The sequence below is a fragment of the Protomyctophum parallelum genome (genome assembly GCF_964188405.1).
Source record: "Protomyctophum parallelum genome assembly, chromosome: 5".
Taxonomy (NCBI): Eukaryota; Metazoa; Chordata; class Actinopteri; order Myctophiformes; family Myctophidae; genus Protomyctophum; species Protomyctophum parallelum.
This window is the reverse complement of record NC_139702.1, coordinates 10,739,530-10,811,618: the sequence shown is the minus strand read 5'-3', so window position 1 is coordinate 10,811,618 and position 72,089 is coordinate 10,739,530. Positions and strand designations below refer to the sequence as shown.

Genomic DNA, 72,089 nt, shown 5'->3' with positions numbered 1-72,089 from the left:
ACAACGTTTTACACAGATCGGTCACGGTGCAGTATTATGTGAAGACGCGACCTGTTCTAGCGCCACCATGAGGCTGATTTGAAAACTGTCAATTGGCATTTCTTCCTCAGACTAGTGGGAATATGCGTACACAGTTTCACCCCGCTGCGTTGATATAGCGATTGATATAGTCTATCCCCATGCCTTCGGCCTGGTGGAGACAATAATCTCCTAGATTACACATTAACAGTGTATTGTAGTGGGCATTTTTTAACTAACCTGTTTATATAACACGACGTGATGAACTGAACTAATATTAAATTCCTCCTCCCGTCTACCTGGCGTGCGTGCGTCTTCTTCTTCTTCTTTGTGGGCTTTTTGACGGTTGGCATCCTTTGGTTGCATTACCGCCCCCTTCTGATCCGTGTATGGATCAGACAAAACTATAACATATCTTGCACAAACGTAAAAGTATATTAGTGCCGCCCCTTTTCCATCATTTTGTTTTTGTTTTGAAAAGTTAACCTCGCGTCACCATGCAGGCTTTCCACCTCGGAGGAAAGCCTGGTCTGTGTTCCAAAATCTCTGTGTGAACCGGTCTGGAGCGGATGGTAATTTACGTCATGTTGTAGTCAGATCATCAAGTAGGAAACCACAAGGCGGAATAGGTACCCATTCATAATACTGATTCCGCCTTGTGGTTTCCTGCCAGGTGACTACAAATCATTGAGTAACATGACGAAAATTACCATCCGCTCCCGACCGGATCATAAACACGAAATGGAATGCTGCCCAGGCTTAGAAGTATAATCCCAAAATAGGGATGATAGCTTTAAAGTGGCTAGATGTAAATGAGGTGACATCTGATCTGACATGACAACACTGCGACAGCAATACATGTAGGCTGTTAAGGCTCATACATAGTCTGGATTTTCGGTACGGTGACCACCGAACTCTGACGTCACGAGCCGCGGTGAAGAGCAAACCACCGCCACCGCTCCAGCCCTTCTCTCTGTTTTTACTCACCATCGCTCAACGTTATTTCAGCTCCGCTGGTCAGCTCACCACCGGAGCGGTGGTCACCTCATCACCTAAAATCCAGACTATAGGCCTACTATATGATACATAGCTCATTTTAGACAGGTAAGTCTTATTTTTAGACATTGTGTGTGTTTCAAGATCAACCCCTTATGCCCTCTTTCAGAACGACGAGGGCACCAGGAAATAATTCACCATTCATTTTCCCCATTGACGTTTCAAAAAGTATAGAGGGTATGCGCATGCATAAAGTGAATGGCAGATCGAGTGTCAAAGTGAGTGACAAAGTTAATTTAATGTTGTTTAAAGTAATTTAATGCAATCAATTGAAATGAAATTGGAAGGACACAGAAACACCTACAGGCAGAGAAAAACAATTCCCCACCAGGAAATGAAAAGGAGTTTTACAGTACAAGGCTGCCACATGCATTTCTGCAGAGGGAGTTGCAAGGTTGATCATAGGTTCGCTAAGAGCTCCCTCTAGTGGAAAGACTGACTGGATGTAACTTATGTCCCTGGCAGGATTAGGCCATTGAATAAAGTTTGTGATTATAAAATGGTCTAATTAAATAACCGGGTAGAAAGATATTGCGCATGTGGGGTGTAGGGAGAACAAATTGTTTTAAAAGCATTTACAATAAAAGAACCAGACAATAACAAAGCCACAACCAAGGGACACAGATGTTTCCGCGACACATTGAGAGCATGTTTTCGCTGCGCAACATGGCTCCAAAGAAGATGATGATGGCTTCTATATGGAACCAAAAAGCATGAAATCAGTCATGGTGACTGAGAACTTTAATCCATGAGAATGAACCGGCCGACATCCGGTCTCCCAGATTGAGCTAACAGACAGGTGATGTGGATGAGAGAGACTGGGCGGTCGGCGGTCGCAGACCCAGGCCTCAGCAGATGGATTGGATTGGTGGAAGTGGAGTTAAAGAGCAGGACAGCAATTTGGTGGAGACAGGACCAGGTAATGGGTTGATTAAATTGGCAGTATGGTGCTTGCAAAGAGATAGAGGGAGAGACAGAAAGAGAGGGAGGACACAGAAAACACAAAGCAACATGGAACATAACAGTACGGTAGTTATGATCTGACAAAAACAATGAACCCCCAGGGGTCCTTGAGGGGGTTCCAGGGTGGTCCCCAGACAAATGTGTCAATATATCATAAAAATCAGTTGAACCACTTTACCCCTGTATGCTTTAGCCATTTGAAAATAGCTGATCTACAAGCTCACAATGCTATGCGATATGATGTAAGTTTAGATGGATCCCCAAAATACAACCTATACGTTGTTCTACCTTTGATGCCGGCTGTCTCATCAGCCTATACATGTAGCAAAATAACTATTTAAAAAATAATAATGAATCAGGTTTTCAGAAACCTTAGGTCAGGCCCTATAAGGCCTTCTCAGATTCTACCTCAGGCATCAATGGGTTCATTTGGGGGTCCTTCAAATGAAAATGTTTAAGAACAACTGCCATGGACTACTTAAAAGAAAGTCAAAGTCACTTGTATGTGAACCCTTTTGGATTAGTCAGTTATGAAAGGAGTGCAACAAGACTTGTGAGGTGCTCTTTTTTATTTCTAGTAACAGTATTTTATATAATGTATAAGCCCAAAACTCCATGCTCACATTTTAGTCCCAAAAAAGGATCGACTGAACACTAATTGCTACAATGCCTGTGCCATGCGCATTTCTGTTCGCTTTCATGATTCCGAGGATGGCATCTACATGATGTTGGTGGCCCAATGGACTACATAGTTACTAATTGTGATTAATATTTGCATTTGCAATTATTACAATTATTTGAAATTATGATTTACAACTACAGATCATGAGTCATATTTGCATTATTTTCCCACACTGAGAAACAGATAATTGTGTTGATTTAATTTAGTCATGTTGATATGGTCAGATTGTGTGATTCCCCTGCTTTGGTAGCTGTGACTTTTGTCACTAAAATAGTTAATTGGTCTATCATGTGTCAGCTCAGATGGCTGTTGGTGTTTAACTAATAGCTTTCTCCCCTTGTATGAACCCCCATGTGTTTCAGCTTTCTCCCCTTGTATGAATGAACCTCCATGTGTTTCAGCTTTCTCCCCTTGTATGAACCCCCATGTGTTTCTGCAGATGGCTGTTAGTGTTCAACTAATAGCTTTCTCCCCTTGTATGAACCCCCATGTGTTTCTGCAGATGTGTCATTTGAACAAAGCACTTGCCACACACTGTACAAGTAAAGTTTGTTTTCCCTGTGTGAGTCCTCATGTGTTTTTTTAGATCATACAGTTGACCATAGCTTTTTTCACAAACTGCACAAATAAAGGGTTTTTCCCGTGTATGAGTCCTTGAATGTATTTCCAGAGAAATCCTTTGAGTAAAGGCTTTGCTACAAACTATACAAATAAAGGGCCTTTCTCCTGTATGAATCCTCATGTGTGTCTTCAGATGTGAATTCTGACCAAAGCCTTTACCACAAACTGCACAAGTAAAGGGTTTTTCACCTGTATGAGTCCTCATGTGTACTTTCAGATAACTCCTTTGAGTACAGAGTTTACCACAAACTGTACAACTATAGGGCTTGTGTTTTTTTAGATCACCCATCTGACCAGAGAATCTGCCAGAAAATGTACAACTGATGGGGTTCTTCCCCGAGTGATTCCTCATGGATGGAGTTTGAGTTGATGATTTCCGGTCCTGAAGATGAAGCTTGTTGGTCAAAGGCAATGTTCGTCCTTCCATATATGTCTTGTGTGATTTCAGTGTGTTTAAAGCTGACTGATCTTCCCTGGTCTCCACCCACACATCACTGTCTTCAGTGTCATGTTCAGAGCAGTGTGAAGAGAGGAGTTGGACATCACCAGTTGATTGTGATGCTCCATAGTCCTCTACCACAGATTGTGTTTTCATGTGTTCAGTTGAGGTGCTAGCTACAGGCTCTGTCTCTCTGTTTTCATCACCATATAAACTTTTCAGTGCGAGGAATGTCAACGCTGACTCATCAGCCTCCTCTGGTTTTTCAAGGAGCTCCTTCGGTTCATTTTTAATCTGTGGAGGCTCCGGTTCGTCCTGGACCAGACTGTGGTTCCTCTCTTGTTGTTCAAGGGAAGCCTCCTCTTTACATGCAGGGAGATGCAGGAAGTCTAGGCAAAAGATTAAATGAGAGTAACAGTTAAATCACTAAATGTTTGTAAATAAATGCTCAATTTCTAAACCATAACCCGCAAAACTTTAAAAAAAATCATTTTCACCTAGAAACGCCATTCACACTTTTTATAATTCAGCTGACTGTGGAGACACATGCTGGAACTTTTTACTTTGAAATGTTTTATAGTTTCTGAGTTATTTAACTTAAACGCCCAATGCATTCTCAATGGCAATAACACAAACTTTGGCACCACGTATCTTGGGCACAGCACGCGGGGTAATACCAAAGACGTCCATAGACATCTTGGGCACAAAATGTGTTTTAACTTTGAAACCTCCCTACCAATGAAGTCACTGGTCGCCAGGTTTCACTAGTGCTATGCTGCCATCTTATAATATTAGTGATTGTCAGTAATGTGAAGACGGGGATGAAAATGGGTGAAGAGGTCAAAGATTGATAACCAGTCACAAATCTCGAAGTTGAGTCTGAAGTCGTTGAGTGTGCGACTTACTTTAAGAGCGACTCGAATCCAAGTCTCAAACACGAGTCCCCATTTCAGGTGTGAACTCCTTATATTTAATGGTTAAACGGTTAACCCCTAGTTCAAGTTGGTTCGTCCCTTGTGTAAAAGGGTAAACAACGTTTTAAAAGTTTGCTTCCTTCACCAGTTACACAACTGCATAGTTGCGTCTCAGAAATTACATTGATTGATTGACAATTTTATTCACAGTTTGTAGATTAGATACAGTTCAAACCAAAAGGATAAAACCAGAAAAAGCACTAAGACTTGTTTACATCAGGGACCTCCATTTACAAATGTAAACTTAACTATTTTAGTAACCAATTTAGTTTTACTGCACTTAAAAATAACAAGATGACATTTCAAACCAGATGTAATTTTATTAATTCATGTACATATTTATTTTCAATTTATGAAAGTCAGCACGCTAACTTTCCTGGAACAGAAAGGCTGTAGTTTCCATTCATTTTGACTCCTCATCGAAGTTGTGATTGGTAGACTAGGTTTCTGAACTTTGTACAGCCCACCTCTGTCTGAGACACAGAGCGAGCAGTGTGTGTGTGTGTGTGTGTGTGTGTGTGTGTGTGTGTGTGTGTGTGTGTGTGTGTGTGTGTGTGTGTGACGTGTGTGTGTGTGTGTGTGTGTGTGTGTGTGTGTGTGTGTGTGTGTGTGTGTGACCCGTTCACATGTTTGTCTGATGGAAGTCAACAGACAAATCCACCAACATTCTTGTCACGGGGCAACCCGTGCCCTATATATATATATATATACACATGAAACTGTTTCCTATAACAGGCAAGGACTATTGTTTTAACCTTTATTGAAATTGTAATCACTGATTGGTTAGTTGTCTCTCCTGCACTGCTGGTGGCATTTCCCTTGATGAGGAAGGGGCCAAGTGCTATGCAGGAGAGGGGTGTTTCTCTTGATGCTTTGAGTAATTGTCATTGAGTGTTCATTCTGTTTTATACTTGTTTAATTGTAACACATTATTTAGAATGTTTAGGTTACTTGTATTCAAGGTGTTATTTATGGAAGTATTTATATTGAAAGTATTTATTGAGAAGAACTGGTTCTAATTGATTCTGTGTCCTGTGGTAGGATCCACTCCTATTTAAGGGAGGCTGCAGGGACAGAGAAGTTAGTTGGATGTCGGCATTGACACAAATAACATCCCTGAGGGAGAGCTACAGGGCCTTGTGTGATCAGGGTACAGCCTGAAGAGAGCTCTCATCCTGTTTGGGTTTTGTTAAGAAGTGTTGCCTAAGTATTTATTTATTTTTGTCCTTTATTTCGTTGCCAGTATTACAGTTTGCTATTGATAATTATTGCACTGAACAATTCTGGACGACTGGACTTTTGGTGGAGGAGTTTGGGGAGAATAAACGCCCTTAACTACCATTCCTGACTGTTCTTGGAGCCTTGGCCGTTCGGGCAACTTTACAATTCTAATCATTATTCATAGTATTGGTGACTCTTTTTTTACCTGAGAGAGTGTCGTCCCTTGTCTCCCTATCTAGAAATGTCATCATTGACCCCTCAGCCTGCTCTGGTCTTCGAAGTAGCGCCTCCTCCTTTTCTTCTTTAATCTGTGGAGACTCTGGTTCCCCATGGAGCAGACTGGGGCTCCTCTCCTGTTGTTCAGGGGAATCCTCCTCTTTACACACATTAAAGAGTGGGAGATCTAGGGGGAGAGAAGGTAACATCAGCAGAGAGAAACTAAGAGCTTTCTGAGGTGGTCTGCCTTTTGGAGGAGATTGAGTCTCCTAATTTCCTCCATAATTTCTGTCAAGCCACACTTCAAAAGTACAGTACTGATCGCCAGTAACCAGAGTTTCAGTGGCGTGCACACATAGACACCCTTGCCCTCTGGACAGCAATGTGCAATTTTGAAGAAATGGTACAGTGTGTGGACCATGGTGACATTGATCAATTCTTGATATAAAAAAAAGCTTCTAATATATTATTTTATGCCCCAAAATCTATAAATCTCACACTATTAAGGCAACCGGCCAGTTCCACGCGCAGCACAAGGTGCCCTTTTTCACTTGAGCACCTCTAAATGTCTGTGCATGCCACTGCAGAGTTTCCCATACATTACATTGTCTATTTGGGCAGTAAAATAATTTATTTTCTGTGTCAAACAATGATAAGTTAGTGGTTTTGTAACTCAAAACCAAGTTATTGATTGGGAACAGTTTGCTCACACCGATATTGTACAGTGTATTACTGTACCGTATATACAAAGTATCTCTACACATGATTATGCCTTTATTGCACTTTTCTTTTGCTATGATGATGATAGTTGTTGTTGCTGCTATAGTATAACAAAGCATTGTCCATTTTTGTTATGTTGATGTTGCGATGTATTGATCGGTTTCATCTTGTTACATCTCATTACAATAGGAAGATATTCAGCCTTAAAATCCAATATAAATATAAACATTATTCAACAAACCATCAAATTCTTTGAGGGCCTCTGCCAGCCAAGGGCCCTCAGCATTTACCGACTATGGTCCATTATTAATTACTCCCACTATAACACAGAAGGATAATACACTACAGTAGTGCGGTACACCAATGATCCAACTTACTGCTGTGAGTGATCTAGGATAGAATGTTGTTGTTGTTAACCTTCAATGTTCATTTCTCTCTTACTGTTTTTCATGTCATTAGTCTGTTGTGTTACCTCCTGACAAGAGGTACCCAATAATGCCTTTAGATGGATTCAAGAAAATGCACAGAAAGACCCAAAAATGTGTTTTTCATATTTTGCATGCCCATTCAGAAACGTTATGGTTACATACATTACATGTTAGGCCTACAGTAAAGTCTTCCTGTCCCAACAACCAATAAATAGAGTAAAACACCCTGCCAGCCACACATCGTACTACAGAGATAGACATGCACACATATTATTACTATTTAGGTGTTCTCATGACAAGAAGATTATTCATTCCTTTTTCAATAACTGAAATGTAGGCTATAGATTGTGCTGGTTTGGTTTCAAAACAGTTTTGAGGTGTTTCTTTCTTTTGGTGTTATACGCATGTACCAACCTGCTGTGTGTTGTTGTTTGATGTCCAGGATTGGACTATATTCACATTGGGTTTCAAAGTGTTGCTGGGAGCGGAGAGTCTCGTCCTCGTACTCCGTTAGAATGATTTCAATGGCTCCAAATATCTCCTCAGTAGCCGCACAGAGACGCTCGTTGATCAGGCACTTCAGTGTTTGTAGTAAAGTCATGTTTACAGCAGAGTGATTTCAGATCAAAACATGGAACAAGCAGCTAACAGTGGGTCAGTAGAATGCAATGGACTTCCGGGTATACGCAAGGAGTATATTGAAGAAGGAGACGACGCACGACGGATACCTTCTTAGCCCTGGAGGCTGCGATAACTCTGACGCAGTAGACGCACTGGACCAGGGCGACCGTGAGGCTAGTGGCGAGTGGACTAGAAGTCTAGAACAGATGTTCCCGACATGATGTGCCACTGGTACGTGAGAAGGGAATCCCAAGTTTTCCCGTTGAAATCCATTCGAAAACACGAGAAAAAAGAGAGAGGACACACAACAGTGACCAGACCTGAGAAGTGAGAACTAGGAATAACAGGAATAGCCTGCACCAGAATTTGCAGCGGATTTGCCGTTGCGCAAAGAGCGCGACCCTCAATCACCCATTGGAATGCAAATGCATGCCTTTCAGCCTTTATATTGTAGCCTAGTCGTGACTGCATGGCAGGTATGTATAATATGTCTATTTGAAAAACTTTAGTGCTTCTGAATCTGATTGTGCGGGGGAGAGGGGAGGGGGACATATCCAAACAGCGGTGAAAAGTTGACTGTCCGTTCGAATGAAAATACCAAGGATTCGTCAGCGTACGCGTCACTGACTGATTTATAAATGGCTTTAAAAGTCCGTGTTACTTCCGTGTTGCGTAGCATAACAGTGACATCACTGTTTAATCCTTGGTATCTTTACCGTGTGCTCAGCGGGCAGCAGCAGCGGAATGGATCATCATCATCAAGGGATCAACAGCTGCAGCCTATTTTATCACGTCCGCGCTAAAACACTACACGGTGACGGTACAGGATTATTATTCCATGTCAAAACATTCAAGCATCAGAAGATGATGTTACCCAGGTAAAGTAATGCGCCACTCTGCATGTTTAACTTTTGTTGTCCAAAGTCATTTCTGAAAAAGACATATAAAGCCTAATCTTTTTCTTAAAAAAAAAAATCATCATCATCATTGTCGATATAACACCATTTAGGTCAATGATATTTGATATGATAATAATAATAATAATAATATATCAGCGGGTAGCGGGCAGGTGAATGTCTGTCAACGGCTTGCAGTTAAGTAGGTCTGGTCCATAGCTCGTTGCAGGGCAGAATTATCATTAGAGCTATGGAGCAGAGCTAGAGGGAGACAAAGACAAACAATGACTGATATTTATAAGCAAAACAAATCTATTATGACATAAATTCATACTGTAGCCTATAGCCTACTGTACATGTGACCGGTGGCCGATGCAAGTCAGAACTTTGCCAATTATACTCTGAGAATGAATGAATGCACATTGAGTTTACACTATTTATAAATACTTCAAAGGCTCACAACAATTTATTAATTGGGTCGCACTGTAGAGTACAACCAAATAAGGTTTGTAGGTCTGTCAACTACGCCACATTTTTTATAGAGTAGAGGTCCCCTCCCCTGTATACACTTTTAACCTTAACTTCAACAGTATATGGGAGACACACAAGAGAGCTATGCAGACTGTACATTATTAGCTCAATACTGCATTTTATAATATATTATATAATAAAAAACATGTTTTACATAGTGTGAATGTGAATTATCGATAGTATGTAAATGTGCATTAATTTTGATTATTTCATCCTAACTTACATGGATCACTCACTCTAACTGACCCATTGCTGTATGGCCCATTGCTCAGAATGTATGGTGGTTTACAGGACAAATGTCATGTATGTGCAAATACACAATGAATACCTAACATGGACTAAATAAGCCTATCTAAAACCAAGACTAAATATATTGACAATTTTGTCAACAAATAATAACTAGACTAAAATGTCTATTTTCAGCATGCAACAAAGAGTAAAAGCAGACATTACAACGCCATCAAGGCCTCGTGCATGCAGTTATAAAAACAGCCCATAGTGTGTATAGACTGACTGTCGGCACAAGACTAGCAATGCATGTCTGTCCACTGCAGCTGACAGTAGAGGGAGACACTGACTGATATTTAAAAGCAAATAAACAAACAAGCTATAACATGTCAATTAAGGGTTCCCTTTCTATAAAAGTTTTAAAAATCCATTCAATATTACATTTTAACTATTCGCATTTTCCAATATTTCTGTGTAATGAATCATTGAATACATCATTCATTTATCACTATATTGTGATGAACGAAAACCAAGATGAAAATCTCTGTTCAGGGATTTTTCCTAAATGTGCACATTATTTAGGCAATTAAGGCAATACTATATATTAAAAAAATAAAAATCAACGAGAATCAATTAATTCAGCACCAGCACAGTATTCAAGTTATAGGAAACAACCAATTCAGCACCGTGGACAGCGCCTGCGGTTATTCCCTTATTCCTTCCCCCCCCCCCCCCAAAGTACTGGGTTGACTCAGGGTTCACCGTAATCAGCAAGGGGGAGTGGTTAACCAGGCTAGGTTCAGTATCATGCTCGTAACACCTCGTTCAGGAAAGTCGTGGGTGAGCATGAAAAGCAGGAGACGTTTTACTCATCTTTGAATAAAGGTAGACCATATACAGTAGCAGCTTTGTGTAAACACCTATACAGAGTGAGAGTGAAGGGATCCCCCCCCCCCACTTACTGTAGGCTATGCCATAGTAGCCTGAGTTGTTGCCAAAACCTTTGTCCACCACTAGACTATACAATACTGAAAAGCCCCTTATTGGACAGTATGCATACCTTATCCTTCTGACAAGTTTCTCAATATACAATCATTAATTGTCTCTTTTGTGGCAGCATATTTAGGGCAATTCAAAGATGTACACAACATACTGTTTGCATGTAACAAAGCATAACTTACAGTATATTCAAGCAAACCTTGACCCAACCTAATAATGCAGTAAAACAACCGGAATCAATCAGATGCAGCGCTATTCGCTACTATCTCTCTCTATGTGCTTATGTGAATATTGGAGGCTTGCTTCTTTCTCCAGGTTAAATCATTCTACACTTAGATCGTTCTGAGAACGATCTGCTGTCAGCTCAACAGCACCTTTTGCATCACAGGTGTCTGTTGTCGCAGACCTTTATACCCCTTTTCTCTACAAAGACTGTAGGCGAACCCATAAACACACAATCTACCACAAGGACCGCAAAATATTGACCATGGCTACCAATAACAGTTCATACTTCATGCAAAAGTATTATCTTTAGATAAGACCTCAACGTTACAATTATCTATACCAGGTAAGACGTCCTGAGGGCGAGAAGCGATCTCGCTCTCAGAACATGTCAGCTCCATATATGGAGATCTAAGGGTGGCAGCGGGGGCAGTGTCTTGATTGTACATGGTTTGATGAGGGCCCAGTTAGGGCTGGACCTTTTCGGGCCTGTTGAAAACTCTAGTTTTCGCCGGCTGCCGTGCGCGGCTGCACTAATAACTTTGGGGCGGGCCCGTCTAGAGTTTGGATTGACATGTATCAGTCAAAAGGGGGACATCGAAGAGGAAGGACGGGTGGGGCAGGTTCAACATATGGAATGTCAGAACAGGTCAGCTCTATATATGGAGATCTAAGGGTTTGAGGTCAGATGTAGAGTTGCTGGCCGGCTCCATATATGCAGAATGATCTGGGTGATGATCCAGTCTTCGTCAGGTTTTTATAATCTGTGACCTATGGTCGCAATAAAAATGCGACTTGGCCTCTGCTTTGTTTTCTGTGGTTCATTCATCTTTGCAAAGGTCTGTCAACACCAACAGTAGAAGTTATCAGTTGTAAGCACAGATGACAGCTTCCTGTTTTGCATTGTGGTCAACGCCTCATTCCAAACATCGATACTCGATAGGGTTGCCCTGCAGCACTGTTTAATGTAATTTATTTGTGCATTTTATAAGTATTTTTTGTTGTATTACGTATTTTTGTTGAAGAAGAAGAATGACAAACCTCCACAGATGTTTTAGTTGTGTATTTCACTGGAACTTGTTCTGTATGTATCGAAACAGGAAATTGTCTGTGGTGTGCTGTCCGTGCACTCAGAGGGGACTATAAGAAATACAGCTGCTATGACATGGTCACAAAACCACGATAGGAACCATTTCTTCAGAACTGTGAGAACGGAAACATAACTACAACATGACGAAAGTTAAACCTGAAATGGAATGCTGCCCTGCCCAGGCTAGAGTCCCCCCCCCCCCACCCCATACTGTACATGTTTCCCTTTTTTACTTTCTTCATATGATGATTTCCAGTTTTTGCATAGAAGTGTATATTTGTATGTCTTTAAATGTTCTGATGAATTAAAATAATCACACCCGTGTGAAGTGAGTGGTGCAACTACGGGTGGGGGGGCGGAAGTTCCAGACCCACAGGAACGCACCCAGGGTGCCGGCCCGATTCCGGCGAGCCGCCCCGCGGCATCATCCTCGACAGGGCCATTTCAGAAATGGAAAACAGATTCTCAAAGAAGAATTTAGACCTAATGACAGCCATATCAAGCCTTTTACCCTATTCTACATGAAGACATTTCCTGTGTTGCACAAGTTGTATGTGACAGCCCTTGTAATTGGTGTGTCTTCAGCTTCATGTGAGAGTTTCTTCTCCACACTGGCATGTGTCCTAACCCCCTACCGTCGCACCATATTGCACGAAAGAAAAAATAACTTGGTCATCTTGGCAAATGAGAAATCTATAACAAATACATAGACATGGATGAACAACAACAACAACAAACCAACCCCAGTACTTGAGTCAAAGTACGACTCAAGTGGAATATTATCAATATATATCTGCATTACAAATGTGTAATGCAGAGGGCAGTGTCAGGAAGGACAATTGGGTTAGCATACTGTTGGTCAAAGAAGGAGAAGATAGATGAACTGATATGATGATAGCATAGTTTTCTATGCATTTCGGGGGTTTGACACCCCAAATTCTGTCTGCCCACCTTAGTGGGGCTGGCTAAATCTGGCCCTGGTTCCTGCCCAAAATGGGTTAAGAAATTCCACAGTATCTTATGAATGAAATCAACCCCTTAACAGTCATGATTTAATTTAAATCTTATTAGCTATTAATTCAAAGGGCTAAAGACGGCCTAGCTGCAATTTGCAACTCTCGATTTATTTTATAATGGGATGAAGTTGCAATACCCTCCATTGACTCCCCACTCATCCAAATTGCTTTTGTGATCTGCTTGTACTAAACGACATTAAACTCATCAACATTGCAGCTGTAGGGGAAGCCTGAATTATCCTCTTTCAATCTGTTTCATAAAAGTATTACGTATTATAATTGGGGACTAGACTATTTGGTATTCAATGTTTGTTTTCCAGCAAATTAGTCTTGATAAATGGTCGTCTTATAATATACGGTATACAATATACCGTATATTACAATAAGGTAGTTTGACATGCTACTTAAATTCCATTTTAGAATTTTGCTTATTTACTGTAGATTAAGGGTAACATCACCTATTTAGCATTTGTGTCTTTAGAATGCCTGTACTTATGTGGGTGTGTTCAAAACACTCAACTGACACATGATGTGTAGACGTGGGTTTTTGTGCTTAGTTAGAATGTGTGAGGACTTTCATCATGCAATATAAGTCTACATGCAGAGAGAGAATATACCGGACTACGATGTTGATACCAAACCTGACGATTTTGGTATTTTTCATAGGTAAATGACTGTTTATTCTTAACTGTCCTGTTGCATAACCTGTATGATATCAAGCTGACTTATTAGACAGTCTTATTCTATAGGGTATAGATTATTAGACTTGGTATAGCATTTGTCCTGGTCTTAGCTAAATATTGATTATTGTTAACCTACACTACACAGTCAATTGGAAACATTACAAAACCATTATTTTTCAGAAAATAGAAAACAACCTGTGTTCATTGAATCCAATGTAGTTATTATTTAGTCACAAGCTCTTGTTATAAATTTTCATTGATTCAATATTTAAAAAACTCACTGACTACTTGTGCTTTTACAGTAGGCCTTCTTGTACACAATAGTGAAAATAGCTGATCAACAAAAGCAATGTGGTGTGATGCATTGTGTGCTTGTAGATCGGCACAGGGGGCCACGCATTAAAAGTAAATGAATCCACAAAACTAACATCATTTGTATTGTTGACCTATTTCTAAAATATTTGTGCAACTTTCGTTCATTTTTTACCCCTCTAGACTATCACACGGAACTATGATTTTTGTGTCCATATCACTACGCCCAAAAAATAGTTCCATGGATAAAGGTGCTATATGAATGCACCATTTACCATCAAGGTCACTATAAAGAACATCACCATGGCAATGGTGGGGAGTGGACATAACATTACAGAACAAAAAGGACCTAAGTCTCCTTTCACCACTAGTCTCTGATGCTTCGACAGTGTGAGAAAGGAAATTGTGTCGGTCATGTCTTGGTGTCCAGATTTACTCATACAGCTGTGCAAGACCTGCTGCCAGAAAAGTAGTAATTTATCTGAAAATACTAGGCTGTTTTTGGAGAGGGTTCTTCGCATTCAACAAATTATCATTATTCATACTGTATATCCAAAGGGTTGTTATATTGGGTGGTGTCCCATTTAATGTATTTAATTTGATCTATGGTATTATTGCATGTGTGTTGTTACTGTATTAATCTTGCTCTGACAGTCATATCACCTCATCTTTACAGTGATGAACACATCTGATATGACGGTGGTGAAGGAGAACCTGACTGTTGGAGGATCCATCACACTACCTGCCCCAATAATTCAGGATGGACTTCTATATGTAAATAATTCAGCTATTGCTGTGGTGGTGGACAGGGAAAGCACGATTAGCGACAAATATTTCAGAGACAAACTTCACTGGAATAAAGACTCTGGACAGTTTACAATCACAGGACTGCAGAGAAAGAATTCTGGGATTTATAAATTAGAAGATAAAGATACGAAAGCAAGTACATTGTATCATCTCACTGTTTATGGTAAGACAACTTTGTAACATGTTTTGTAAATAATTCTAATTAAATTTACATAGAGACGTATAAACAATATAGAACAGCCTGTTGGTATAATTCTGACTTTGCACTGAATCAAATGTGGTTTAGGGTTTACAAATACAGATAGGTAATTCCATGTCTTAATTGTCCACTTCAGATCCTGCACCGATGCCTGGTGTGAATGTCTCTGATGTGAGCAGTGAGAGCTGCAGCCTGGTGTGTTTTGTAGAGAAGGTTGATGAGACCGTTCTCTACTGGTACAAAGGAGAGAAGATTCTGAACCAGACCAGCACTGTTCCCTCTCTTCCTCTCATTGTACATAAGGAGGCATTGAACTCCTCTTACAGTTGTGTGGCTGCCAACCCTGCTAATAACAACACACTGTCACTCAACATAACAGCACTCTGCAGTGACAACAACCTTATTATTATTATTACAAGTAAGGACAGTTCCACCACTGTTCATAAAGAACATGTATTGACTTTATTGTCATGTTTGTTTTGTTGATTTCTAACTAATGTTCCCCACAGGTGAAGACAGCCGGACAGGGTATTGGTGGTTGTGTTTGGTGGTGCTTGCGGTAATCATCGCCCTTTTTGTGATGATAGTAATAATAAAGAGGATGAGAGACAGAACACCTCAAGGCATGTATCCATTATTAATCTTTTAACTTCTTGTGTCAATTTCCAACTGACTTCAGTTTACTTCGACATTTGATCAGGGGACTAATGTGCTAATGCTGCAACTTCCGACAAAAACATGTTAGGCTATGGCTAACTTCATAAGCTAAGTTAGCGGTTGTTTCACCCCTGTCTAAAAATGTTACGTGCCTGTCCTAAGTTTTATCATATCTGTAGCTCGCCAGAAATACCGTTACTTTTTGGAAACAATGCTGTGAAAAGGGTTTTCGCCACTGTTTTTGGACGGCTCAACCCCCTTTTTACAGATGCAGGCATACCTATACTAGGTGTGCCCATTTTGAGCATTATGGGCAAACATTATTTGGAAGTATGCTGTTGCTGAAGTATGCTGTTGTGCCAAAACAAGCCCGCTCTCTCAAACACCCTAAACAGACCCGTATAGACAAAGACAAACTTATCTAAACAAATATTTTCTACAATAATATTTAGCTCTAATTTGGCTATTCATTTAACTAGGTTTATATGTGTGTGAGCTAAAGGAACACAATATAAATAGGCCTACACTCTCAAACTTATTTGTGTCAAAAGGATAAAGCACAGATTCTTGTTCAAGACTGTATGCATTTTCATCAATATTATCAATAAAAATGTCAATCAATCCATTCCACAGGGTCCAATGCCAGACAACAAGCAGGCGCCAGGCATTCTCTGCAGGTCCAAATCTTTATCCATCCATCTTTATCCAACAAAGCTTATGTTAATTATATCTGTATTAATACTGTTGTTACCTCCTCAGATGCCCATTTATGGGAACTGTCCTCCGGTCTCCACACCAGAGTTAGACTCCACCTACCAGAGTCTCAATCCATCCACCATGGAGGACAACTCACTGTACTCTACAGTCATACCAACACGCACATAGAGTACAGTACTCAATGTACATACTGTACTCTACAGTCATACCAACACGCACATAGAGTACAGTACTCAATGTACATACTGTACTCTACAGTCATACCAACACGCACATAGAGTACAGTACTCAATGTACATACTGTACTCTACAGTCATACCAACACACACATAGTGTACAGTACTCAATGTACATACTGTACTCTACAGTCATACCAACACACACATAGTGTACAGTATTCAATATACATACTATACTCTACACAGTCATACCAACACGCACATAGAGTAATACACACACACACACACACACACACACACACATAGTGTACTCTATGTACATATAGCCTACTGTACTCTACAGTCATACCAACACACACATATACTATATGTACATACTGTACTACAGTCATCCAACACATACATACAGTATGTGACAGGTGCCAGAATGAAGATGTTCTTTTCTTTTTTTGTTTTGCATTAGTACACTTATTTTGTTGTTGACTGCAGTAATCTTATTTCTTTCCGTTATTATTTGTATTACTGCCTATTTTGGGTATCATGATTCTTGTACTAGACAATACAATATATCTTTAAGGTTTTAAGTACAGTAGGGCTGTCAAATTAACTGAGTTAACTGAGTTAATACATTTGTGAAATTAATTAGATAAAACAACTTAACGCAATGAATTCATGCATGGATGACCCACCCCATACATCCCATAATCCCATCGACTCCACACTATCTAGCCCTATCTGAATATGGCAATAACCAACATATGTGACCAGATTTGACTGAGAGATTGCCATCGCGCAAATTTCAGCTTTTCACCAGAGGAGATATACCTTTTTTTATATATATATATATTTAAAAAAATTGTCTGCACAGGCAGACTATTCACATAATAGAGCATGTCTGAAACAAATGTCAAATGACATGTAAATATGAAATAAATGCCCAAACATGTAGCTAGGTGTAATGTTAGAGACCACAGAAGTGAACCTTTCAAGCCTGTTTTCTCAACTCGCTGTTTTCTGCAAGACATTACTCTATAAGCCATATCTCCAAAACTGAACAACCAATATGTCAATTTGAAGCTATGATTCCCTGCTTTCATATGACATGAAAAAACGAAAATTGAAAAAAAAAAAACAATGGCAGTCCCTCAGTCAAATTTAGTTATGTTGGTTATTGCCATAAAAGGCTGCACAATTTACATAGGCAGAGGCTCAAATCACATAGCATGACAACGGGATGAGAGACAGAGAGATACCATCCTGCCACACTGGATTGGTTATAAAGAATAAAATATACATACGTATATTAAATGTATATATCCGCCTTCTGACATTTATTTTACCATTCCCACAACAATATACAGGAAAAACATGGCATATTTTTGACATAGTTCGAATGGTGATTAATCATGATTAATTCATTGTTAAGCTGTGATTAATCAGATTAAAATGTTTAATCGTTTGACAGCCCTAGTTTTAACGTGTCATTGTTATTTAGTTTAGTTTAGTTTTAGCATTAATAGGATGTTAATGTATTTTTAGTATTGTTCATATTGCATTTCTATTGGTGTTTTAGAGGCCTGCTACATTATTAGCTCAATGCTGCATTGTATAATATCTTATATATAATAAAAAAGTTTTACATAGTAATGTGAATTATTGATAGTATGTACATGTGCATTCATTTTGATTATGTCATCCTGACTTACATGGATCACTCACTCTGCCCCTAACTGGCCCATTGCTCTGAATTTATGGTGGTTTAAAGGACAAATGTCCATTGTGCAAATACACAATGAATACCTAACATGGACTAAATAAGCATATTAAAACAAAGCTATGGTGACTAAAACCAAGACTAAATATATTAACAATTTTGTCAACAAATAATAACTAGACTAAAATGTTAGTCTATTTTCAGCATGCAACAAAGTGTATAAAAGCAGACATTACAACGCCATCAAGGCCTGCATGCAGTTCTAAAATACACTGCCCATTCTATTAAATAAATAAAATCGTCCAATATTACTTTTGAACTATTTACATGTTCAATATTTCTGTGTAATGAATCATTGAATACATCACTAATGTATCACTATAGTGATAAATGAAAACCAACATGAAATCTTTGTGTGTACCATATGTTACATGTCTGTGCAGTTGATTTGCCTAAATCAATCGTGCACTTTATGTAGGCAAGGCAATATAAAAAAAGAAAAATCTACGAGAATCAATTAATTCAGCACCATGGGGAGCAGCCACAGAAATCAAGTTATAGGAAACAACCAATTCAGCACCATGGACAGCGGCTGCGGTTATTCCCTTATTCCTTTTCCCCCCTCAAAGTACTGGGTTGACTCAGGGTTCACCGTAATCAGCAAGGGGGAGTGGTTAACCAGGCTAGGTTCACTATCATGCTCTTAACACCTCGTTCAGGAGGAAACCTGTGGGTGCGCATGAAAAGCAGGAGGCGTTTTTAGTCATCTTTGAATGAAGGCAGACCATATAGCAGCTTTGCCTTTGTGTAAACACCTATACAGAGTGAGAGTGAAGGGAGGCCCCCCCACTTACTGTAGGCTATGCCATAGTAGCCCGAGTTGTTTCTAAATTTGTCCCTAAGCCAAAACCTTTGCCCACCACTAGACTATACAATACTGAAAAGCCCCTTATTGTACAGTATGCATACATTATCGTTATGACGAGTTTCAATATAGAAAATCATTATTGACTCTTTTGTTGCAGCATATTTACGGCAATTCAAAGATGTACACAACATACTGTTTGCATGTAACAAAGCATACGGTATAACTTATATAACCGGAATCAATTGAATGCAGCGCTATTCACTACTATCTCTCTCTATGTGCTTATGTGAATATTGGAGGCTTGCTTCTTTCTGCAGGTTAAATCATTCTACACTTAGATCTTTCTGAGAACGATCTGCTGTCAGCTCAACAGCACCTTTTGCATCACAGGTGTCTGTTGTCTCGGACCTTTATACCCCTTTTCTCTACAAAGACTGTAGAAGAACCCATTAACACACAATCTATTGTCCATAGCTATACCAATAACAGTTAAAACTTCATGCAACAGTATTATCTTTAGATAAGAGCCCAACGTATACAATTATCTATTTGTAACGGCTGCACTAATAACTTTGGGACGGGCCCGTCTAGAGTTTGGATTGACAGGTATCAGTCAAAAGGGAGACATCGAAGAGGAAGGATGGCCTCTACTTTGTGTTCTGTGGTTCATTCATCTTTGCAAAGGTCTGTCAACACCAACAGTGGCAGTTATCAGTTGTAGGCAGAGACGACAGCTTCCTGTTTTGCATTGTGGTCAACAGTAGGGATGTTGCTCAATAACCAACACCCAAAAAGATCTGATAACAAGCTTATTGAGTAACGGGTGTTAAGCTTTGGGCTTATATATCAAGCCTGTTATCGAGCATAGCGGCCCATGACGTCATGTTTAAACAATCAAGACAAGAGGCAATCAAGAAATAAATGTAATCACCCATGCTGACACAAACATGTCGGTCTAAAAGTGTATTGATACCTGCCAACCAATTACGCTTTTAGAGTAACGGTACACATATTAACCAGTTAACAGTTTCTTTAATATTATTTTATTGGTAAAAATGTCAATTGCCTTCCGTCTGTTAGAAAAGTACTGTATTTGAAGGCCCTAGTAAAAGATACTGGTTCTGTTCAGAATTTGTCTCCCGTCTTTCCATAAAATAATAGAAAATGCTCGTAGGGGGCTCGTTATCAATAAAAATGAACGAGCTCCATCCCTAGTCAACAGAGAGTGGAGTGTATTTTCTCAGTGAGTGGTCAGGGTCTATGTTGTGGGCCCAGGCTACTTAAGTACTTGTAGGCCTACTGTACAGTACTAATGAGTAAATGTACTTACACCACTGTATCCCTATACTCCAGATCAGGGGTTCTTCTCAACGTTTTTGGCTGGGGACCCCCAGCTTTGGCTATATGTCTCGCGACCCCCGCCCCCCCTCCCCACCCCCAATACAAACTGACAAAAATAACCTTAATATTAGAGAATGTATATCATAAATGAATACTGAAACCAGATATAATCATTAAGGAAAGCTTATGCATGTACTATGTGTACTTACTTAGTATGTAAACTCTTCATTTCCATTTTCCAGCCATTCAGTTGCAAAAAAATAATAATAATAGAAATAAAAATAAATATATATTTTTTTTTAATAATTTGTTTTTTTTGCTCCAGTCCCGATCCGATTCCGATCATTTGATTTGAGCATCTGCCGATATCGATTTTTCCCTATCCGATATTTATATTTATAACATGTTCATGCCTATCACAATAGTACAATATCACAGACAATATCCAGTCTAATATCATGATATGGATATGACATTGATACTAGGGATGTCCCGATCACGTTTTTTTGGCTCCCGATCCGATAACGATCATTTGAAAATGACGTGATCGTCCCCGATTTCTGATCACCCGATCCGATCGGGACAACCCTATAGTCGCGACCTACGGCTGCTCCAGATGACAACCGCACTAATAATGACTTACGGTAGATGATTTCAAGTATTTGCCCGATGATTCACTTCACTAGTTTGACTTCAGTGTATTATATATTCATGTTATTCATGTGAAGCAGGGATGCCCAAAAGGTAGATCGCGATCTACCAGTAGATCACAAAGGCTGTGCAGGTAGATCACATGACATGCCCCTAAGGATATTTAATTTAAATATTGAAAAAAAAAAAAAGGCATCTGCCACTTGAATTAAGATGACTTGATTGATTGACATAAAAAAGGGCCTGTGTTGCTGTACACAAACGTTGGTATAGCATTATAAATTAAATACCAAAAAACCCTACCTATTCCATATCTCCCCCTCTATTTCCTAGTCTAGTGCATTTGTCTTATATGTAACGCCAGTGCCGCTAATCAAAAGCCCCCTCAGGTACATATTTAAGCTATTTTCAGCAATATTTCTTTTAGTGGGTAGATCTTGTTGAGCTGGTAATTTTGAAAGTAGCTCTCAAGTAAAAAAGTGTGGGAATCAGAAACATTATGGCGAAGAGCAGAGTTCACAGATGAGCATGTCCTCTCTTCTTCAGTTAACACAGAGGTTTCGGTTGTGTATTTCACTGGAACATGTACTGTATGTACGTGTGTATCAAACAGGAAATTGTCTGTGGTGTGCTGTTGCACATGGTCACAAAACCAAGATAGGAACCATTTCTTCAGAAGCATGAGAACGGAAACATTGGTTTATACAAGATGTCCCCTTTCACAGCATATAGGAAAGCTATGATCTTACTGTTAATAAATCACACATTGGATAAAAGCATTATGCTAAATGCATACGTACTACTTATTACTACTACTTTGTTTTTGTCGCATTCCAAAGCCAATAATGTGTTGTTGTTAGCACATTCTTGTGGCCGATGGCACAACATGCTTATCTGTACGAGTGAGTGACAAATAGAACCCTCTTCAATCTCTTGAATCTTGAGTCATCACTTATTTCACTGGCTGTTTGCGCAGTCCAAATATTTCCTAATTCATCTAAAAGTTATGTAACACTTACACCACATTGACTACAACGAAAAGAAATATAAAATGTGGCGACTGTGGCTCAGGGGTAGAGTGGCTGGATGGTAACCGCAAGGTTGCCAGTTCGAACCCGGAGTTAGCAAGACACTGAACCCCTAAAATCCCGATGTGCTGATTGGTGCCTTGCATGGTTTCCTCCGCCATCGGTGTATGTATGTGTATGTGTGAATGGGTGAATGTAATGCACTCTATGTAAAGCGCCTTGGATAAAGGCGCTATATAAATGCACCATTTACCATTTATGCGTTCCGAACATCTGCTCTGGTCTTCAGGATATATGACATGCATTCACTGTTTACAGTGTGGCTGAACTCTATTTGAGATAAATGACCTCATGTCTATTGTGTTCAGTGTGAGTAGTGTAGTTTATAATAGATGACAGTAGTCCATGGAGGACTCAATTATGAACTATGAACTATCATCATAATACTGTATCATTCATACTAGTGCTCTACCATTCCACCAGCTTATTTTTTTTGGAGCGGTGCAGCCGCAACAATTCCGACACGGAATGTCCGTTTGAGCACGCAATGTCCGTTTGAGCACGCAATGTCCGTTTGAGCACGCAATGTCCGTTTAAGCACGCAATGTCCGTTTGAGCACGCAATGTCCGTTTAAGCACGCAATGTCCGTTTGAGCACGCAATGTCCGTTTGAGCACGCAATATCCGTTTGACCATGCAATGTCCGTGATATCATGTTGTTGACATCATCAGAATCATAGGCACCGCTTGTCTCTCCACTTCTTACGAGTGTGATTTTTATGTGGCAGTTGAACTTAAAAGGATTCTTGTGTCACTGCTATTTTGTGTTATTATAAATGTCAATTTGCTTGTCGAATCAACAACATTCTTGGCAATAAAACATCTGATTTATTTACTGTACAGTACAGTGCAAAGCAAAGTAGTGAAGGACCAAATATCAGTATGGCCAGCACCAGAGGTTCTAAAACACGGTATGAGTGTGCCAAGTTATCCTTTGATTCGTTTCTCATTTAATAACGAAATCGTATCATGAACATGAAATAGAATTTCAAATTATTATTCATTGCTGTTCATACAATTTGTATGGTTCTTCAGATGTTTCAACATTTGTGCCTGGCATTTTTGTATAATAAGGTGACATGAAGTTCGGTTATTGATGAGTTCCTTACTATGTTCTCTGAAAGGCCACATTCGCTGTACCTGCTGTGTTAGCACTCATTTAGCATGTGATTTGAATATACTGACTAGGGCATATAAAAATATCTTTAGCTTAGGCTACATGTAAGATAAAAATAAAACCCACCACAGCTGATTTCACATAATGTGGCTGTATAACATTATTAGTTTATTTAAGAAAGAGAGAGAGAGAGAGAGAGAGAGAGAGAGAGAGTTGTAGCCTAACATTAATGTTAGTAACAGTTCTGGGCCATGGCTCAGCGGTGCGTGGCAGGATCGGAAATGACGCCTCAGGCTTGCTACGGGCGTAGGGCGGGGCCCTACTAGTAGGCTAGCCGGCAGAGTAAAACGAGTGCGTCTCCTTGTTCTTTTGCGTTCAGAAATGACGCCTCAGGCGTCCAGGCACCTTGGCTGGTAATCCTCAGTCTGGCAGTGTGCCGCAGGTTCGACTCCCGATCCCGACGGCCTTTAATGCATGTCACCTCCCGTCTCTATGTCAGCCTACTGTCTATCACAAAAAAACATAAAAAACAAGGTTTTATAGGTAATAGTAGTTAGTAACAGTTCATGAATTTCAGATCAAGGCACCTATAGTGTGACACTTAATATAATAATGGAGGCTGCTTCTTTCTGCAGTATAAATCGTTCTAGATATAGGTAGCTATGAGAACTAAAATACACTGTCATTTGCATCACAGGTCTGTGGTCTTTGGGAACTTTGTTCACCTTTCCTCTTGAGAAAACAGTCCTTGATCCTGAATACACTTATTAGGCCTATCATATTTGCTTGTTAAAACTTCAAACTTCATGCCTCCCCTTTGACTCCCAAATATCTTGCCAAGCTATATCAGTTGTTGTACATCGGTTTATGTATACAGCATAGACATTAAGGGTTTCTCTGTTCCGTTGGCACCACTGAACCTTATGCAAACACCACTGAACTTTATGCAAACAACAAGCTAATCTGTCTTGGTGACATCTGGCGTATAGGCAATAACATTTCCTGTGTAGACAATTTCTGAAAACAGCCAGTTAGTTAGTATATAGGTCTATTAGCAATAGTATTAGTATTGTTATTCACATTGAGTTAACATGTCAGACCTCACATTACGTACATTACATATAGGACCGAAGCTTTCCACCAAGTTCAATGTATTCTCACACCAATACGAGTTGGGACGGATTTGGCCACCCGTCAGTGTTTCATGTGAGGGGATGCCCACATATTTGCTCTAAGCCATAGTAGCCTACTACTTGAAAGTGATAATATATTGCCAGTTATCAGCTCATGTTATCTTGTTTTTCAGCAGGTGTTTCAAACGGCAGTTTGTCAGACTGAGCCATTCCACCCTGAGGGGGGGGGGGGTTAGTGTTGTATTTCCACAGCATTATCTTAATGTGGAAAAAGAAGTAGTAACGGTATTTAGGCCACCCCCAGCCCACACCCATGCTGGAACTGCTCAAGCCCGCAAGCACAAATCAAGCAGGGGCGGAGGGGGGTTAGGGGGGGTTGGGTCAATTATACGTGATTATTATTATATGTAATAGAAGTGTTGTTCAATAGACTAAAATACCGTTTTCATAAACAATAGAAAATTGGATGGACGAAAAGGGAAGTTGGGACAATTTCTGACATAAAACTGAAATCTTCAACCATGTATTACTAATGTTTAAAATGCTTAGCATATAGGACCATTGGCATTAATCAACACCCCACCTCTTTCTCTCTCTCTCTCTCTCTCCCCCTCTCTCTCTCTCTCTCTCTCTCTCTCTCTCTCTCTCTCTCTCTCTCTCTCTCTCTCTCTCTCTTGGATAAATGTTAACAACAGTGTAAACACATAATACAAACAACACATTCAGATCCTGCAGGGCTGTGTAAACATAATTATGGTGAGAGCAGGTGGAGCCTGTATAATGTCACTGTATACAAAGAAAGGCACCAGGATGGATGATCCACCACCCTGGGATAGCATATAGGACTCATATTATTACACATAGCAGCAGAGCAGGTCCTCAGATTTTGAGATACCCCTAAACCCGAGATAGAACTATAAAGACAAGCATGTTTTCTTTAGGGTCTCAGATTAATTAAATGGATTGTTATGAAATTTTATTTTGGGACATGAGTTTATTTTTTGCTATACTATAGGCATATAGTCTGTTTTTTGAGGACTTGCTGCAGTTTTTTCCAGGTGAAGAGTTGGATGACTGTTAAAGCACCTGCTTCGACTGTTATCAATGGACAAGACCGCAGTTATCAGTTCGGATCAGTAGGCTACAATTGTTTTCGACGAGTATGGACATGCTCTGCCGACTGATTAAAAAAGAAACGACAGGATTAAGGTTGGCGAACATGTGTTAATATTAGAACCGCGCTGCGACATGCTTGTGGTTACATTTAGGGGAGGTTATGAGGAGGCTTGTCATTTACAGTAACCATTTTCAGTAGGCTCTCAGCAGAAGTTGCCATGTTTGATTGATTGATTGAAATATTTATTAACAGTTTGTAGAATTTACAGTACATTTTAAGCACAAACTCAATACAAAGACTGTCAACTGTGAGTGGACGACCCAATTAAGCATTACACTTGTTTACAACAGGGTCCACATTGTTCAATTCATCAAAACATTTAGAGACATACAAATAGACACTTCTATGTAGCTAAAGAACAGAACAGGAATTCATCATATAGGAAGCAAAAAGGGAAAAGATACATATACAGTGAGGGGAAATGGGGTGGGGGGGGGGGATTCAGATTTTACAGAGGCCAGTTTCGAATTGCAGCCATCCGTAGGTGCCCTTTGAGAGCGGTTTTGAAGGAGTCAAGGGATTCACATGTCTTAATGACTGTTGGTAGGGCGTTCCACATTTTGGTGGCATAGGAGCGAAAAGAATTTAGTCCCTTGTTTGTGCCGAATCTGGGTTGTACATGGTTTGTTGCACTCCCTCTGGTGTTGTGGGTGTGGACTTCGTTTACATTAAGGAAGTATTTAGACAGGTACATGGTACATGGTACATGGTAACGGGGGCTGTACCTTTCGGTATAGAGTGACACATGATGTGTAGACGTGTGTTCGTGTATAAGTCTACATGCCGAAAACATCTCGGATTACGATGTTGATACCAAACCTGACGATTTTGGTATTTTTCATAGGTAAATTACTGTTTATTCTTAACTTTCCTGTTACATAACCTGTATGGTATCAAGTTGACTTATTAGACTGTCTTATTCTATGGGCTAGGCTATTAGACTTATTTGTTCTGGTTTTAGCAAAATATTGATTATTGTTAACCTACACTACAGTCGATTACCATAGAAAACAATAACCTGTGTTCATTGAATCCAATATGTAGACCTAGTTATTTTTTTGTCACAAGCCTCACTGACGTAACCACTTTCACGTGTACTTTCACAGTATAGGTACTTGTATAAAATGGTGAAAATACAAGATCAACAAGGTCATAATGTGATGTGATGGGATGTGATGTGATGCATTGTGAGCTTGTAGATCGGCTATTCTTGCTACTTTTGTGCAGTTTGTGCACAAAAGTGACAGTGATGTGCTGTTATAGTTCAAAAGGTTATTTGATAGTCCAATAAACAGGCTGTAAACATAAGTCATGGAATAATAAGAACTGGCATATTTTATTGCCCGGGATACTTATCCCAAAATGAATGGTCATGTGATATGGATATGAACAGCAAAGACATAGATGAAAGCAAATACGACCTGTTACATCAGGAATTAGATTGGATCATATCAGTCCGTTGATCGGGGCGCCTCTTGAAGCGCAGGCCAGAGGGGTCGTCTGTCCTGGAGAATTCTGACGTGTCTCTACTTTTTCAGACACTATAGAAATCTTTCTGTCTCTCTGTGACCTTGCTTGAGCACAGCTAGGGTGCACACTCTTATAAGTAATGGTAGCTTAAAAGGTCTATTTTATCCCACCAACAGCAACAATATGTTAAGTAAACAGTGATCCAAAATTAAACTAACAATAATTATACTTTACTGACACATAATGTGGAACAACATCTTGGATTGAAATGGAATTGGTGGCAAAAGTATTTCATAGATAAAATACAGAAAGGTTAGGTATACTGTGGCCAAAATGGCGTGGGTAATGTTTCATTGACCCATGTGATTTGGAAAATATGAATAAAGAAACTTTATTTTATTTTTTAAATAAGTTTGTACTAAAGTTTTTCCACTTAGAAGACCTCTGTGTCATGAAACCTGGCACGTATGTGGCTTTCTGTTCCGTTCCGTTTAACTTTCAGGAACATGCATTACGGTATCTAATCAAGAATGTGTGTGTGTGTGTGTGTGTGTGTGTGTGTGTGTGTGTGTGTGTGTGTGTGTGTGTGTGTGTGTGTGTGTGTGTGTGTGTGTGTGTGTGTGTGTGTGTGTGTGTGTGTGTGTGTGTGTGTGTGTGTGTGCACGTGCACGTGACCATGACCATGACCATAGCTTGCTAGGAAATACAAGCTGATGTGTTTGATTACAAAACCAACATGAGGAAGCCTTTATCAGAAGTGTGAGAAAGAACATGCTCAGTGGCTGCGAGGCAGACATCCATCAAAGAAGTGCACAGTAGTTTACACATAGAGAGTTTACAGCGGGCCTCTGCAGGCTGTATTACCCGACCTATCACAAAAGCATGCACATTGATATAGGCCTACTTGTTGTCAAAGTAGGCTACTTGTACAATTCAATTTAGGCATTACAAAAGGCATTACAAAGATATCAGGCTAGAGGTTTATGGCTTTATTTTGTACATTTTGTACAAGTTTGTAGTTAACGGCAAGACCAGGCAACCACCCAACACAATCAATCATCATGGTTCCTGTTTTACCCATGCCTCAGTGATGAAACAGGAACCATGTGACAATCCATGTTTAAAGATGTGAAATGCTTCACTTCCGCTTTAGACTTCCGTAATTAGTAGGAGCTCTATCAAAATTGTTCTTTTATGGGAAACAGCAGGGTTGCAGCAAGAAGAGTATATTTCACATCCACTTTAAACTCTCAGTTCTATATCTGACAAACAGGATGCCTTACTAGCTGATTTCTAGTGCCATTCGTTTGAATTAATTAATTGGTCAATTATGGGATGACCAGCAAATATCTGAAGCGCTCAGGTGATGTTAGGGATTATGGATGTTTTCGCAAACAAAAAAAGTTAACTTCTATGAGGACAGTCAGGAAGTCATTCACTGTTAATGGTGATTTGCATGCACGTTGGAATAGTTGGAGAAAAGTGTCAGGTGTGATGTGTGATAGGAAAGTGTCAGCAAGAATGAAAGGGAAGGTGTACAAACAATGGTGAGACCAGTTGGGGGAGCAGAGCTGGAGGTAGCGGAGACTAAAATGTTGAGGTTCCTTCTGGGAGTAACAAGGATGGATAGGATCAGCAACGAGTACATCAGAGGGACAGTGCATAGATGTTTTGGAGATAAAGCCATAGCGACCCCTGAAGGGCTGAAAGGAATACAGTAGATGACGTTTTGAAGCTGGCTGCGGTCATCATTTTACAGTGGTGGAAAGTAACTAAGTACATTTACTCAAGTAAAAATCACTTAAGTAAAATTTTGAGGTATTTCTACTTTACTTAACTTAGTATTTCCTATTTCCAGTACTTTTACTTCTACTCCACTATACACTACGCCACTCGGAGGCAAATATTGTACTTTTACTCCACTACATTAATTTGAAAACTTGAATTTTCTTTACTTTGTAGATTTTATTTATTATTACAAAACATACATTACTCACTTCAGCCCTATATACATTTTGTCAATTTGAATTATTGTCTAAAGATCATTATACATTTTGAAAACTTGAAATGCATGGGACATTCTGTAAAATAATTAAGTATGTGTTTATGACCCCCCCCCTCTTATTTACGTAGTGGAAGGTTAATGGTTTCCTCTGTGTCGTAAAAGACATCATTTGAATCTATGTGGTTTTCTGTTATGTTCCATTTCACTGGAACATCCATGTATCTAAATAGGATGTTTTCTGTGATGTGTGTTTGTGGCATTTAATGTTTGTGTTAGCGACTAAACAAACATTAAACTCTGTCCATTGCCAATGGCATTTTTAATGTTTGTTTAACTAAAAACAAACATTAAACCTGTATATAGGAACAAAACAGCCATGCAAAATAAAACTGACATATGAGGTGACGAAAGCTTGCCATCCTTAGCAACGGTTGCTAAACTATTTGGATTGGCATTGGACAATTGCTTTTTGGGGTGGGGTTTAGCGAAGGGCAAATTTGCTGGCTGGCAGTTCTTGATGTCTTTGGCAGTGTGACTCCTGCTAGTCTCATTCTCCTGGCTGTTATTGTCTGCCTCACCCTTGGTGTTCCCTCATACAGAATCTACTGTACATGTACTGTACACTATTGCTGATGTTAAGTAGGCCTACTGCACGCATTCTGGTGTAGCACCCATTTAGAGACTTCTGCAGGGTTGGCTGCAGGGTCCAGCATTCAGAGAACAGACTCTGCTATACTGTTGCATAGAATAAGTTGAGTTTGATTTGACAAGAGGACAAGGCTTTCTTTTGTGTTCCATTTCACTGGAACATGCACAAGTCTAAATAGGACCTTTCTTATCAGGGGGTTTCATACCAGTGGCCAGTGGGAAGTGTTTTTTAATAGGTTACTAAATGTTTCTGTAGTTACAAATCCAAGATAGGGGAAACATTTCTGTCAGAGTGTGGGAATTAAGGTACCCTTTGCCTTTGTTCAGGTTTGATTGCAGGTGCGGTGGCACCAGGACCTAAGTCTCCTTTCACAAAGGAAATAGTGTCGGTCATGTCTTGGTGTCCAGATTTACTCATATAGCTGTGCATAACCTGCTGCAAGAAAACTACTAATTTATCTGAAAATACAAGGCTGGAGAGGGTTCATCACATTCCCAAATCATCATTATTCATATCCAAAGGGACACTTGACTTGACTTGTTAAATTGGGTGGTATCCCATTTAATTCTCACTTTGATCTATATTGTATTATTGCATGTTTGTTGTGTTAATCTTAACTGACAGTCATATCACCTCATGTTTACAGTGATGAACACATCTGATATGACGGTGGTGAAGAACCTGACTGTTGGAGGATCCATCACACTACCTTCCCCAATAATTCAGGAGCTGGGAGCTCTATCTTTAAATAGTTCAATTATTGCTGTGGTGTTGGACAGGGAAAGCACGATCCTAGACAAAGATTTCAGAGAAAAACTTCACTGGAATAAAGACCCTGGACTGTTTACAATCACAGGACTGCAGAGAAAGAATTCAGGGATTTATAGATTAGAAGATAAATCTACAAAAGAAAGTACATTATATCATCTCACTGTTTATGGTAAAACAACTTTGTAACATGGTTTGTAAATAATTCTTATTGAATTTACCTAGAGACATATAAACAATGTAAAAGAGCCTGTTGGTATAATTCTGCACTGAATCAAATGTGGTTTAGGGTTTACAAATACAGATAGGTAATTCCATGTCTTGATTGTCCACTTCAGATCCTGCACCGATGCCTGATGTGAAGGTCTCTGCTGTGAGCAGTGAGAGCTGCAGCCTGGTGTGTTTTGTAGAGAAGGTTGATGAGACCGTTCTCTACTGGTACAAAGGAGAGAAGATTCTGAACCAGACCAGCACTGTTCCCTCTCTTCCTCTCATTGTAGATAAGGAGGCATTGAACTCCTCTTACAGCTGTGTGGCTGCCAACCCAGCTGCTAATAACAACACACTGTCACTCAACATCACAGCACTCTGCAGTGACGACAACCTTATTATTATTACAAGTAGTAAGGACAGTTCCACCACTGTTCATAACAACATGTTTTCTGTCATCGTGTTTTCTGTTGTTTTTTATCATGTTGATTTGAAATGTTCCCCACAGGTGACGACAGCCGGACCGGATATTGGTGGTTGTGTTTTGTGGTGCTTGCAGTAATCATCGCGATGGTAATAATGAAGAGGACGTGGGACAGTCACAGAACACCTCAAGGCATCATCTCAACTTCTCGTGGTAATCCAAACAAGCTCAGTTTGAATAGTCTCTTTGTTTGGCACAAAGTCCTAAAGATACAGCACTGTTAAATGATATAGGGAACATTATGGCCAAGTAAAAGATAGTTAGACAAGCTGAGCACTTATAACGACTGCATACGTACTTGCTTATTAATGTGTCATCTTGGAAAGTAGCCTACAGTAGGGAGCTAGTTTATGATCTGTTTTATTTCAGTTATTATGTATATCTTCATTGCACTGCAGATTAGAAACTATATATAAATTCATATTGATGACTTTTGCAAGACACAATTACTCCCAATGGATAACCACCTTGACATGGTCGGGGGACTCAGGTCTAGTGCAGTCTCCCGTTAAAGGTCACACAAGCTGGACAGTTCAAAGGGTGAAGGCCAGATGAAAAGTGATCTACTACCAAGTCATTACATTATAGACAGCAGTGTTAAAACACTTTCCTGGCAACAAGCGCTTTCCACTGTTTCCAGAAATCCATTCAGTAGCTTGAACAGGTTGGTTTTACTTTAAGCAACCACTGTGAAGAAGTACCGACAGTTTAATTAAGATCATAGTATTGGGGAGTAGGTGTTTTACAGGCAGCTGTACACATTGAACATCCTGTGTTGTCACTGGTACTGTATCATATGTGTCAAAAAGCTTCCCTTTTTTAACGTAATATTTTAATAGCAACAGTTATAGAGAGACATGAAGGCAGACAGAGAGCAGGGGAAGAATGGCACACAGGAATCCAACCAGGGACACGATCAATATCCCCTAAAACGCCCCCATCCCCTAAAACAAGTCCCTTTAACTCTTTAACTTAACTGATGGAAATCCCCAGTCTTTCCAGACGGGGCTTTCTGTCTTTGTTTTGTTTTTAGTACTCTGTTTTTCTATAGTTTGTCATTTGTAATAATAATTAACTTGAAACAGTCATTAGCCAGTGATGTCTTTTAACGTTTCACACACTTCGGCTCACTGCAGAGAGCACACTGTTTTACACAGAGCAGAGCTTGGCTTCCCCGAAAGCCAAACAGAGACATAGATAAGGTTGCCTCAGTGATGAGGGTGCAATTTATCATTTTACTGTATGTACATACAGTAAACGATGTTCTGGGAAATGTGTGTGTGTGTGTGTGTGTGTGTGTGTGTGTGTGTGTGTGTGTGTGTGTGTGTGTGTGTGTGTGTGTGTGTGTGTGTGTGTGTGTGTGTGTGTGTGTGTGTGTGCAAGTGTACATTTATTATGTTCATTTAATGCTATGCTAATTGTAATATTCAATTACAATTAGTAACAAGTAACAAGTTTCAATTGTTATTTTAACTGTCATTTCTAGATTCAACCAAAAAAGAAGAAATTATTTATACTGAAGTAAATGTTGAAAGGACTAACAGACAGGTTAGTAATATTAGTTAATAATAACTGAAACTGATGCACGCACGCACGCACGCACGCACACACACACACACACACACACACACACACACACACACACACACACACACACACACGCATCTCCCTAACTACCGTCATCACTGTTTGCTGTGTGTTCTATATCTATGTGTAATTAAAAAAAAAAAACTTGACCTTTCATGTAGCTGCATGTAGCTACAGTAGAAGACAATCTGTCACCATCTCTTATCCCCCAAGCTGCAGGTTTATTTGTATACACTTTCATTGTCCCATATGTCTTTCTTACATCCATGTTTTCTTGTCCCCCCCAGGAAAGGAATTCACTGGAATTGTCTGAAATAATCCCTGTCTCCAATCTCACCACAATCTCACCACAATCTCACCACAATCTCACCACAATCTATGACACACTGCGTCTGAATAGAACAGATGCAGTATGCTGAGTTTTGAGTGTTTGTATAAACACAGACATTGAAGACAAAAGTGAGGACGCAAATTGTGATTGGCTGGAATGATGTATGATGATGTATGATGATAAGAGCTCCCTTCACACAGGAGTGATTTTGAATTTTAACATACAGCTTTTTTCCCATTCCCCCCCCCCCCCTTTTTCCTATCCTAGGTCTGTCCAATCAATGGGGCATTGGGCCTTTAGAAGGATCAGAGACATTTCAGCAGGAAAATAATCTAATAATGGGGCCCACACCACCTGAAAGGAAGCGTCGTTGCCTCTATGCACTGCACAGTCTTTCATGGAGTAGCACACCGAAGATCTCTTTATACCACATTTGTACCATTGGAGGCTTATCCTTAATCCAGTTTATCAGAATGCATTTCCGGGCTGAAAGTTTATCAAATAGTTTGAATTGTCAGGGTGTCAAATTAATTTCTTTTGACGGGAATCCCAGTAAGAAAGCTCCTGAATCCTTCTTTATTTTCACCTTAAAGGACAACTTTAGTTTTTTTCAACCAAGGTTCATGTTTTAGGTTGTTATTGGAGAAACTAAAAGGTGAGTGTTCATTTTCTTTCATTTGCTGCTTTCTTTCGTTTTAGGGATTTTAGCTCTTTTTGACAGGGGGGCGGGGGCATTCGAGCATGGGGCTAAATATGTATTTTTTTTACCAAATTTGATGGTGATTTATTTATTTATTATTTACTATAGTCCTAATAAACCCCAGGAAATTACATCTGGTTACAGAAGATCACATGATCTACTGAATGTGAAGGTAGCCTACTGGGGGAAGGCTTATACTGTGTGTCATAGGCTCAATATGTCAGTTTGTCACATTCAATAGATCCTGTGATCTTTTGTGGCCAGATGTAATTTCTTGGGGTTTATTAGGACTATAGTAAATAATAATAAAATAAATCGCCATAATATTTTGTAAAAAAATACATATTTAGCCCCATGCTCGAATGCCCCCGCCCCCCTGTCAAAAACTGCTAAAATCCCCAAAACGAAAGAAAGCAGCAAATGAAAGAAAATGAACACTCACCTTTTAGTTTCTCTAATAACAACCTAAAACATGAACCTTGGTTGAAAAAAACTAAAGTTGCCCTTTAAAGATAAGATGTCGCTTAACTCACTTGCCACTTGACCCCAGAACCTGGATATACACTTACATTTCCAAAAGTAGTGATAGTAGGTACCCAGATCTGTTTGACATTTCGAACATAAAGGAAATATTGAACGGTCCATTTTGTTTAGTAACACAGGTGTGATGTGTAATCTCTAATCTGTGAAGAATTTTATATTGTGTTTCTCTTAGTCTGTTACAGGTGTAAACCTTTTGTAACTGAGTCAATATCCTCTTGCCAGTCATCCTCAATATACTCATTGTTAAAATCCCTCTCCCATTTATGGTCCAGTGAGTACAGCAGTGAGTAAAACGTTGAAATGAAATGTGATACCTTACTACAGTGACATAGGAAATTCTGTTTTACTGTAAATGGAGCGCAGTGGCTTTGGCAGCTGTAGTGAGTTAATGAAATGTCGTATTTGCAAGAAACCAAAAAAATGTTCTCTTGGGAGGTTAAACTGTGTCTGCAATTGTTGAAACGACATCAGAACACCATCTCTAAACAGATCCCCCAATACACGAAGCCCTAGTGACTGCCAGGTCTTAAAGATGGCCTAACTGCGCCCTGGTCCAAATTCATGTTTGCTAGAGATTGGTAAAACCCATCTTAAAACTCATTTTTATTCTTTGGCTTTTATACCCTTGATTGATTTTGTATTTATTTGTAGGCTATTGTATATATATATGTTCTCCTTGTGTTGCATTGTGTTTTTATTTACTGTTATGCCTACTGTACGGTCAACTCTGTTGTTTTTAAATGTGCTTTATAAATAAAATTGGATTGGATTGGATTGGAAGATTGTTCTTCTAGTTTTAGATTGGCTATTTTTGAGCGGCACTAGCCCCTCCTATATAGCTTTTGTCCCACGTATCTCAATATTTGCCATTGACAATGAAAAGAGAAATTAGGTCAAATGTCTGCCAAATATGATGTCAATTTGTTTCAACACAAACATTAAATGCCATTGACAATGAAGGGAAAATGTACGTCATATGTAGATGAGCAAATCGGCTAACCAATCACATAAATTCAGTTGTTCATGAGATGATGTATTGTGATGTATAATGATAAGAGCGCCCCTCACTTCACACAGGTGTGATTTATATTAGTATATAGCAGCCTAATGTAGTGTCAAAGTTTATGATGATTGGCACAAGAAAACAGCAGTAAGAGACCTTGATGGTAGAGCAACATGAAATTGATGTGGAAGTCATATGATGTTTTTTTGTGACCAAGTTATTATCATTTTATAAATTTTCATTTTACAAATCCCCCATCTCCCCATGATGCAAATATTGTAGTCGACAGAGTACAGAGCCACTGAGCCAGATCACCTTTTCTGAGAGTAAGAATTTGTGTTACTAGATTACTTTTCATTGAACAGTAAGAACACGAGTAGGCCTATTGCAGTCATATTTGTGACTATTATTACAATACATACTATTAATAACATTTAAGATAATTCCTCAAAGGATGAAGTGGCAATAAAAAGACACATGCGAGTACGGTAAATACATTTGAATAGAAGTGTTGTTCAAGGCCTGGGTGGTCCAGGCACCTTGGATGGTAATCCAGTCTGGCAGTGTGCCGTGGGTTCGACTCCCGATCCCGACGGCCTTTACTGCATGTCTTCCCCCCATCTCTCTCCCCATTTCCTGTCAGCCTACTGTCTGTCCCTCCTATATAAAATAAAGGGGAAAGCCACAAAAAAAACATTTGAAAAAAACCGAAAAGGGAAGTTCTAACATAAAACTACAATCTTGAACCATGTATTACTAATGTTTAAAATGCTTAGCAGATTTTAGGACCATTGGCATTAATCAACACCCCACCCCCCCCCTCTCTCTCCCCCCCTCTCTCTCTCTCTCTCTTAGATAAATGTTAACAACAGTGTAAACACATAATACAAACAACACATTCAGATCCTGGCTGTGTAAACATAAGTGAGAGCAGGTGGAGCCTGTATAATGTCACTGTATACAAAGAAAGGCACCAGGATCATGATCCAGGGATAACATATAGGTTATTAGTTATTACACATAGCAGCAGAGGTCCTCAGATTTTGAGATACCCCTACCCCGAGATAGAACTAAAGACAAGCATGTTTTTTCTTTTCTGACCTATAGGCATATTAGGTTTTTTGAGGACTTGCTGCAGATTTTTCCAGGTGAAGAGTTGGATGACTGTTAAAGCCAAGAAGTTGAGAAAAAGAATCCCGCACATTGTCTTCACTTTAGTTTCACTTTCAGTTTAGATTTTATTGAGCAACGTTTCGGTCATCAGACCTTCATCAGGCTGATGATGAGTCGACAGAGTACAGAGAGGGGCCTTCTCAACTCAACTCAACTCAACTTTATTTATATAGCACATTTAAAACAACCATAGCTGCCACAAAGTGCTGTACAGTACATAGGTAAAACAGTAAGTAAACACATAGACTAAAAACACAGAATACAAAGACAACACACAAAACAAGAAAAGGAGGGGGGGGGAAGCAAGTTCAGGAACAGAGGTCTCATGCTGTGTTAAAAGCCAAAGAATAAAAGTGCGTTTTCAGTGAGGTTTTAAAAATGGCCAGAGAGGGGGCCTGCCTAAGTTGCAGGGGAAGGTCGTTCCAGAGCTTGGGGGCAGCGATTGAAAAAGCTCTGCCAATCATGATCGAGCGGGGGCGGGCCTTGAATGTTTTGATGTTTAATTTACGTCATATTTGACGTAATTTCTCCTTTCATTGTCAATGGCAAATTATTGAGACGTGTAGTGAGGACAAAAGCTGTATATAGGAGGGGCTAGTGCCCCTCAAATAAATCACACCTGTGTGAAGCGAGGGGGGCTCTTATCATCATACATCATCATACATAATATACATCACATTCCATCCTCAGCCAATCAAATCATCACAAATGTAATTCAGGCCAATCACAATTTGCGTTTGTGTTACATAGGAGGGGCTAGCTCCCTCCAACAGGATTGCAATATTTTGCCTATTTCACCTTTACTAGTGTCATATACTTGGTGTTAGTATCAGATATTAGAGATCACTATAATCAAGGAATATAGGAGTGGCTAGCGCCCCTCCTTTGTGGTGTTACAGCCAGTGTGTCTGTGACCTGCAGCCACACCAGAATAAAATGGAAACCCTATAGACTCCTGTCTACTCTCTGTTCCTTGTTATGTTATTCAGAGGATAGAGGTGGTTAACCCCTTAATGAGAGGTGGTGATAGGGACAAAGCTTTACTCCAGAGGATCCATACAGCTTCTATTGAGCAGCTTTTTGTGGAGCGTCTAGTACTCAGTCAGCCACTGAGTGCAGGCGTCTTTAAATTGGCATAATCACATTTGAATTTATTTAAAATTGATGTTCAGAATAAGAGAACAGACACATTTCAAACACCTCCAATATAGGGACGTGTGTTCACAATCTAGTGTCGCCAAAATGGCCTCCGGCCCTCCTATAACTAAAAATACATCGCATGGATGCACCTGGGACGTATCCTCAGTGATGTATCCTGAGGTCAACGGGGTTTCGGGTCTTCCAACATCATACCCCTCACTCAGGCGACCCAGCGGGGGTAATCAAGTCCAGATTTACGTCCCAGTAGCTACCCTCAATCAGTCCCACTAGGCACTAGGGCAAAACCAGGGCCACACAATCCGTTGGAACTACTCCAGAACTACTCTGCCAGGGCTGGGAGGTACACTTCTGGCACATGGAAGGACTAGGCTCTGTGGGTTGTCTCCTGTCCGGGCCCCTCCTACGATCAGGCTCAGGATCTGTGTGTTGCACCAGAGTCCCAGCACCAGACACTTCATTCAGGAGTGGTGGGCAATGGTCCTGCAGGGAAATGGTGCTGCGGCTCCGCTTGCTGCTTGCATGGCCCTCCCAAAGGCCTCACCGAGGGCTGTTGGGCTTCCTCCTCACGGAGGAAGGCTGGGGCGCTAACTCATACTGCTCACCCGGGTGCCGTCTACATTCTGGCTGCCACCCGTCTCTCCGGTGGTCACCAGAATATACCTGCATGGCTATATTTTCTTTTTCTTTTTTTTTTAAACAAATTGTATTTGTGTCATATCATGTATTGTTGAATACTAATAAGTCACTTATTGTTTGTTAGGTAACTTTGGTTGATTAACATTTCAGGCACCTAAGGCCCTTTAGTGCCCTGCATTCATATAGAGCTGGCTCTGTGTGATTTTGTACATATTACCTAATGTATACTATTTACTATTACGGTACTATATTTAACATGGCATTTGTCTTTTCCTGGTACTGGAACATTCATTTTGAGCCTTTGATATCTGAGATATTTCAAGGTGATGTCAGTTGACAGGTCTGCATTCATTTGATTTAATTGTATCATGAATAAATCATTAATTTCATGTGAAATACTGATTTAAAAAAGTATTATTTTCTTAGCTAACATAACAATGTAAACCAAGACAGAACAGGGGTCTGCTATTCAGAAATAACAGGCTGCAGAATGTCTTGATTGACCAATTAGAATCAAGTACTTTATACCACACTACATCATACCATACAACATTACATGACATTACACAATACTACAACACTATGCACTGCAGTACAGCAAAGCAATGCAAAACAACGTAACACACGCAGGGCATTACTTGTACTGCAGCTGTGTATATCAGTTATTTCAAATACATACAGTATACTTTTTCATTACAGTACAGCAACACACCAGTGACACCACATAGTGTTTTCTTCTAAGATCACATACTGTATCACACATGCCAGGTCCTGAATTCACTGGCAAAAAAATAATAATAGTAAAAAGTCTGGATTATTTCACGGACCCACTGGCTGGACCCCACTTTGAGAACCGTAGAGCATTGTAACTGCTCTGTAGCCTGAATTTCTCTCTGACTAGAGCATTGTAACTGCTCTGTAGCCTGTCTTTCTCTCTGACTAGAGCATTGTAACTGCTCTGTAGCCTGTCTTTCTCTCTGACTAGAGCATTGTAACTGCTCTGTAGCCTGTCGTTCTCTCTGGAAACAGTGCTGTAGCTAGTCTGTAAATGGCTGTAACTGGTCTGTAACTGTCTGTAACTGTCTAGTAGCAGGTCTCTCTCTTTAGTCAGGTTGTTGTACTGGGACAGGATCTGGTCTCTCTCTTTGGACATGTGTGGGTTCATCTCTGAGGTGTGGTTGACCCGCAAGCCAGTGTCCTCTTTATTATCTGTGAAAATCACAATTGTGTTTCAATATCAGGTTTATCCTTTTTGACAGATAGGCTTTGTACAAATATACAAAATATGTTCCTGTGCATTTTTCAATTAATCCGCATTATTTTGGTCATTGGGACCTGATAGGTGTTACGTTCCACCCTATTTTTTACAGTCTATGGTTCCACCTCAGCAATCCATCTCCAGACTCATGCGCTGCTGGCTGATACCGACAACAAGCTCTGACCTACTATACTTTACTGACAAGCTCACAATGTGCTGCATGACATCATCGGCTATTTTGTTGTTGGACAGTGTAAATGAAATAGGGCTTACAGCAAGTGGTTAATTAATTACTCACAGCGTGTGGAGATTGTAATGGCTGTAATGGACAGGACAACACACAGTGGTACGAGACACATCGTAGCCAGCTTGAATCTGTGGCTGGGTGCTGTTCCATCTGGCCCCATGGCGCTCATTCTCACTGGTTTGGTTTCTGTATGTGGACACACAAAGGAGTTATATATTTGTACTTGCTGTTACTAATTCCAAGGACACCCCATGTGTGCAACAGGTGACTGAAACTCTCCAAGCACCAAAATGACCACTCTCTATCTCTGCAAGTCTGCAGGTGTGGATACATAGGTAACCTCTGTCATTAAATGTGGACTGTCTGTCTGGCTCTGGTCAGCCTTGGTTTCTGCAGCTGTACACGTGCACAGTGGTTATTTTAGCTCACATCCTGTTTCAACTTCATCGTATCTTTTTGGTTCCGATGGCGAACTGACGCCGTAGATCAGGGCTACAGTACTCAACTTAAGATGGCTCAGGGGTTGTTGTATCTGGTCCATACCATACTGTTAAAATTAAAAGCTGGGAGAGCACCGAAGAAACAACTTTCATCCATCTGTCGGTCATCGACTTCATTCTCCGTATTTTGGCCTGAGTATTTTAGTCCAAGTCTTTAAGTCTGTTCATGGGCTCTATAGAGAGAGAAAAGCAGTATCTCTCTGTTTAGCTTAAAAACTGTTATTTACGCTATTATTAATGTGAATTGTGGTTCCAGATACCACAGGGTCACTCAGCAAAATTCCAAAAGTCCTCCGCAAACTAAATATGGCAGTATTATTGGCATAATTATAATTATTGAGCAATGGCACTGGGCCTTAGAGATGCAACTGGTCCAGAATGGCATCCCACTCCCTAAAAATAAATAATTTTGGAATTGCATTGTTTTGAAATCTCTCTGTCCTACTGTCACTTTGCTTATAATAATGATATTATAAACTTTATTTGTTTGGCGCTTTTGAAAACAATATGACAATTTGAAAAGTTCACTGAAATAACACAAGATTACAGCAACATAACATGGAAGACAAATAATAAATAAAGTAATCAATTAACAACAAATAGAAGCATGACGAAAGGGTATAAAATGGCAATGAGAAGACAAAATAAAGCAGCTGCTTGGACTCCTCATGCATCGAAGGAAGCATGAGGTTAGTCCATGGCAGAGTTTATAGCGCCTATAGGATTACATTAGACAATTGACACTGGATGAAACAAATGGGTTACAAACATCGTGGGATAAAAATGTAAAAGAAAAAGAAGACGTCAACATAAATAAACATTATGAAAAGGCCTCGGCATAAAGTACATTTCCAGTGATTTAAAATCGATTCAATCAATCAATTGACTTTGCTATATAAAGTCTTAGACGCTCAGACAGGGCACATACTGCTGTAGATCGGCTCTACAAGGGGTTACATTTTTTCTCCTGCTATGCCACCAAAATGTGGAATGCCCTACCAACAGTCATACAAAGTGTGACTCCTTACCTTCCTACAGGTACTGTTCACATTTTTCATTTTCATTCGTATAGATGACATTTTGCTTATTATTGTAAATTATTGTTTGTTTAAATGTCTCGAGGAGGCCCAGGCCGTAGCGTAACGGTCTGGGCACCGGACTGGTAATCCAGTCGCAGTGTGCCGCGGGTTCGACTCCCGGACCCGACACGGCCTTTACTGCATGTCATCCCCCCATCTCTCTCCCGTTTCCTGTCAGCCTACTGTCTGTCCCTTCAAAAATCAATAAAAGGCGTAAGCCGCAAAAAAAAATATCTTTAAATGTCTCGAGGAATTGAATACACAGGACCACAATGGAATTTTGTGTTATCCTTTTAGCACCTTTTGCATAGTTCGTACCACTGTACCTTTTTTTTGCAAACTGTTAATAAAGTATTCAATCAATCAAAACAATCTAGACATACCAGTAGTGTCCTGAGGTCGTCTGTGTAGCGTATGGTAGATGGATGATGTGGGCCTGTCTGTCTCGACCAGCTCCTCCACGTTGGCATAGATCTCTTCCACAGGATCCATAGTGTGTCTTCAGCAGATTTGTTTCAATGGTCGGTGTGATTAGCTTTCTACTGCCTTTATCGGTTTGAGTGATTTGTCTGTCTGCCTGCCTGCCTGTCTGTCTGTCTGTCTGTCTGCATACATGTCTACATGTGTACATGTATCTGCATGAGGACAGAGGGAGGAGGCAGAGAGTGATTCATACTTTATACGTAGGAATAATGGCGTAATTCATACAAATTATAGATTTTTTTTTTAAATAAATTATTAATATTTTCTATTAATAATCACCCATTACTTAGCCCTACAAAAACATAAAACAATGCCAGACCAGGCACTCCTGAGGGTGTAAAGTTAGGAAGCACAAAAGCAAAAGGAGTATTACGGTACGGTAGTTCAGGCAGGCATGGAAGTCAACTGGTCCCATGGTCATACACCCTCCAATCACATTTGGCCACGAACGATCCTAATTATTCAATCTATATGATCTATTTAAAGATGGAGTGCGGTGATTTTTTCCACCCTAAAACATGATCATCAGTTATTATACAAAAAAAGTGTATTTGTTAAAATGTTGTTTTTATGTGGACACGCCCACCAGTGTGCCTGGTTTGCCAGGCACCCATCACCAGGAGTGGTGATGGTGCACTGGTGATCCACCTGAACTGAAGCCACACTCAGTGTGATGCCACTATATCACAGTTTTTGTTCATTGGCACGTGCGACTGTCAAGGTTTCAGCCTCCAGGAAGAAACCCTAAATATAAAGGGAAGACATCATTGCACATAACAACCACACCAAGGGGTCTAATGAAGTATACTGTCACCTCATAAACAGGAAAAAATACAAAAAGCACTCCATCTTTAACAACTGTAGTTCATTGACCAGGGGTCTATACTGGCCCCTCCTGTTTCTCTCTACACCAAATCTCTTGAAAATAGCCAATCGACTAGCTCAAAACGCATCTTGGTAGATAATGTTTTATATTTGTTGATGTATTTTGGTGTTATTTTAATGCTACTGTACGTTGCTGAATTGAAAGAAACAAGTCAAGGTGCCCGCTGGCCAAGTGGTCCAGGCGCATGCCATATAGGCTTTGGTGCGCTGCATGTTCGAGTCCCGTTCATGACGACCTTGTCTCTCCCCTTCTCTCTTTCCTGTCAGTCTTCACTTGATACTACCCTTGCCTTTGTGTTATCCTTTTAGCCTAAATGTCTAACTGTATCGACGTGTTGTTTAAATGTATTTCTAATAAAGTATTCAATCAATCAATCAAAAACAATGTGATACGTTGTGAGCTGGTTGATCGTCGATCGGCCAGAGAAAGTATACTATTAGGCTATAATAATAATAATGAATTGCATTTTTATAGCGCTTTTCCAAGTGCTCAAAGCGCTTAACAATGGTTCATTCATTCATACATTGGGAGGTGAAGCGGTGAACAGTCGACGCCAGCGTCCTCACTTCCCACATTCACACACCAATGGTGGCAAGCTCACACCGACCAACTCATTGGAGGCAATGCAATGTGGGGTTCAGTGTCTTGCCCAAGGACACTTCGACATGTGGACAGGAGGAGCCGGGATTCAAACCGCCGACCCAGGGATCATTGGACGACCTGCTCTACCTCCTGAGCCACAGCCGCTATAGTGTTGATGTGGTTGATGACCACATTCACTCAACATCTCTCACTCCTACTGGTTTCATTCATTCATGTAGTTTAATTTCTGAGTTCTTTACTTTCTGCGATATGAGGGGTTCATACAGTATGTCTGTCCAAGTAAAAACTATCTTTGTGATCTCAGTTGATCAATCAAGCAATCAATCAATCAATCAAACTTTGTTGTAACATCACAATTACAATTAAAAGTAGGTAGGATACAAAAATTTAAGGAACACAAAATGCATAAAAAGTTTAAAAACAGTATCCATTAAGTCATAGATAAATGTATAATTGTCCCCAAGGGGGCAACGGAGGGTAAGAGTTAACATGTTAAGATGTCAATCGGTTTTCATAATATAAAATAAAGTGTCCAGAGCATTAGGTATGTCTAGTTTGTCAACCTGTGAATATTTATAACACGATAATATATTTCTAAGAGTCAATAACACAATCATAATATCCTGTTCTTCCACAAATAAGGTTCATGAATAATTTCTTTACCTGGAAATACATTTTTGGTTGTTGTTGTGATGTCATCATGATGACTCAGTCTATACAGAACATAATATACTGTACACAAACTGTATTTGTAATGTCATAGCAGTGATCTGCCATCCTGTCTCTGTCTCCTTTTTGTGAGGCTTAAATAAAAACAACTCCTGGATTAAAACCACATAAAAAAGTCTACAAGCTCACAATGCATTGTAGTGATTGGCTCCTGACCAACGAGCCTGTGTCTAAAGGTTTACGTGTCTGAAGGTTTGAGGAATATGTATGCATGCGTGCGTGTGTGTGTGTGTGTGTGCGTGCGTGCGTACGACGTACGTGCAAGTCCCAAATGTTTTCAAATGCTCCCACGTCTTCTGTATGTGTTGTGCTGCCTGGATCATAATTAGGCCTATGTTTTGTTGAAAAAGTAGCCCACATGTTACGTCTAAAGCTCTCTAGAACACGTAAGACAGCATGATGGGAGTGTCATGGAACACATATGGTCTTCTGGTAGGAACCACAGTCTTGACAGGTGTACTCAGCCAGCTGAAACACTTGGCACCCAGATACAGGGCCCCAGCAGCGAGGAGCACTTTGCCCAAGACCATGGCACGTTTTCTCCATTTCTTGTCGTCATCCTCAGACCCTAAGAAAACACGTTTGTAAACATTGTGTTAAAGCCATTTAGCAGGCAAATACAGTACAGTACAAATACAATACATAGTAGGTTTTGACATGACCAATTCTCTCTCTCACACACACACACACACACACACACACACACACACACACACACACACACGCACACACACACGTGCATGTGTGTGTGTGTGTGTGTGTGTGTGCATGCGTGCGTGCGCGCACAGACAGACAGACCGACCATTCTGTGTTCCATCTTATTACCTCTCTCAGATCCTCTGTCCCTTGCAGGAAAGCCCCATGAGAAACCTCTTCCCTTCCTCTTCCCCGCAAAGCCTCTTGTTCCCATGATGGCTGGCGATCTTATATACCGGTAGTCATCATGCCGTTGGCTGTAGACTGAGGATCCGTAGATTTGTTCCAAGGCAGCGGCATGCTGGCTATTGCCCAATGACCTGATGAAGTCACCTACATGTTGACTGAAGTTTGAGGTCATTATACCGCGAAGAAAGTCATTTAGTTGCTCTCTGTAACTCAAGAGCCTTATGTTGGAGTTAGCTATTGGTTGGTCGTATTCAGACAAAGCTGGATAGTAGAAGTTATCTGTTTGTTGGCTTTGGATTGAGGATCCATAGTCGCTACCTATGTACGGCACTGCTGTACAGGGTTGTTGTTGGTGCAATGTTTGCACTATATTTCCACCATGACCCAGGTTGTTGTAGTAGCCAGCCAGAATGAGAAAGACATCCAAGTCCAACTGTGTGTCCTGTAAAGTTCTGATCAGTTCAGGACTGATCATATAGGTCCTCTCAGGACTGAACTTCCCTGAGATGGCGGTGTCGTGTTCTGTGACATACACCATGTCCACAATCTTAGTTCTGGTGTCGTAACAGATGATGATGCGGTCCACATTGTTGTTGCGATGGCGACGACGCAGCCCGTGAGTCTCTTTCACGTAGTCCGGTAGGTTGTCGGCTTTCGGGTAGGTCTGCGTGTTTAAGTTGCCAACTCCAAAGTAGGCACTCTGGATAGAGAAATATGTGGTTGAAATTAGGAATGACAGCAAGGAAGTGCTAGGAATGAAAGAAAGCAAGAAAGAAAATAACTTACTTTTTTCTTTTTCTTACACCTGCCTCTCAGCAGTGTTTTCTCAATGTTCCAAAATGGATGGAAGCCAAAGTCCCCTCTCTCTGGTTGGCACTCTGCTGCCAACTATAATGAACAATCAAGACATAGATTGCATTTTTTACTTTTATACTAGAAGCACTTTTCCATTCTTGTGTGACTGTACCGACAATTACCTTTTATTGATCATGAGCTCTTTGATATTTCAGTTATAATACCCAGGACAAAGTTATTTGATAGTCAGAAATTTAATCACAGAAAAGCAAGCCGTCAACATAATTATATTATGAAACAACAGTAACCAATCAATGTTATTTAACCCTTTATTTTATCAGCACTAACTTCTATAACGAAATATATCACTTAAAAAATAAAAAGTAAATGTGTGTGTGTGTGTGTGTGTGTGTGTGTGTTGTGATGATGATCTGTGTAATTGTTTCTCTGTTGATGATGCTTTATATTACAGTATTGCACTAATAACCAGCTAGAAGCTTAATGATGTTCCACTTGGTCAGTATTTTCGAGACACACAAGCAAACATTTTTTTTACTTTAATACATGGAAAAACACAGGAAAGTAAAACTGCTTTAATTTAGTTTTCTTCTAATTGGAATGTCATTGTAGTCTTACCTGGATAACAACCCCCTGGCCCTGGTTGTCGTAGTCTTACCTGGATAACAACCCCCTGGCCCTGGTTGTCGTCATGTAATATGCACTCATTAGCGAACCAGAAGAGGAGCTGGAGGCCATGTCGTGGAGGAGGACAGCCGAAACACGAGGACTTCAGGTCGTCCAGAGTGATGAGCTCCAATTGAACGACCATAGTGAAGCCTTTTACAACATAACAACACACTTGACATCACAGGACAGTGAAGGGCAGGACAGGACAGGGCGGGATGGGACGGGACGGGGACAGGACCAGCCTGGGTCTGGGACCAAGGAAAGGACAGGACAGGACAGGACAGGACAGGACAGGACAGGACAGGACAGGACAGGACAGGACAGGACAGGACAGGACAATAAAGGCTATATTAAGACAATTGATTTTCATTAACAGCCTAGCCTCCGTCCTTCCTAGACATAGCCTATATTGGAGACAATATTTTTGTGGTAGAAAAAACAAACTGCCTGGCGAAATAAATGTAGCTCTAGTCTAGGCCTACTATAGAGCAAAAATCTTTACAATTACAAAAAGTTCTTTCTTGCAAACACTTGATATTTATATTTTGAAAGGCGCCGGGCTTTAAGTTTTCGCACCACACACATACACACACTGAGCCGGCGGAGGAGTTGATCCCTAAATGAAATGTCGCCCCCATCTGGCGGAGTCAGGTTTAAACACGCACTGCAAGTCTGCAACAGGAAATAAACTAAACTTCGATCCATTTGGAATGTTTACTTGTCTTTATGTTATTGCTATCATCAATATTAAGTGTGAAAAGGTCTATTTTCAACACCTTTTGCATTGACATGCTCGTCTAGGATATAAATTGAGCTTGATCTGCTAATACTTTCGCTGTTTTTATTTTCTTTCGCCTAATGTTTTCTTGACTTCATAGCTATTATGTCATGTGCGGATCGAGGATGAAGTACTGAAGTTTGAACCTATACTTTGTCACTAAAAAAATAAGCGCACAAGCAAAACGGTAAATTAAACTACTGCAGCGTGTTTTGCAACGAACGATGACGATAGTACAAGACTACAAGTAGGCTACTTATTATTTTATTTCGGCATGGGCTACATCAGGCTACTGCATTATTCGGGTCATGATATCCCTCACCAGTGCTGGTTGGTTCCCTTTTAAGAAACAATGCGCCTCATTTTGAACATCTTCTCATCTTCTTTTCCTGTTTTTGAATTGATCTCGTCGTTCAAAGTTCGCTATGCGACCTACCAGAGCGACCTACGCCCCATTCTCCCCCGTCATAACATTGGACACAAACATGTCATAACATTGGACATGATCGGATGATCCTGTCCTGTCTGTGTCCAATGTTTGTGTCTAATGTTATGACGGGAGAGGGAAAATGAGCATTTTAAGGAGCATTTTAAATTCCAAATAGCGATTTTTGTTGTTGTTGTTTGTTTGTGAATAAATAATTATACTAAAATTTAAAAAAAACATCTTCTGGAAGAATCACGTAACACCTCAGTACGTGTCGTGCGTGCGTGCTCGTCCACGTATAGTTAATGACGTAGTAGTGGCGCTGCGCGTTCCCGTCAACGCTGCCCGCCGTGTCGCGCGCCGCGCCGCCGCCTCCTTGGCTCGCTCCTGTAGAGAGACCTGGGAGGAGTGGGATAGTTTACAGTGGGATACCAGTGTTTTCCAGTGCAAACCTAAACATAGATGTTCCGATACCAGGTGAGAGAAACGCCGTACAAAACGCCCACATATGTCTGCTATTCATCTTTCGCGTCACGTATGAGACGCGTGGGAAGACGAGACAAGCGAGAGTGTGGTTCGTGTGTGTGTTTTTTACGCTGTATTGTGGCCATTGTTTATGCGTGTTTGTGTACAGCGGCCTGTGCGAAGCAGCGGGCTTTCCTGGGTCACATGGGCCGCGGAGAGTCCCCCAGTTGGTTCGCAGCTAGTGCTCTCGCAGTGCGGCCTTCTACTGTCTGGCGCCGTGTTTTTATTCACAGGAGCGGACAGACTAGGGTCATTTTTCGGAGTGTATTGTTTGCGTTTTGTCTGGTCGGTCTCGCTGAGGCTGGACGGCTTTCTATCGACGCGGAGAGAGAGTCGGACACAGTGCGTGATGTAACGTCAGCATTAGCTTAGCTAGCTACTAGAGAACTAGCCCGAGGAGGAGGTTAGTTGATGGTGGGTCACTCACTGTAACTAATGTTACCTTTAGTTGCCAGCTATCTTTAGAGTTTAGACGCTGTTTTTTGTATTACACGCCATTCAAAGCTCCTTTTTAAGAATACTGGGAGTGGGACTGAATAATATGGTGACTATTGCTTGGCGTTAGTTGGCATCAGTAGCAACAGATTGGCAGCCAGGAAAGATGTTGTAAGCCTTGACCCCCAGGGGACCAATTGTTTTTGGTGTGATTTGAGTCCATGCATACTCATAGTTCTGTAATCATACATCATAATACAGTCTAATGAAAGAGGCATGTTTGATAACCATGTGCGGTGACTCAGCCATTATGACACTGTTATCAAACAGTTCTAACCTTTTGATTTAGAAACGCCACCAAAGGCTGTTATACCTGTTTATACTGTGAGTAAGTTGGGTGGATAGACGGGGTCAAAACATTTTCTATATGCAGTAGGAAAACAAAGTCCCAAACACACTGTCTGCTTTATTAATCTTTCTAGAGATGTCGGAAACTTTCTGTTTCTAAGATTAACTCAAACAACTCGCCCCTGTAGTCCACTGTGGTGTGCACTGTGCAATATTGCAAGTTTGTTCGTTCTTGTTGTATCTTCCTACAGGCCCAACTTCTGTCATATGCCGCAGCCTAATTGATGCTCTGAAAATAGCAGATCTGCAAACACACAATGCATTGTTGTTGAATTTCAGTGTGCTACAAAATCTAAATCAAGCTGATGGATGAATTATGACTTTTTTTTCTCCTCCTCTGATCTCTTAGCCTCACAAAGCCAGCTCACACATTTCACTTCATTCATTGTGGTGTCACTGATGTGGTGATTAAAACGCATCATTCACTTTGGTTGTGAACGTCGTCAATGGAAGTAGACTACACAGATACCTTTGAGGGCGTTTGGATCAGCCGTTGACCAGTCAGAAAGAACTGCAGGCCATCATGATGGCGTACACCCAGCGGAGTTATTTGGTAAATAAAACCCTTGCTAAACCCATTTGGGAGAAGATCAATAACACCTCCCTGAAGAGTCTTTTTCCCCCCCTCCTTGCATCAATGTTCAAATGCATTCTATAGCAGCGCGCATAGACTGAACCACTTTTGCACTGAAGTGCAATTTTTTTTGTCAATCTCAAATTCGGCACTGCTCCTGTATCTAAACTCTAAAGTTTTGATTCTAAACCAAGCGTTCACAACCTGGGGTCCAGGGCACATTTACTGGTGGTCCAACGCCAGTCCACACTAAAAGTAGTTATTTTATTTTCATGACCATTATGTAGAACAGTCGTCCTCAGTCTTTCACTGCTGTTTTGGGTAGCCTAGCTTACTTAACAAAACTAAAGACTGTACTTATCAACCCATTGGAATCCATTGTGTGCTGCTGCTACTAGTCAACTCCCACAGTCTGACAAGCGTCTCATTGAGATGTTAATATTAACATGCATGTCCACAACAAACCTGTTACAGAATGCTACGGAAACATTTGCACCTAGTGGCATGTCGGAGATGCAATTTTCTGTCTCATAGAATTACAATTTGATATATACAATCTAACCACTGCAAAAATATTGACTACATGATGGTGGTGTTTGGTGCACAACTGACCAGGACCCTGATCTAAACCACTAGTTGTGGACACTAAGGTTTGACCACCTGCCCCTGGCAGGTAAATTAAACTTTCGGCAGGTGGAGTTTATTTATTTATCTTTTCAGGTTCAAGTTCTTGTTTGAGAGGGGACGCAGCAGTCTATATAAACACCTGAGCGTGGCCAGAGCGCTCTGTCTTTTAGTCTGTGGAATGTAAAATATGAGCACTGTTTACCTAATGTGCTGTTTTCACTGTTGCTACACTAAAGAATGTAAAATAAGTGTGAACCAATAGCCCTATATTCATAGCTACTGTATCTAGTTTTTTGGCATAGAAATTGAGATATGGCAGTCTTTTATCGCAAAGCCCCAGAAAGTGTTAATTGAACGGTAATTACATTTTATAATGGAAGATTTACATTTCGGGCAAGTGGGCATGACCTTTGGGCAAGTAGAACATGACCTGTCCTGTACTTGCCCACCTGTCAACCCCTGAAATGTCCGCTGATTGGTCCGGCTTCCAACGGCTGGCTGAATCAGTCTGTGAAAAGTGAAATTGCAAGATGTAGGCTTGTTATGCAGGGTTATTTCTCTCTACTTTATGTCCTGCTGATCTCTATCTCCTATAATCCCCCTCTTCCCTATCTGTCCATCCTTTCCTCCATTCTTCTTGCCCTTATCTCTCCCTATATCTCCCTACTGCTCACTTAACATTCCTTCCCCCCTCGCTCCTTTCCATGGGGTCTTTTCATTCTTCGCTCATCCTCTCTGTCTCTTTTCTCTAGTCGCTGGATGAAGACTGTACATTGGAGGAGGAAGAGGAGGCAGCGGTAGAGGAGGAAGATGACATTGATCAGTTTAACGACGACACCTTTGGAGCCGGGGCCAACGGTAAGACACTCTGGATGCAAACATAACACTACTTTAAAGGGAACGTTTTTAAGGAGCCTAGTGAAACTGTGCCTGCAATTACATGATTTATTAGAGAAATGACAATCTTTCAGTTTGAAGCCTTTTACCAGTCACGTACTTTTTGACAGTTTGACCGTCTTACATGGCTAGTACCAGTTCAGGCAGGCCTTGTGGTTAGAGTGTTCGACCTCAAAGACTCAACCCTTACTCGAGTCATAACAAATTCTAATTGCAAATTCCCAATGCCTCCCTGCTTGGCACTTGTCTAGTGTTGGATTGAAGTGAAAATAAGTTAAATGGTAAATGGTGCATTTATATAGCGCCTTTATCCAAGGCGCTTTACATAGATTGTGCATTACATTCACCCATTCACACACACATTCATACACCGATTGTGGTGGAAGCCATGCAAGGTACCAACCAGCAGATCGCGAGCAATTTGGGGTTCAGTGTCTTGCCCAAGGACACTTCGACATGTAGACAGGAGGAGCCGGGATTCGAACCGCCGACCCATTGGTCATTGGACTACCTGCTCTACCTCTTGAGCCACAGCCAATAACCTGGCCTTAATAATCCTATCATGAGGACTAATGATGCATCTTATTAACGGGACCATTAACGGGAACAACTGTGTACATGAATCTGTAGAGTAGAGTGGAGTGAAGTTGGATTTGGGGGTTGGATTTAGGGCTATCTGTCACTGTCACATACTAGCATCATGTCCAGGCGGTGTACTTCTACATCAAGCTGCCGTCATGCTATGGAAATGGGGAGATATTGTCTCCTGACCTATGGGCCACATGGCTTGAGATCCATTGGATCCCAAGGTAATTGTATACCAGGGATTGGCTCCCGATGAATAACAAATTATATAGTATAGTCGGGCATCTCCCAAGTTTATTTATTGTTCTACCAGGCCCTCTCTTATGTAACTTAGATGCTATAATGCTACTATGTGCATATTTGTTGCAATACCCTCCCTTGACAGCTGACAGTCTGATTCTAATAAACGACAATAAACACCTCAATATTACACCTTTACGTACAGCTTGGGTTTTTGTTTCATAAAAATCCTGACAACTTTTTGCCTATAAATTCCATGCAGTGATTATCTTTTATGGAAGCACTTGTTGTAAATCACTCATCGTCCTGCATAGTTCGTACACCACCTGCTTCAAAATTTCACATATGCAGGAGGCAGCAGGATGTTATTTAAAACGAGTGCTTTCAAACTTTAATATTCCTTCAGAATACTGATTGGCTCAGCTGGCTGTCAATAAATGAAAACCTACTTACAGGTCATGGTGACATAATATTCAGTGGTGAGTGCCATCCATGTGTATGTGATTGGAGGTAAAAGGTCCACAAACATGGAACTTGTGTAATGCATGCGGCATGCCAATCCATCTTGGCAATGCTGTGTGTTTGTTGCCCTCTTGTGTGGAAGTGTCCGTGACACGTGCATGTGTGAGAGCGAGAGTGTGGCTGTGCTACAGTGCCCTCTCTTCCAGTTTGTATTCCATATCCAAAATCTGGCGGGTCTGAACAATAAATCAGTGGCCATTTACTGTACAGTAGTATTGCCCTAAATTGTAACTAAAACTTGGGCAGCTGTGGCTCAGGAGGTAGAGCAGGTCGTCCAATGATCCATGGGTCGGCGGTTCGAATCCCGGCTCCTCCTGTCTACATGTCGAAGTGTCCTTGGGCAAGACACTGAACCCTACATTGCCTCCAATGAGTTGGTCGGTGTGAGCTTGCCGGTCGGTGTGAGCTTGCCATTGGTGTGTGAACTGTGAATGTGGGAAGTGAGGACGCTGACGGCGACTGTTCGCCGCTTCACCTCCAAATGTATGAATGAATGAATCATTGTAAGCACTTTGAGTAGGCACGTAGTGCATAGAAAAGCGCTATAAAAATGCAATTCATTATTATTATTAAACTGTTCATTCATATAGATAGATGAATATAACTCGTGTATATAAGCACACTGTATACAGTTTTTGGATAAAAAGCAGTCTGGCTCTAGAGCAAAGTATGTCAGTGGCTAAACATCCCCAAAGATTCTCGTGACAGCCACAGACAAAACCAATATAAATTCTGGGCTTTTTGGTCTTCATAGTGAGAGCAAAACTGTGTACAGTTCCAGCTGAAAATGATTATATATATAGTAGTTAAAATAAAATGGACGATACATCGCCATGACAAATCCATATTTGGGTGTGTGTTTTCTCTCTTTCCCATTAGATGATGACTGGCAGGAGGAGCATAAACGACTGGCCGGGCTCGGGCTCGGGCTCGATGTGTTAATACCAGGCCTGGGGTTCGGAGGAGGAGGTTTGGGTGGTGATGCAGACTTGTTAGGCCCTATCGATGCATCCTCCATCCAGCTCCCTCCTTCCGCCAGCCGCCTCCCTCCACACATCATCTCCTCCTCAGCTGGTCTACCTCCACCAGGTAAAATTACAGCATAAAATGGCTGAAATGGCAATGACTGTGATGTGTCTTTTTATAGGTACCAGCCTTTCTTAGATTATCAGAACTAATTTAAGGAGCATTCCAGTGCGGTTAAGTGATTTCCGTTTCCTATTCAAACTCCGGTGTTTACATTTCTCAGGGAAACGGCAAGGAGTGAAAGTCAAACAAAAACGTATAGTATTGTCTCTACACTTCCTGTTGACATATCGATTGACAACTTGACAGTTCAATGATTAGTATGCCAGGACGTGTGGATGTTACTAGTTCGCTCCCTATTGACACAGGAATAAAATACCTTGTTCTAACTTCTGGCCTCATATGAGAAATCCTTTGAAAACTTTGGCATGTGAGGCAAACGCATACATCACATCCCCTCCCAGTTTCACTGAAATTATGTAGAACCCTGGTGGACCCCAGTTCAACGAAGTTCATGTGGTTAAACAAGAGGTACAATGATCAGATGTCACCCAGACAGGGTGTCAGCCAGAATCGGATAAGAAATGGCAACATCCTTCAGATTATGCTGCTGATTCAGGAATCTGCAGGGTTCTTTTAGCGAAATATTGGTGGGACCTGTTCCGCAGAACTGTGCTAGCATTAAAATATTACAACAACAAGGTAACGGCAATGACAATTGAGAATAAAAAATAAGGTACTACTAGATAGAAATAAAAGTTAGGATCTTGTCTTGTCATATCTTTTTAGCAGCAGGCACAGTGTCAAAAATGTGGGGGGAAAAAAGGGCATAAAAAGTCCTGTATCTTTCTATCACAGGAGATTGTGTGTGTTTATTTTCACTTGGAAGAATATTTTAAAATGACACACAGTCAATAATAATGTGAAGGAGAAGTCAAGTGGCATTCTCCAGGAATATTTGTACATTCTTAGGATAAAAACTACTTTTTAATTTAAATGTAATATGCAGATCTATTACAAATAAAGCATTAGACATATCATAAAGAGATAGGGGAAAAAAAGAAAACAAAATAATAAGAAAAGAAAACAGCAGAACAAATCACAATAGTAAGAGTCAAGCCACAAAACGGTAAAGGAGGGTAAATATTGAATGGACCCAGGTTAATTTGGCAGACCATTTGGGAAGTATTTGGTGGTTAAGAGAAGTGATAAAATGAAGAAATGCCAGCAAACGCTGAGGAAGGCCGACCAGGCGTACGTTGTCTGCTCGTCAGAGGTAAATAAATCATGTGAAAAGGACATATATTGAGTACTGGCATTTCTTCATTTTATCATGTATCATCGAGCCTTGCACCTAGAAGCATTGCTATTGAGGGTTGTCTGCTTCGGCAGTACTCTCTTCTTCTTGATTAAGAAGTGCCACAGAAATGCAACAGATTTATCATGCATAGGACTATTTTAATATAAAGTTATATAAGCGGTAATTACATTGTTAGCCATATCCAAGATGTGCCCTAATATTGCGACATCAATCTTGATTCTCATAGGTCTGGACGAGCGAGGAGCAGGAGGCGACCTGGCAGAGTCCCTGGCCCGACTCATCCTGGGGGCAGACCCGGCCATCGCGGGGGTCGGGGCAGCCGAGACCCCCGTTCCATGCCCCGGCATGCCAGGCTCTAGTTTGTCTGTGCTGGAGCGTCCCAGAGGCCTTCATCCACCCTCCTCCATGTCCCATCCTCCTCCTCCTCCTCACCACCACCACCTCCACCACCACCACCAGCTGCCTGCTGGGATATCTGCCTCCGGTGAGTCAAGCCCATATAAACGCCCATGACTTTGTTTCTGTTTAGACACTGGGGGCTGTATTTTGCGTGTCTTAAGTACCAGGTCTTATTACCTAACTTGAGTAAATTAAAGACCTGGAGGCGTGATCAATGCTCTTTGGCCACTCAGAATAGCCAAATGGCATTGATCACGCCTCCAGGTCTTTAGTTTACTCAAGTTGGGTAATAAGACCTGGTACATTTGGTGTTCCAATTGTTTCCAAAGGTGTTTGATGGAGTTATTTTGGTCAAGCGTTGTGCAGGCCAGCCAAGTTTCTTTGTTCTTGGCTGAAAGAATATATTTTATAACTGCAAGGGCACTTGTCCATGTACAGATTCAGGTCTGTCCATGAACAATTTACCCGTCGGATTTGATAACCGATTCAGATTAAGATTCATATCCACAACCTTATTACCCCAAAACTTACTGATATTTTTGTGTGATGTTTTTCTCCAGGCCTCCCCCCCGGCCCTCCTCCCCCGTCCATGCTAAGCTACCAGCAGCAGCAACATTTACTGCGTAGAGGCACTACTCCCATGGGACAGGTTGGTGTTCGGTTTCCTACGTTATTGATTGAGTCTGTGTCCTGTTGTTACTTACCCTTTTATATGATACAACTAATCTGAAAACTGGAGTGGAAATGAAATGAAATTATGTGGGGTGTTTTTTCCCCCTAGCAGATCTACAAGCTCGTAGGGCGGCCGTGCTACAAGCTTGTAGGTCTGCTATTTTTGGAAAATCGTGAAAATGTTGCGCAAACCTTTGAATATACTGTACTTTCAGAACATTTTTTAACTCAAATCTTTGCTTCTGGGGGCGGTCCCTGGAACAACATATTTTCCGATGGGGGTCGGCGGTCAATTACATATAATTCTGGGGGTCCTTGACATGAAAATGTTTGAGAACGACTGACGCAGAAACATGAGGTTTTTCATAAAACTGTCAGATTTTAGAAGACATTTGTAGAATCGTCCTCAGGCCTAAATGGGTTAATACAAATGTGTAGACTCATGTAGGTCATTGCAGGTCTTATTGACTGCAATAGGAAATCCATTTCCCTTGCTCACTTGACACTGGTGCATCCTAGGCTAAATGCAGGCAAATGGTGATGCACCGTCATAATAACGTTGACCCATATTGGTTGATGAACAAGGATGTTCTCACTCAGTTTCCAAGGAGGTCTGCCATGACTAAAAGCACTGGTGAAACGCTTCCTCTGTCCTTCTGCATACATACCCGTTCTGTCTCTCTCTGTTTCTGTCAGATGAACTCTCACAGTATCTGGGAGAACAACATGGGTTTTGGGCCCGTCTGCCTCACCCCTGGACTAGTCACTCACCTGGAGGTGAGGATCACACTTCAATTCTACAGAACCGTGACTCAGACATTAGACATTGACTGCTTGTTGTGCTCATATCTTCATAATTAGAGATGCCAGGTTGAAAGTGGTTAATTAATTCAGTTTTACATATATATTTTTGAATACACTACGGGTATATTGTGTTAAGAAAATGTTTTAGTAGGCTCTTTCTTTTGCAACTGCCCATAGTGTACGGTAACTGTGAGGTCAAAAGTAATATCAATCATAGACATAAGGTTTAAATGTAAGTCTTGTTGATGTTGGACAGTGTGTTTATTATTGGTGTCTCTGGGGCTTTTCTCTCCCTCAGGACAGTTCACTGATGTCCATCGTCAAGGAGGTGGGCCTTCCCAAGCGGCCTCCTCCCATGAGGGGGGAGGAGTGCCGGGACTTTTCGGAGAGGGACCAGAGGGTCCCCCCTCCACGTTCTTCCTCTCCCGTGATCGGCTCCCCTCCTGTGAGGGCAGTGCCTATCGGGACTCCGCCCAAACAGCCATTGAGCCACGCCCTCAATCATCAGGTGAATTTGAAGGAATTCCTTTTTATTTTCCACTGTTCTCGCTGTACACTTCACTTCTCCTGCAAATACTGAGTTGGCATAGTTGGAGCTGAAGTGTGTTGTATTGATTGTAATTCTTACGGGTCTATTTGGTTTCATTTTACACTCGAGAGTTAAATTATTGTTAAACATCTGCATTACTTAATTTAGGAAGAAGTCCACACAATTATAGAGAATGTAGAATAATTGTTACCGTACTTTGATCAACATTTGCCTGTTTCATCTCTCCTAATGGTACCAACATCAATACAGCATGGAATTGTGGACCCAATCTTATCCGACAACACAATATTATAAGATTTAATTGGGTCTGAGAGGCTAAATGTCAAAAAATGGTGGTCCATGGCAAATGCTGAATAGAAACAGTCGAAAATGTGTCTGTTCTGGTGTGTATGTGTTTTTATATATGTGTGTTTGTGTGCGTAGATCCACCACCCCACGGCGGTTCACGTGAGAGCCCCAGTCCACCAGCACAGATATCCTCCTCCCTTCCCCGACCGCCTGTCACCCAACACCCTCCTCAATATAGCTGTGAGTCTCTCCTCTCCTCCGCTTCATCCATCCCTCATTCCTTCTTTTCTTCCACAGGTCCCTTAATGCACATTAACCCTATCCTCCCTATTCCGGGCTTTGTCATAATAGGCTATTTTTGGCAAAGAGATTTCATGTAGAGGGGGAATAAAGGAGGGGGACAAGTATATACTCCTGGGGGACCTTGGGCAACGAAGTATATGTGGGGTTTAAGTGGTTCGTTTTCTACAACCAATGACAAGTCAAAGCTGTAACGCATCCAGGCACTTACATCACACACAAGTTAAGCTGAACAGCAAAGTGGAAAGTGGTTGGTTGGTCAATACATAGAAATGGTAAGGTATTTGCCCAATAAGTAAAGTTGCAGCACCGTTTTAGCTGTCATGAATACTGACCTGTTTGTGTGGAAAAGTCGACATTTTACTGTTGCCTTCTGTATACTCCAAGTATACTCAAGTCAGTATTTATAAAACACTATTTTGTATGTCCAGGTTGGATCGTGACAAATAATGACAATGAACACAATATTTTGGGCCGATCAAATCATTAGAAAGAAGAAATTAAAGGCAGGAGACAACACTATTTGTTTTGTTTTTCTTCTTATAAAGTATTTGATCGGCCCAAAACATTGTGTTCATTGTCATGATTTGTCACGATCCGAGTTGGCTTTGTCCGCGGCGTAACCGTCTTTAAATAAATACTTAAAGAAAATCCTATGGGAGAAATGCATTGCATTTCATTTCCTGGGCCACTCGTCGTTCTGAAAGGGGGAGGGACTGCGACGCCTGTCCTATCTTGTTGGTCTCTCCATCTCTGTTTGCTCTCATATTTATTCTTTACTTTCGACAGCTGTTGATGTAGCTTCCTGAACGGCATAATCCAACAGTCAGGGGTTCTTTTGAATATTCTTTCTCGTTCTAACTGTGTGTGTGTGTGTGTGTGTGTTTTCAGAACTCTCCACTGTGTCGTGGTCCGTTCCCTCCCGGTGTTGGTCCCGTTCTGTCACAGATCCAGCGGGCCCAGCTGCTCAACTCTCAGGTCAGTATGCGACAGCACAGTGATCGCATAAAAACACACGTTCTAAGAATTAGAGAGTGCATTGTTGTTATTTTGAACATGGCTGCAAAAAAACACAAAGGGCTCCATTTTTGTCACAGCTAAAACCCTTATCCCTAAACTTCTTTGCCTTTTTTTTGTATTTTGAAAAACATTTTTGCATAGTTCAACTAGCCCAATCTACATTGACACGTTGTGAGCTTGTAGACTGGCCATTTTAACTATTCAAAATGTTTTGCAAAATAGGGATAAGGGGTTTAGCGGTGACGAAAATGGAGCCCAAACTGTGCAGGATAGTGCAACATATAGCTGGATTAGCAACCTTACTAGATATCCACTGCGCTTATAAAAGTCGTCCAGCCATTTGCACAGACTGTTCTTCATTAAGAATCAGCTACTCCCATAAATTATATTTCTGTGTAAGTGGTAAAATATACATACAGCAAGTGTTATGTAACAACAAAAGGAATAAGATGCTACAAGTGCTGCAACCAGAAAATGTACAATGTTATAATACCTTTCAACCACAAGGTGGCAGTCTAAGATCACAAATGGACAAAGTGATTCAAAGTGCAGCGCTCATGAGAGTTCAACATAATTTGTCATCTGCTTAAGTTTAACAAGGAATTTAGTTTCGCACTTAATTATTTTGTGAGGTCATTTAAATCTCAACACACACTGTTGTACAAACAGAAATATACTAAAATTTTAATTTACAGAAGTCGACTATGATGATCTTTAAAGAGCAAGAGGTGCACCGTGTGGGATCTCTTGTTCTCTATCTGATCAGTTGTATCAGTTTAATTTTACAGTCTGTCACAGATGCATCTCAACTCTCTCTCTTCCCCTCTCCAGGTGCAAGGGTTTCCCCGGTGCGGTCCAGCCCCTCCTCTGTTACCGGGCGGCGGAGGCTTCAGGCCGTTCTTCGCGGGTCCTCCGCCCCCCCATGGCCACCGCATGGGCCCCCCGCCTCCCCTCGGCCCCCCCAACCACAACCACATCCCTCCCATCCGTCACAACACAACCCACCTCCACCCGCAGCACAGACGCATGCTCACGCAGCGCATGCAGAGCCGAGGAGCGTGGTGAGTGCCTCGAATAATCAACATGAGCAGCTTTTCAAAACTTGACATCCAATGCTTGATAACTATATATATATAAATATCTGTGCAGATAATGTACGTCAATTAAACCTATATACGTTGTTGACTGGAGACTCCTAGGGGTCTATATTACTAACTAGTAACCAAACCTCTTTTTCTTTAGTGGTGCAACCACTCCAAGGAACAGCAATGTCCGTGTTCACCTATGTGTTGGTTCACCTATGTATGTGCCTATGTATGTGTCATGAGCACCAGTATGACTGACTACCAGTAGGGGTGCTGTTGTGCCAGAAACAGAGAGAGAGAGATAGTATTAGTGCTGCACTGTTGCCTGCTAATGAGAGAGGGGGGAGAGGGGAGTTGCACCACTCAGTTCACACAGGTGTGATTTTTTTCTTTCTAGACCAAATATCTTCTGTGCAAATAGCCAATCAACGACTCTTTGTGAGCTTGTAGATTGGCTTGGTTGAACTGGCCCAATTCCAATGTCCACCCGTCTGTGACTTTGCTCAAAACACGTCCAAACTCAAGCACTACTGTTGCCATTCTAACGACGATGCAATACTAATTTGAATACTTAAATGATTGACGTTTTGGCAGATTCCCTTCATTCCCCTGGTAATGCTATGAACTGTGGGGTAATTCCCTTAGCCAACGTCGTCATCGATGATGAGTCTTCACTGACTTACCGATTTCAAGTGGGACAAGTCAGTGAGTCAGTAAGGGAGCGGATCGGAATTGGGCCACTAAGAGTTATGTTGCTGTTTAGTTATAACCTGAAGTCTCCTCTGTCCAGTGACCGGGGCAGGGTCGGAGGGGACAGGAGGAACAGAGACCCATACAGCAACCTGATGACGCAGAGAGAGAAGGAGTGGGTGGCCAAGATCCAAATGATGCAGCTGCAAAGTACCGACCCCTATCTGGACGACTACTACTACCAGGTCAGTGGACTGCTGGGCATCAAGACAAGTGGATGTCTGTAGTGCTGCACAATCGATCGAATGGAAGATCGCGATTTAGATTCAGACACCTATGCAATCTAATTTTGTGCTGAGTAAACGCAGTTAAACGCAGTTTGGGTGGGAACCCCTTTTGGTGTTTTAAGCATTATGTTGTATTTTAGCTGTTGAAAAATAGCAGATCTACAGCTCATAGCGCGCCACCGAGTGGCGCGCTACGAGCTTGTAGGTCTGCTATTTTTGAAAAGTCGTGAAAAAGGGGCCACAAATCTTTGAATATATATTTCAGAGCGAACATTTTTTATTTTTATTTTTTTTCGGCTTACGCCTTTTATTGATTTTTGAAGGGACAGACAGTAGGCTGACAGGAAACGGGAGAGAGATGGGGGGATGACAGGCAGTAAAGGCCGTGTCGGGCTCGGGAGTCGAACCCGCGGCACACTGCGACTGGATTACCAGTCAGGTGCCCAGACCGTTACGCCACGGCCTGGGCCAGAGCGAACATTTTTAACTAAAATATTGGCTTCTGGGGGGGTCCCTGGAACAACATATTTTGAGATGGGGGGGTCTGTGGCCCAATAGAGATACTTCTGGGGGTCCTTGACAATTGACATGAAAAAGGTTGAGCACCACTGACATAGAAACGGTTTTTCAGAAAAAAATTAGGATTTAGAAACATTTTTTTGTATCGACCTCAGTCCAAAATGGGTTAAAGCTGCTACTGTATAAGCAATACGATGTCAAAAATGTAATGACAAAAATAGCAAGACTCGCCATCTCCGGTTTACTTCCTGTATCTGAGTGAAGTAGGCGGACTCCTCGTTATGAGACCGGAAGCACGTTGGAGTCTATTCATTAAAATGGAAGTGAACGTGAGCACAGCTTCTGAACCATTCTTCAGCCCATGGTCACTGAACTAATTATTGGACCCGATTTACATAAACCACATGATATTCCCAAGATTTTCATACTAAAATGGCCTTTTTCAGGGAGCCAAATCAGGAGAAGATGTACTTGCCTGTCTCTGTCCCAGCAACACACTTGTGGAATTAGAGCTTGCTTTAGGTGCCGTCAGACACCGGCGCCCTCTTAGGAGACCATTTGTAGGATTTGTGTACCATGTCTCTTCTAGTGGCTCCAATCGAGATGGTGTATCTTGAAACTCTCGTTGGAAGGAAATAAGTGGTTGCCGATGTTGTCACATGTATCGGAGGATACACGTGATTGCCGCTCTACACCCTTCAATACCGACCAGAGGGGTCAGCAGTGAGATGGACTACATGGGAATTAATGACAAAATCCACTTAGAGGAAATTGAGTTATGTTATAGCAGCCAGTAGTGATTACACCGTACTTACGTTATTGAGTAAATTACTTAACTGTTTGTGTGTGTGTGTGTGTGTGTGTGTGTGTGTGTGTGTGTGTGTGTGTGTGTGTGCGCACGTGTGTGTGTGTTCGCGTAGAACTACTATGAGAAAATGGAGAAGCGCCAGGAGAGGGAAAGAGACAGCAGCAAGAAAGAACATACCACCAGACTTATCACGCCACAGGTTCCAAAGGTGGAACATACCTACAGACCAGGTACCCCACACACACACACACACACACACACACACACACGTTTAGGTGGTCTTTACACACCAGATAACACTATATTGACCGAATAAAGTTATGTTTTTGGTTATGGTCATAATGGGCGAAACATTCAGCTAAAACATCTTTGAACTTTTGTCTGTAGAGGGGCAAGAGAAAGAGGCTTAAGAATGTATCCACGGGAATCCCAGTTATTCTAGTACATTTCAACATGGTTGTTTGGGTTCAAATTGGGGTTGCTCCAATTCTGATTCTTGTATCGGGTCTGAATTTAGATTTGAGTAATCAACATGTTTTGTTTTTAGGGAAAATAATGTCTAGTTGCAGCCCTATGTGGAATGAACAGGTGATAATGACACATTCCTGTGTGTCTGTAGTTCAGTTTGCAGGCTCTCTGGGTAAGCTGACGGTGTCGAGTGTCAACAACCCACGCAAGATGATTGACGCCGTGGTGACGTCTCGCTCCGATGATGAGGTTCCTCTCTCTTTCCTTTTGCTCCCATTTCCATCTGTCTTTCTCTGTTCTCGTCCAGTCATGTCTCATGACTCTACCTAGTGTTTAGTGAACCGGTAATCATGAATATAAAATGTTTTATTTCATTGCATACCGGTAGTTGGCACCGTTAGTTGTAATTGATATCCGCTGGCACATGAGTTGTGTACCATGTGACATTATCCAGGAGTAACTGTGTCTTTGTCTGCCTGCAGGAGAAGCGAGAGAAGCAGGTGTGGAACAAGAGGAGACAGATTCTCTACACCGTGGAGAAGGTAACTCCTTGGTCACGCCTTGGTCCTCAACTCTGTCTTTAATAAAACAAGCCAATAAGTACACAACGGTAACAAGAGAGAGAGAGAGAGAATAAAGTAATACACCAATACTCACTCTGTTCCATTTCCGTCCGATCAGATGTACAGTCTGCTGCTGGAGGTGCAGGACTTTGAGAAGCGGTTCGTCCACTCGCCCGACGAGGAGAGAGATGCGCTGGTGGAGCGGCATCGATCCAACACCCTGCAGCTCTGCAGCTCCCTACGGGAGAAGGAGTGGGATGACAGGTAGGGACAGGACTAACAACCAAGACTTTAAGTTCCTTCATGACACACTGACGCACACTAAGCAAAACATTGTTGTGTAAATACAGATGTGGGTTGAAGGAATAACTGAAGTTGCGGAATATAGCTGCCACAATGGCATGTATCGGTATCGTACTCTGGAAATGGCTGATCTTATGTGAGCTTGTTAACCCATTCTGACCGGGCACCCATTTTGGTGTTGGCATCATGTTATGCTTTAGCTATTGAAAAATAGCAGATCTACAAGCTCATATCGCGCCACCGAGTGGCGCGATACGAGCTTGTAGGTCTGCTATTTTTGAAAAATCGAAGAACGACTGACATTTTTTAGAATCTGATCTCAGGTCAGAATGGGTTAATCAGACCAGTGTGTGTCCGGCGGAAACCTCGTATGAATCTGATCTCAGGTCAGAATGGGTTAATAATCTGCTATTTTTGGTGTACTGTGCAACACGGCTCAAAAAATAGAACTGAAGCTATAGTGTGATATGAATACAGGGTTGCACACAAAATGTTTGTTTGTTTTTCTCCCCCTGATTTGGTCAAGGGCCACATTCCAGGCTATTTTCTTGGGGCCTGTCATAAGCTAAGCTACCTATGTTGAGGCACTAACCTAGCATTTTCCACAGTATTGGTACAAAGAAAACAAACCCCCATGGAAAATTCTATGTAGCACACAAGCTAAATGGTGCATTTATATAGCGCCTTTATCCAAGGCGCTTTTACATAGATTGTACATTACATTCACCCATTCACACAGCGATGGCTGAGGAAACCATGAAGCAAGGCACCAAACTGCACATCGGGAGCAGTTATAGGTGTTCAGTGTCTTGCTCAAGCACACTTTGACACTGACTCTGGGGGAGCCCGTGATGGAACTGGTAACCTCACGGTTTCCAATCAGCTACCGGCCACTCTACCCCTGAGCCACGTCCTCACACTGTCCTCTCTCTGCAGGGTGAGCGACGAGCAGTGTGTGATGATCATGTCTGTGAGGAAGGGGAAACGACTCATCTCCAGGCTCCTCCCCTTCCTGCCACCCACCCAGGCTGCCGCCGTTGTCATGGCGATTGCCCGGAACCTGCCCAACCTGGCCAAGAAGGACAAGCAAGACCAGGTATACACACACACACACACACACACACACACTTTGACTCGCATACCTGGCTTAGAAGGACAAGTAAGAGCAGGTATCTAACACACACATCCGTCTGAGAAAACTCATTTCGTCTGATGTATTCGCGACCTTATTCTTTGGGTCATGACCATAGGTGAGAGACTGAGAACAGAGAGCAGTCAGTTATTATCATATCAGTGACTGTTAGTGTTTATAATGTCCTGCTCACATCCATCCAGGTGCTCTGCTGGTTGGTGGAACCCGTTGCTGGGGTGATCCAGTCCTTGTCAAGCTCCGCCCTCACAGACCTGCTGCAGGAGTTGCAGGGCAGCGAGGGTCAACTGGCCACAATACTGCACAACAAGGTACACGCACTCACACACACACACACACACGCACCACAGTACTGCACCACACACACACACACACACCACAGTACTGCACAACAAGGCACACACACATTTGGAAACACTGGGCCGTGGCTCAGCGGTCCAGGCACCTTGGCTGGTAGCCCGAGTCTGGCAGTGTGCCGCTGGCTCGACTCCCGACGGCCTTTACTGCATGTCACTCCCCATTCTCTCTCCCCCATGTCCTGTCAGCCTACTGTCTGTCTCTCTATAAAAAATATAGAGACACAATATGGAGCTTAAACTTTGAACTCTGTGTACTCTGTTGTACAACAGAAAGATTCTTACTCGCTTCTTAATTGCATTTTATCACAGACGCCACAGAGCCATAGCATCGACTATGTCACTTTATACTTCATATTACTGACGACCATTTTCCAAAGCATAACATGGTTTGTTTCATCCACAAGGAAACCAGTGGATTAATCGGTATGATGTGAAAACCATTTAGCAGGGACTTGTTTGATATACATGTAGATCAGTAGATATTGGATGGAGCCCGCACACCACGGGTACAAGAAAGACGTTCTTTATTGAGAATTCTGACAACGTTTCCATCTATTTGATCTTCATCAGGTCATGTAGATTAACCAACAATGTTGCTTGTTTTAATCCATTTGAAAGGGCAGATCATTTTGAGTGATTTGATTTGAAAGGTTTGTATTATAATCCCGGTAAGGGGATCTTGGATCGCCTCCTAAGAACTGTTTGAAAAATAAACAAATCATCCCGGAGGTTTCACTTATATGGATATGAATCAACGCTAATGTTACCATACAGAGACACCTCCCCGACAATATCTATTTCATGATGCCCCGATGTTGTTCTCCATAGAGAAAACCAGGGGATGAGTGCGTGACGACAGGACTTTGGCACTAGTCTATATGTGAAGATGGTCTGTTTAGCTGTGATAGAAGTTTACTAGCTAGTTTGGTGCTTTGATCCAACAACCCTCCACCTGCCCTCTCTCTAGTTTGGTGCTTTGATCCAACAACCATCCACCTTCCCTCTCTCTAGTTTGGTGTGACACTGCTTTACCTGATTCTGAGTGAAGGAGAGAGGATGCAGAGCTCTGATCCCAACTGTCAACTTATGGACGACAATCGATGGTGAGTGTGAGCATGCGTTTGTGCACGGCACACACAACTGGTGCAAGTGTCAGATAATGATGGTATGAGTGAGTGAGATAAAGAAGACTGCATCAAACTGCAGTTGAGTGACTGCTCTCACAGTTCTTGTATACGGGCGGACTGATACACTTGTTTTGCCATCTTATATTAACGTGGTAATAAAGCAGCTCGATGTAGATCTAAATTGAGTTGAACTAATGTCTAACTAATGATTGGCTCCCCGTCCCACCCATCCATCACTTGGTGTTCTCTCCCTGTTTGACTGCCATCTCTCCCTGTGTGTCCTTCAGGACTGAGCTGGTGTCCTCTCCCTGTTTGACTGCCATCTCTCCCTGTGTGTCCTCCAGGACTGAGCTGGTGTTCTCTCCCTGTTTGACTGTAACCTCTCCCTGTGTGTCCTCCAGGACTGAGCTGGTGTTCTCTCCCTGTTTGACTGCCATCTCTCCCTGTGTGTCCTCCAGGACTGAGCTGGTGTCCTCTCCCTGTTTGACTGCCATCTCTCCCTGTGTGTCCTCCAGGACTGAGCTGGTGTTCTCTCCCTGTTTCTGTTTGACTGTAACCTCTCCCTGTGTGTCCTCCAGGACTGAGCTGGTGTTCTCCGTGACGAGGGAGCTGCTGAGCGTTCCCTCCTCCTCCCTGTCGCCTCCCCTCTTCACCCCTCCCAACCTGCTGTCCCTCTTCTCACGCTATGTCGACCGTCAGAGGCTGGAGCTGCTGCAGGACAAACTACAGTACGTCCATCTGCCTTTTAACCCATTCAGGCCTGACGTCGAAAGAAAAAAAACGTTTTCTAAATCATGACAATTTTCTGAAAGATTTGAGGCACATTTTAACGATTTTTCAAAAATAGCAGATCTCAATAGCTAAATTATAACATAATGTTTAAAACACCAAAAGGGGTTCCCGCCCAAAATGGGTTTTAAGCAGTTCAATAATGTTGCTTCTTAACCCATTTAGGCCTAAGGCCGATTCTAAAAACGCCTTCTAAAGCCTGACCTAAGTTTTCTGAAAAACTTTAAATATTTATATAGCAGGATCAATTTTTTTTAATTTTTGAATACTGTACACTGTACAGAACCCAAAAATGGGTTCCCGATCTGAGGGGGTAAAACACCAAAAGGGGTTCCCGCCCAGAATGGATATATCTCCATAATAGCTGTTTTTTTTCCCGTAAATGAAGGATCAAGTAGGGCCTACTTGATCATACTACAGTGTCGCACAAAGTTGTCGATCAGCTACTTTTTAAGTTTTGGACATTGATAATTGATAATGAGCAAAGTAAATGGCCGTCCACCTCCTCAAGGACTAGAACTATATGGTTCATTGCTGTTACAGTTGTGCTGTGGACTATTGGACTCTGCCATCAGGTCATGACTGTTGGCATGATTTTTTAAACATCTTTATATTTGTAGTTCTATAGTGCTTGGTGTGGACATCCCATAACACTGAACCCTCGGTTCACACTCCACTCCATATCAGATTCCGCACATCGATATTCGAAACTAAATTTGGGCGTCAATTTATTAGGAAGTGTGAACCGGACCCATTTAACCTGTCACTCAGACATAACTCTGTCCTATGACATCAGTTATCTCCATATAGGGGAATATGGGTCTGACATAGAAGTGAGGTCCTTAGCAGCTCAGTGGCCTTGTGGTTAGAGTGTTTTCCCTGAGAATGGGAGGTCGGAGTTCAATCCCTGGTCGGGTCATACCAAAGACTTAAATGGGACCCAATGCTTGGCACTCAACGTTGGATTGAGGCCCAGGTAAGTCCCTGCAACATACTAGCGTAATGTCCAGGGGTGTACTTGTATTTCAAGCTACCTCATGCTTCAGAAACAGAATCGTCTCTTGCCCTATGGGCCTCATGGCTCTATAGTGGTCTTAGAGCTACTATTTTGAAGCCTTTGTAAGAGACCCACATCTGGGTCCTGTACTGCTGGTTGAGAAATACTGGTGTGTGTGAGACAAGCTTTACACGTTTGTAGATCACTGCTCATTGTCTTCTTTGTCTTCTTTCTTCAGAATTACAGCCCTGTCCAGGTAGAAGTTACTGCAGACATTGTGACAACCCCCACACCACCATCCCACAGCTGACGCACCCCCCCCCCCCTGTTTTCTGTGTATGTGTGTCCATGTGAGTGTGACTGTGTGTGTATGTATGTGTGCGCGTGTGTTTGCACGCGTATGTCTGAGACGCGTCTATGGTGGATAAAGCCTGCGTTATACATACTTGCGTGCAGGTGGTGTGCAGTGAAAATAGATGTACAAATTCATAGATGTGCTGTTTTCAGTGCGCAACACCGGCGCACAACTAAGTATAAATCAGGTATAATGGTTTTAATCCAGCAGAATCTCTAGTCACTTTGTTTTTGTTTTGTTTTTCTCTGTCTGTTCTGGTGTGTTTGGGAGAGAGGGAGTGTGTGAATGATTGGGAGAGAGCAAGAGATGAATTGTATGAGCTGAGAGAGAAATGAAACCTGCATTTTTAAGTATCTTGTTAACGACGATGCCTGTGATAAACCATCAAAAATTAAAAAGTATTTCTATTGTATACAAATGTAAGTATGTGCTTTGTCAATTATTGAACACCAAGGCCGCCAGTTCAAGACCCGCTTCGTCCAAAAGTAACCTGATTGTGTAGGCCATTCTGTAGCTCATTAAATGTGCCAATTGTTATTGACTTTAGTCTTAACAAATCTTTCAAATATCACTTAATCAAATTCAAGAACCACCATGACTTACACTAAAATACAGGAGGCAAATCAATTCTAATTACTATATATGAAGTTATGAACCATGTTATATTTATTATTAATAATAAAAGTAAACTTTATGGACAAGGTTTGAGCCACTGCAATTTCCTGACATTTGGATATTTAAACATCACCCTCTAGTCTAGTTATAAAAATAAAGATTGCTGCCCTTCCAGTCAGTGGGGCTATTCCATTGGCCTGTTAATGAAGCTGGGATCTCCGTGAATGGTCAGTTAATGAAGCCCTCCTTCTGTGAATGGTCAGTTAATGAAGCCTCCTTACAGTCCATCCGGGTCTAGGTAAAGTAGCACTGATCACTAAAGAACCATACTGACTAAATGTAATCTGTAAAAAGCACAATTTCTTAAGATTAATATTAACTTTGAAATGTCAGATTCATTCTTTATTGTCCATCCATAGAGGAAGTTTGTTTTAAGTATGTACACATTACACATACACAAACACTCAAAGCAGGTAACAGGTAAAAAATAAAAACATGTAAAGCCAAAACATGACATATGTTACAGAAATTCCCAAAGCTGAGTAGCTGTCATCAGCTTTGTCACATCACAAATGTGTAAAAGAACAGGTGTTTTTTTCCTTTTCTTTTTCTGTACAAGCTCCAAGTATTTGACCGTTTCAAGAAGATGTCAGATAGTACAAACTTTGCTGTTGAAGAGAAGCAGCTGGCTCCATGTAGATTTGGAGCTTGAAGCTTAATTAGTTTCCGAAAGTGGCACAGCCGTGGAAGTATATTATTGCAATCTGCTCACTTTCAAACAAACTTCTGTCAAATCATGCTTCCCATCATGCAAAACATATACACCTGGCGGACTTGGTTCGATTCCCATCTGAGCAAAAACTTTGTTCAACTTAAATCTGTACAACATACAAATCGATACTTCTACTCTACATCAGGGGTCACATGTGCTTCCACAAATCAGCATTTATTAATCATATAGGGAACCGCAAGCCAGGTTCCGAGTTCGATCCCGGGCTCCCAGTTGGTGTCGAAGTGTCGTTGAGTGCATTGGTGTGTGATTGTAATGCACAATCTATGTGTAACCATAACCAGAGGCTATAGATACATACTAGACGGACCACAGACTTATTCAATTATACAATCTTTATTGGAAAATGCAAAATATAAAATAGACTATTACGAGCAACTTATCCCAAGGTTAGCAATGAAAGTGGAGACAGATTGTTACAGGTTAATTTAGTAGGCTATATGGCTAAAGCAATGACCACTCGTGACTCGTGATCACATCTGTACAGGAAATGGAAATGAACACAATGGATATACAGTACACCATGAACCCCTGTTACCATACAAAATAAATACATATAACTGGGCTATCAATATATAAACTAAGGACTATATAAAAAAGCGCTATATACATGCACCATTTACCATTTTATCAAAATAAATGTCTTTCACTTAGTTAACCCCAAGGGCAACAGTTTAGATTAGATTGCAAATGCTGGCATATGACTCCCATCTGCAGCTGTAATTTCCTCTGTCTAGAGTGTTGTAGTACTATAGTTCTCCATACCAGTATTTGGGGATGTGTTCGCCATCGGTTTGCTCCCAAGAAGCACCCACCACCTTTAACAGCTGCTTGACAGCTGGTTGTCTGCAAACAGGCAATAAAAAATGACTTAAAATAGCATTAAAACAAGGAAAAACACAAATTAATGTTAAACAATAACAAAGAACATAAAACGGCAGCAAATCAGACAGAACAGACAGTGAGTACATGGATATGAACACAGAGATTTATAAAACTGGTTTAGTGCGAGTTGGCCTGGAATACTAGTATCACTAGTACCACCGTACCGTTTGTCACCGAGACGGCAAGCTTGGATTTATTTATTTATTTAAAATCCAAAAAAAGCATCGCCCGAACAGGGACTTGAACCCTGGACCCTCAGATTAAAAGTCTGATGCTCTACCGACTGAGCTATCCGGGCTCTGCTCATGCACGCTCCAGAGCTTTATTTAACTGTACACGCGAAGCAACGACACGTCTCTATTTTACTGTATGTCAAAAACTAGGTATTTTGTTATTCGTTTCACATCATGTTCAGCCAAACTAATACATCATATTCAGCCAAACAAATAACAGTACTACCGATGGCGGCACGTTAATGACGCTTTTAAGAGCAGAACGCGTACGGGTTAGCGACGCCGCTCACGTAACGTTGACAAAGCCGCAGCAGGAGAGCATCGCTCGCCGACAAAAAACAGATCTACAAGCTGACGTCAGCGAGTAGCAACGTCGTAAAAATACGGCGTTATTACAGTTATTTACCATGCTTCAAACAGTATCAACAGGTGGCTCCGTGGCGCAATGGATAGCGCATTGGACTTCTAGTCAAGCACTTGAGAGGTGATTCAAAGGTTGTGGGTTCGAGTCCCACCGGAGTCGATTTTTTGTATTCCTCGCACCCGTCTTTTTTCTGTATTGTCACAACACAGATTTATCATAACCATCGTCTATCACTCAATGTTTCACATCGGGGCTATAAAATCTAATAATACGCCCACAGTAAATTAGCTTCTAAATCGACTATTGGCTAGTAAACATGTCTACATTTGATCACTGCATCTCTTGTCCAGTAGTGAGAGAACTCGCTAACGCTCTGGACCAAAGCTAGTTGGACAACACCTACCTGCAGTACCAACACATAACCTAATGTCTAATTATTCAAATTAGTATGTAGGTTTAGTCTTGTAACTTCTGCTCCCAATGCTGTACTGTAGGTCCACATCGCCCTCTACTGTCTGTTACCTCATGGTTCCAATCTACAGTAATTACACCAAAGTGGTTCAGTCTAATTATGCCACAATTATGTCCAAAACAAAGCATGTTTTGATATCCATCTTAGCGGTCCTTTGTAGAATACAGATACAGAAACTGTAGGCCTATTAAAGAACAAAATCACAACTCACCAACCAATAACTTCCTCCTGATTATTTTAAGATTTTATCTATCGAATAAAAGTTGTCATCAACCTGTCGTGTCCACAGTCCAAAAAAGAAAAGAAACGTTTTTTTCTTCAGGCTACTTATTTGTCCACGCGAGTTTGCTACAATCCGAAGAATTATAAAAACATA

At 41.3% G+C, this 72,089-nt stretch overlaps 4 protein-coding genes and 2 long non-coding RNA genes across 8 annotated transcripts; 3 read left to right on the top strand and 3 right to left on the bottom strand.

Annotated features, from left to right (window-relative positions):
* Positions 1-3,166: 3,166 nt before the first annotated feature.
* LOC310859240 (uncharacterized protein) lies at positions 3,167-7,939 on the bottom strand (the record flags this gene model as incomplete). Its single annotated transcript, XM_083765642.1, has 3 exons — positions 3,167-4,168; positions 6,180-6,377; positions 7,753-7,939. 3 exons carry the CDS (start codon positions 7,937-7,939, stop codon positions 3,177-3,179), a joined length of 1,377 nt encoding a protein of 458 aa, XP_083621768.1. The 3' UTR covers positions 3,167-3,176.
* A 7,508-nt stretch (positions 7,940-15,447) lies between these two features.
* Positions 15,448-16,730, top strand: LOC310858941. Its single transcript, XR_014569253.1, has 3 exons — positions 15,448-15,565; positions 16,233-16,276; positions 16,359-16,730. It is a non-coding gene; the product is annotated as an uncharacterized lncRNA (long non-coding RNA).
* Positions 16,731-30,448: 13,718 nt separating this feature from the next.
* LOC310858480 lies at positions 30,449-33,639 on the top strand. Its single transcript, XR_014569205.1, has 6 exons — positions 30,449-30,648; positions 30,815-31,096; positions 31,195-31,323; positions 32,657-32,718; positions 33,045-33,216; positions 33,356-33,639. It is a non-coding gene; the product is annotated as an uncharacterized lncRNA (long non-coding RNA).
* Positions 33,640-39,118: 5,479 nt separating this feature from the next.
* LOC310859239 (uncharacterized protein) lies at positions 39,119-41,911 on the bottom strand (the record flags this gene model as incomplete). The annotated part of the gene is made up of 3 exons (XM_083765641.1): positions 41,772-41,911; positions 39,861-39,995; positions 39,119-39,513 (listed from the first exon to the last, which is right to left on the bottom strand). Exons 1-3 carry the CDS (start codon positions 41,878-41,880, stop codon positions 39,119-39,121), a joined length of 639 nt encoding a protein of 212 aa, XP_083621767.1. The 5' UTR covers positions 41,881-41,911.
* A 1,870-nt stretch (positions 41,912-43,781) lies between these two features.
* On the bottom strand, positions 43,782-47,685 carry LOC310858629 (uncharacterized protein). Its single transcript, XM_083764822.1, has 5 exons — positions 47,557-47,685; positions 46,446-46,704; positions 45,761-45,862; positions 44,915-45,674; positions 43,782-44,657 (listed from the first exon to the last, which is right to left on the bottom strand). Exons 2-5 carry the CDS (start codon positions 46,596-46,598, stop codon positions 44,467-44,469), a joined length of 1,206 nt encoding a protein of 401 aa, XP_083620948.1. The 5' UTR covers positions 46,599-46,704; positions 47,557-47,685; the 3' UTR covers positions 43,782-44,466.
* A 315-nt stretch (positions 47,686-48,000) lies between these two features.
* On the top strand, positions 48,001-68,777 carry patl1 (PAT1 homolog 1, processing body mRNA decay factor). Of its 3 annotated transcripts, none has more exons than XM_083765369.1 (21): positions 48,001-48,138; positions 49,379-49,582; positions 50,983-51,088; positions 53,354-53,563; positions 55,048-55,305; positions 55,781-55,869; positions 56,589-56,669; positions 56,995-57,204; positions 57,670-57,774; positions 58,726-58,812; positions 59,686-59,915; positions 60,730-60,874; positions 62,356-62,473; positions 62,863-62,960; positions 63,194-63,253; positions 63,393-63,538; positions 64,514-64,673; positions 64,913-65,038; positions 66,098-66,189; positions 66,792-66,941; positions 68,238-68,777. In XM_083765369.1, the coding sequence occupies exons 2-21, from the start codon at positions 49,553-49,555 to the stop codon at positions 68,257-68,259; spliced, it is 2,523 nt and encodes an 840-aa protein (XP_083621495.1). In that variant the 5' UTR covers positions 48,001-48,138; positions 49,379-49,552; the 3' UTR covers positions 68,260-68,777. The 3 variants fall into 3 exon arrangements, with proteins under 3 accessions (XP_083621495.1, XP_083621497.1, XP_083621496.1); XM_083765370.1 differs by lacking the exon at positions 48,001-48,138 and adding an exon at positions 48,219-48,235; XM_083765371.1 differs by lacking the exon at positions 49,379-49,582 and having other exon boundaries at positions 48,008-48,138.
* The last annotated feature ends 3,312 nt before the right edge of the window (positions 68,778-72,089 follow it).

Excerpts from the sequence above, each read along its gene's own strand:
- LOC310858629 (XM_083764822.1), bottom strand. The coding sequence starts at position 46,598 with ATGGTCGTTCAATTGGAGCTCATCACTCTGGACGACCTGAAGTCCTCG. Across the intron at positions 45,675-45,760 it reads GGTGTAAGAAAAAGAAAAAA|AGTGCCTACTTTGGAGTTGG; the intron begins GTAAGTTATTTT and ends TTCTCTATCCAG. Across the intron at positions 44,658-44,914 it reads GGACAGAGGATCTGAGAGAG|GGTCTGAGGATGACGACAAG; the intron begins GTAATAAGATGG and ends GTGTTTTCTTAG.
- patl1 (XM_083765369.1), top strand. The coding sequence starts at position 49,553 with ATGATGGCGTACACCCAGCGGAGTTATTTG. Across the intron at positions 53,564-55,047 it reads AGCTGGTCTACCTCCACCAG|GTCTGGACGAGCGAGGAGCA; the intron begins GTAAAATTACAG and ends TGATTCTCATAG. Across the intron at positions 63,254-63,392 it reads TTCTCTACACCGTGGAGAAG|ATGTACAGTCTGCTGCTGGA; the intron begins GTAACTCCTTGG and ends CCGTCCGATCAG.